Source organism: Bos grunniens, chromosome 21 (genome assembly GCF_055505025.1).
Source record: "Bos grunniens cultivar Pamir isolate PY7600 chromosome 21, Bosgru_T2T1.0, whole genome shotgun sequence".
Lineage (NCBI taxonomy): Eukaryota > Metazoa > Chordata > Mammalia > Artiodactyla > Bovidae > Bos > Bos grunniens.
Genome location: NC_141185.1, coordinates 12021179 through 12091934, shown reverse-complemented (window position 1 = coordinate 12091934; position 70756 = coordinate 12021179). Strand labels below are relative to the sequence as shown.

The window sequence follows — 70756 nt, the reverse complement described above, 5'->3', positions numbered from 1 at the left end:
GAGTCAAAACCCTAATTTTTTAACAAAGCTGAGGAATTCTCTTTGGAGTCATCATTCCTGCTCTAGAACCTTCCATAGCTCCCACTGTCTTGATGATGAAGTGTGAGGTCCTCAGCTAGGCCTTTTGGCTCACCTTGCCCACAGATGTGCCTGGTTTCTGGCCCCACCAGCCATGCCTTGTCTGCCTGTCACAGATAGACACAAATGTCTCTCTCTCCATGATACCTTCAGAATGTTCCTGACAAGGTGACCCCCCTCAGTGAATCCTTTGTGAATACCGTTCTCATGTCACTGGGAGTGAAGGATTCGCTAAGCCCGTGTCACAGCCTTCTCCATGATTCTTCTGAGGCAGACGGGACGCAGAGAGTTGGGCAGAGTGAAGGTAATGAGCCAAAGCTGAGCCATCTTTGCCCCAAACATCTCAGGACTGTGCCCCACAGAGCCATCCTTCCGCCCTGCCTGGCTCTCCTCCTACCCCTTTGGCTCATGAGCTGAGCCTCCCACCTGACCTCTCTCTTGCCCAGGGACCTTGTACCATATGCCAGCCACTGTGCTTTCTTCGTGCGATGTCATTTCATCTTCACAACCACCCTGGGGAAGTAGATATTCCTGGTCCCATTTTACAGATGAGGAAACTGAGGCCAGGACAGGCCACTTGACTTGTGCCAAGTGACTTGACCAAAACTTCATAGCTAGAAAGATAGAACAGGTATTTGTTCATTCACTCACTCATTCAACCAATATTTATTGAGTGCCTCATGTGCACTGATCAAAATGGATTTGATCCCCCTGCTTTCCCGAAACTGATGTTTCAGACCCTGGGCCTGGACCTCCAAGAGAGCACAGGGGTCTGCCCTAAGGCTGGAAGATGCAAGCACCACATGCCTCCTTGGATCAGATTGGCATCTTCCAGTGATATATGGAGGTTCATGTTTTCTTTCTGGGCTTCAGTCCCTCAATCCATCACACTCTCTGGCATTCGGGGCTGCCAGCGGCCTATGCTGAAATCCGGTGGAGTCATCCTTCCTCCCATTTAATCTTTAAAATGAGAGTTGAAGGGCTGTTGATCACTTTCATGAGAGGCAAGAGATGATGACAGCCTGATGGGGCTGTAATTTCCCCTCCCCGTCTTCTCTCCCGCCCTACTAATTGATGGGACAAAGCTGTTTACCTTCAGGGACTCTCCTCTGTCATCTCAGCCACGTGTCCCCTGTCACCTCCTATTTGATTCTCCCTCAGCCTCTCCATTCGGAGCCTGTGGGGTTAGGAGCAGAGTCAAGACACATCTCCGGGTCCAGCGAGGAAGCCAGCCTGGTGCCAACAGGCAGGCCAAGAGTTTCCACTTGTGCGGGAAGCACTGAGGCTGGAGGTGGAGGGGTCAGAGGGGAGGACACCAGGTCCCCATGGCCAGGTTTTCTGAGGGTTAATGCCTGCCGAGAGGGAGGGGAACTTGGGGGGAGTCACTGTGTCCAGAACCTGCCTTCAAGCTTTTCAGCAGGTGGGGAGAGAAACTAAGAAATGATATTTTGGAGATTAAGCCCATGTTGGGCACATCAATGGCAAATATTTTCTCCCATTCTATAGGCTGTCTTTTCATATATGTATTTTTTAATACTATGCCTGTCCAGTCATGAAGTTGTGTCCAGCTCTTTGCAACCCCATGGACTGTAGCCCGCCAGGCTCCTCTGTCCATGGGATTCTCCTGGCAAGAATACTGGAGTAGGTTGCCATTACCTCCTCCAGAGAATCTTCCCCAGCCAGGGATCGAACTTGAGTCTCTTGCATCTCCTGCATTGGCAGGAGGATTCTTTACCACTGAGCCACCTATACTTAAGACCCTGATACTAGGAAAGATCGAGGGCAGGAGGTGAAGGGGGCAACAGAGGATGAAATGGTTGGATGGTATTATCGACTCAGTGGACATGAGTTTGAACAAACTCCGGGAGATAGCAAAGGACAGGGAAACCTGGCGTGCTGCAGTCCATGGGGTCACAAAGAGTCAGATATGACTGAGAAACTGAACACCGCCACCTATACTTAAATTTAAAAGAAAAAGAAATCATATCAGCAGTCAGTTGATAATGAGTCACGCCCTGTGTCAAACCTTTGCAGGTGCTGTCTCATTTAACCCCTGGAACAGTTGGGTGAGAGAGACATTTTTGAATCTATTTCACAGTCAGGGAAACTGAGATTCACAGAGGCCAAGCACCACGCCGAGGTCATATGGTGGCTGAGCTGGGACTTAGATCCAGAGTTGGGATTCAGCCCATGACTTTCCACTGTACTGCTAAGGAGGTCCAGAAGCCTTAGGCTTAAGGGATTCACACGTATTAAGTCCTGAGAGACTTTTGTATAAACCAGAAAGCAGAGTTATTGGTTTAAAAGCTTTGATGAACTTCTCCAGGGCCCCAAATACTCCGGGCCATGATGACTGAATTAGCTGCTGGTTTTCAGTAGGCACAAAAGCAGAGGAAGCAAAGTTACGCATTCTTGGGGAATGTTTCACTGAGGTCATGAAAAAGGTTGATCAACTCTCCTACCTCCTCTAGTGGGTGGGGGCTTCCACCAGCTGCTAGTGGAACACTGATTAATCTTCCTTCTTTGGTTCTCCCCTATTTCCCCCCTAAACCCCTTCTAGACCGCTGCTCTATCTATTTCTGTAACAAAACAATTCAAACTTAGTGACATAAAATCCCCACTGTTCCATTGCATGCACAAATTCTATGGGTCAGACATTTGGGCAGGACACAGAGGGGATGGCTTGCCTCCATGGTGTCTGGGGTCTTGGTTGGGGAGTCCCCAAAGCTAGGGATGACTCAAATGGCGGGGAGCTGGAATCCCCTGGAAGCTTCTTTACCCCCACATCTGGCCCCCAGGGATGGGCTGCCCGTTTGGGTCTCTTCTTCTGTGTGGTCTGTGTGTGGTCTCCCTCCTGCAGCTTCAGGTGTCAGGAGATTCTGACTACCTGCTAAATGATGGCTCAGGGCTCCAAGAGCAGAGCTCCAGCAAGCCAGGCAGGTGCCACATGGCTGTCCACGGCTCAGCCTCAGGGGTCACATGCCATCACTTCTGCCCTACTCTATTTGTGGCAACAGTTGCATGTCCACCAAAATAGGTTCGTCTCTTGAAGAACATTGACAAATTTGCAGCCATGTTTAAAAGTGGCCGCAATCACGGCCTTGCTTGTATATTCTCTCATTAGAAAAAAAGACAGCTGAATGAATCTATAGCTGAATTTCTTTTTCACCATCCAGCCTCACTTCCCCAAGACAGTAGTTAATAAAAAGAAACATTTATTAAGCACTTACTCTGGACTAGTGGCTGCACTAACTACTTCATGTGAGTAATGTGCTGTCATGATCCCATGTTACATATGAGAAGCCAAGTTTTCCAGCAGATCAGGATGCTGCCCTATCACCAGAGAGGAAGCCTCGGAGGAAAGACTCACACCAGAGCTCCTTGTCTTCAGAGCCCATGTTCTTAATGCTCTATGCCCCATGACACTGCCTGTGAACCCACTGGCTCAGTTTGATTGGCAGGACCTGGCTGTTTCCCACCAGTCTTCTGATATCATTGCTCTCCACATTTAACACAAGTGAATGAACTTCTCAGGTGGTCCAGTGGCTAAGACTCCTTGCACCCAATGCAGGGGACCTGGATTCAATCCCTGGTCAGAGAACACGATCCCACATGCTGCAACCGAGTTTGCAGGCACAACTAAAATCCTGTATACAGCAACTAAGACTCAGCATGGCCAAATTAATAAATGATATCACAAGTGGGTTCCTTCTTCCCAGAAATTTTATCCCCATGGACTCCTCCAGTTTTGGCTACAACTAGCATATATTTGACATCTTATCAAATGGTTCCATTGTAAAAATGCATTATGAAACCACAGTAATTAACATCAGGAACAACCCAAATTTATTTTCAGCTAGGAAGTGGATAAACAAGCTGTGAAACATGCATGCAGTGAAATATTACTCAGCAATAAGAAGAAATGAACTACCGATAGTTGCAAGAACATGTGCATGATTGTGTGTGTGTTCAGTTGCTCAGTTGTACCTGACTCTTTGCGACCCATGGACTGTAGCCTGCCAGGCTCCTCTGTCCATGGGTTTTCCCAGGCAAGAATACTGGGGTGGATTGCTGTTTTCTCCTCCTGGGGATCTTCCCAGCCTTCGGATTGAATCTGTGTCTCCTGCACTACAGGTGAATTATTTACCACTGAGCCACCTGGGACATACATGAAACTCACATACCTTTTGTTAAGTGAGAGAAGCCAGACTCAAAAGGCAGACTGCAAACTGTAGGATTCCATTTAAAACGACATTTTGGAAAAGGCCAAACTGCAGAGACAGAAGCTGGAGGGGTAGGGATCGTGTTCACTACAAAAGGACTTGATAGATAGCATGGAACATTATTCACCTTAAAAAGGAAAGAAATTCTGACATTTGCCACAACATGGATGAACCTTGAGGATATTACGTTAAGTGAAATAAAATAGTCACAAAAAGACAAATACTGTGTGATCTCATTTACATGAGATATCTAATGCAGTCAGATTTGTAGAAACAGAGAACAGGACGGTGGTAGCCAGCCACTGGAGGAAGACAGGGTGGGGAGTTGTATTTAATGGGTACAGAGTTACAATTTTGCAAACTGTAAAAGTTCTGGCAATCCATTGCACAATGATGTAAATATATTTAACACTACTGAACTGTACACTTAAAAATGGTTAAGATGGCAACTTTTATGTTATATGAGGCTTTTAAAACTGTATTTTAAAGTTAAAAAACTAACTTTAAAAATACAAGACAGTTTTATTTTTTTGAGGAGGTGAACTATTCGATATATTGATTATGATGGTGGCTCCCCAACTGTGTGTGTTTGTTAAACTCATTAAACTGGACACTAACAAGGGAAAATTTTACTGTATGTAAATTAATACTCAACAAACATCTTACTAAATATAAATCATGTTTGTTTTTTTTTAAACGTGATTCTGGCACAGAAATAGTCCACTCAATCATTCAACATGTATTTCTTGAGTACTAATTTTGTGATAGGCACCATTCTAGCTAGATGCTGGTGGTACCAAGATAATTGCCATGGAGTTTACATTTTTATGAGAATGTAATAAAATAAGACAGGTTAATGGAATAAGAGATAGTCCTCAGGATGGGGAACACATGTATACCTGTGGCGGATTCATTTTGATATTTGGCAAAACTAATACAATTTGTAAAGTTTAAAAATAAAATAAAATTTTAAAAAAATACTAAAAAAAAAAGAGAGAGATAGTCCAGAAATAAACACAGATGCACGTATATAAATTTAATAAAGACAAAGATGGCATTCCAAATTATAGAGGAAAATTGATCTTAAGTAATTTCTAACTTTATACTATATTCCAAATAAATTCCATACAAAAACTAAAATGTAAAAAAAGTTAATATTAAAAATATAAAAACCATGAGGAATAAGAAAACATAAATATTTATGTAATGTTGGCCTGGGAAAGAACTTTCTAAGCATAAACCAAAGACAAATCCATAAAAGAAAAGATTAATAGGTTTGACCACATATAAATTGAAAAGCTTGACATCAAAACCACTATAAATAAAACTAAATGTCAAACCACAATGAAAAAGCATTATTTGCAGCATATATTGTAGAGCAAGGATTAATAGCCTTAATGCATAAAGTAGTGTTATGAATTGATACGATAAAGGTGAATATTGTAATAAAAATGAGTAAAGAACATAAAATCTGACATTTTAATTATTTTAGCTTCATATTTCAATAAGTCACAAAACAAGTAATGAACATCATGGCCCAAAACATAAGATATATATTCAGCATCACTAAAAATTTAAGAAGTGCAAAACAGGTTATAATTTTTTCCTGTCAAATTGAGAAAGGAGTACATCAAAGCTATATATTGTCACCCTGCTTATTTAACTTACATGCAGTGTACATTATGCAAAATGCTGGGCTGGATGATTCACAAGCTGGAATCAAGACTGCTGGGAGAAATATGAACAATCTCAAACATGCAAATGATATCACTCTAATGGCAGAAAGTGAAGAGGAACTAAAGAGCCTCTTGATGAGGGTGAAAGAGGAGAATGAAAAAACTGGCTTGAAACTCAGCATTCAAAAAATGAAGATCATGGCATCCCATCCCATCACTTCATGGCAAAGAGATGGGGAAAAAGCGGAAACAGTGACAGATTTCATTTTCTTGGGCTCCAACATCACTGCAGACAGTGATTGCAGCCACAAAATTAAGAGACACCTGCTTCTTGGCAGAAAAGCTATGAGAAACCTAAACAGTGTATTAAAAGCATATATCACTGTCAACAAAGGTCCGTTTAGTCAAAGGTATGGTTTTTCCAGTAGTCGCATGCAGATGTGAGAGTTGGACCATAAGGAAGGCTGAGTGCCAAAGAATGGATGCTTTCAAACTGTGGTGCTGGAGAAGACTCTTGAGAGTCCCTTGGACAGCAAGGAGATCAAACCAATCAATCCTAAAAGAAATAAATCCTGAATACTTATTGGAAGGACTGATGCTGAAGCTGAAACTCCAATACTTTGGCCACCTAATTGAAGAGCTGACTCATTCCAAAAGATGCTGATGCTGGGAAAGATTGAGGGCAAGAGGAGAGGTGGGCAACAGAGGACAAGATGGTTGGATGGCATCACTGACTCAGTGGACATGATTCTGAGCAAACTCCAGGAGATAATGAAGGACAGGGAAGCCCTGGTGTGCTGCAGTTCATAGGATTGCAAAGAGTTGGACACGACTCAGTGACTGAACAACAGCAACAATTCATGTTATTGAGCTTTGGAACTAGACATTTCCATGCCCTCCTAATAGTAGTGTAAGTTGGTACAACATTTTTGGAAGACAATGAAATAATGCATATCAAAAGCCTTTAAGACAGTTAATTTCTTGTGTTTCATCTCCATGCCCCTGCCCCCTCATTTCTGCTCTGTGATGCTGGAGCTAGAAGTCTGCAAACTATCTTTTCCAGACACCTTGCTGGCTTCTAACTGGCCAATAGGAGACAATGGTGAAAAGAGGAAGTTGAGAGGGAGAGAGAAATGACTGCTTTTTGGCTTCCAACTGAGGCCTGTATGCCACCAGCCGCAGCCATGCCATTTGTACCCTCTGGAAGTAGCAGCATCCAGCAGTCCAAGCATCAGACACATGGTGCTCCATCAGAGATCACTTGAGGGCCCTCCTCTCAGAAGTCTGAGCACCAGTTGCTAGTGTTCCCTCAAGAGCTCCAAGCACTGACCTTGCTGTGTCTCCTGTAGAAGTCCAAGCATGAGCTTAGAGGGCTTCTTCTCCACGCTCCTGAGTCCTAGTAACATCACCTCTTCCCTTTGGTTCCCCAAGTCCTGAGGAGGGTAGCTGCTTCTTGCAGTTACTAATCTCTGATTTATCTCAGCATCTTTTTGCTTTTCATCTTCTTACCACCTATGTAATTAATTCTCTATGTTAAATCCTCTCCATTTGCAGTACCTATGCTTTCTCTTTTCCTGACCTAACTTTGACCGATACAATCTTCATCCTAGAAATTCCACCTCTAACAATTTACTTTAAGAAAATAATCATAGATGTGTTAAAAAATTTGAGACATTAGTGATAACAAAATGAAAAAGAAGTAAAGCAAATGAGCTTTAAAAGCCCACCAATGTGATTAATTTCTGTTCCCCAAAAAGATAAGCTGAAGTTCTAACTCTTTAAACTGAAGAATATGAATTAATTTGGAAATAGAGTCAGCACTGATGTAATTAGCTAAGTTAAGGTGATGTGGGAAGAGTAGAGATCCTTCATCCTATATGACTGGTGTCCTTACGAGAAGAGGAGAAGAGAGAGACACAGAGACACACAGGGAAGAAAGCCACGTCGTGACAGAGGCAGAGATTGGAGTTCTGCTGCCACCAGCCAAGGAATCCCAGGGACTGTCTGCAGCCACCAGAATCTATCAGAGAGGCATGCATGGAACAGATTCTCCTTTTAAATCCCCAAGAAGGAATCAGTCCTCAATTTCAGACTTCTGGCCTCCAAAATTGTGAGAAAATACAGGTCTTTTGTTCTAAGCCACCAGGTGGCACTTTGAAATGGCTCCTAGAGGAAACTAACACAACGAGACTGATTAAATAAATGACCATATAGGCACATAATGGAAAACAGAATAACAATTAAAATGTAGAATAATACTGTGGAAGAATTTGTAACAATATGAAAGGATGTCCCCAATGTGTTTAGAAAATAAAATGTTAACATAATTTGAGCCTGTTTGTGTAAATTTACAGCAATAGAACATATGCAGAGTAAACAACCACCATAATACTAGTTATATATTGGCGGTGATATGGTGAGTGATTTTTATTTTGCTTATCTTGTTTTCTAAATATTCTGCAATGAGCATGTCTCACTTATGAATAAAAAAATTAAGACTTTTAAAAACAGTGTTTTCAGTTCTAGCATTTCCTCTGCTCCTTGCAAGGACCCTATTGGAGGAGGTCAAAGCTGGTACCCTCACGCTTCATATTCTTGGGGGAAACAGGCTCACAGTGAGGGGCAGGGCAGGGAAATCACTTCCTTCCAATCCACCATCAGAAGTTGCAAGAGCACTTATTCAAGTGAGGATGGGGGAATATTTCTTTCTCTCCCTGAAACCAAGCTCCATCCAGGACATCTAGAGAACAAATGTGGTAAGTGTGAGCATCGATGATAAATGATCAAAGATGTCATGTGGAGAAACCAAATAAATCTCTCTGCTATTTTTAGCCCCTCTGTTTCCATTGACTGACTACAGGACTCATTCCTAGCGTGACTGGGAGGCCCTTTTGCTGTTTATTTAGAAATAATTTATTTTTAATTTTTATTGTGAAATTTCAAAACATTCAAAAGTAGAGAGAATGGTGAGTTGCCATGAGCCCAGCGTCCAGTGTTAGCAGCTCTCAGAACTTTGCACAATAGCTGTGTTCCCACCACATTCCCATCTTTTCCCTGGAGTATTTTAAAGCTGATTGCAAACTTCATGTCATTTCACTCATGAATATTTACACTTTTATCTCAGAAAAGAGGAGTGTGTGGCTATTTTCTTGCATAACCTCAGTGTTTCATCTAATACCATAAACTATAATTCATCAAAACGACCCAATATTCAGTTCGCAGTCACATTTCTCTGAAGCCTTATTTGGGCTCGTTACATTCTCAGACAGGCTTCCCAGGTGGCCCAGTGGTAAAGAATCCACCTGCCAATGCAGGAGACACTGGTTCGATGCCTGGGTCAGGAAGATACCCTGTAGCAGGAAATGGCAACTCACTCAAGTATTCTTGTCTGGAAAATTCCATGGACAGAGGAGCCTGGAGGGCTACAGTCCATGGGGTCGCAAAGAATCAGACATGACTGAGTCACTGAGCATACACGGACGTTCTCAGACACGAAGGAGACAGCAACTGTAGAGATGTTTAAAACATTCTGCATTAAACCCATCGTCATGTGACATGAGAGGGTGACTTTTCCCAAATCTTGGAGGTTTTTGTCCTGTTTACTGCTCCTTCTTGCACAAGGAGCAGGGAGATAAGCTCTAGTTGGATATAGGACAGGTAGGAGATGGGTGGCAATATAATCCAGTGGAAAGAGCTCTTCAAAAGAAGACTGACCTGGCTCTGCTTTAGGTCTCTGTGCCTAAAGTCTACTTAAAGTCTCTGTGCTTCAGTTTCTGCTTCTGCCAAGTGCGGAAAATAATCCAAGCCAGTGATTTGGTTTTTTTTGTTCTCAGATCCATTGCCTGGTCTTCCTTATCTGAGTCCAGAGGGTGGCGGTTTGAGGACCAGAGCTGTGCCCTGAGGACGGCCCAGGGGAGGAATGGTAACAATCGGGTCCTTGCTGATATGGTTGGGCTACTGAATTAACTAACCTGGAACCACCTGCCTCTGGACTTCCTGCTGCAAAATACAAATACGCTCACAGCTTCACTGATGGAATGGGAGTCTGGGTGATTGCTGCTGCTGCTGCTGCTAAGTCACTTCAATCGTGTCCGACTCTGTATGACCCCATAGACGGCAGCCCACCAGGCTCCCCCGTCCCGGGGATTCTCCAGGAAAGAACACTGGAGTGGGTGCCTGGGTGATTACTTGCTGCCAAATCCATCCTAATTAGTGTAAGAGATTTTCACATGTGATTCAGAGGGAGTTCTCAGGACCTAAAGGTGAGGGAGTTTCCCCCCATCACTTTTCCCCCGGACTTCCTCCAGGTCAGTCATCATGTTTATTTATTTATTTAACATTCAAAACAACTTTATTGGAGTATGGCTGCAATACAATGTTGTGTTACTTTCTACTGTACAGTAAAGGGAATCAGCTATACGTACGCATATATCCCCTCTTTTTTTGGATTTCCTTCCCATTTAGGTCCCCACAGAGGATTGAGTAGAGTTCCCTGTGCTATACAGTAGATTCTCAATAATTATCTATTTTATACATGGTGTCAATAGTGTATATGTGTCAATCTCAATCTCCCAATTCATTCTATCTTTCCCATTCCCCTTGGTATCTATATGTCTGTTCTCTACCACTGTGTCTCTCTTTCTGCTTGGTAAATAAGATCGTCGCTACCAATTCTCTCAGATCCCACATATATGCATCTTTAAGTGGGTGGTGGATCAGTCTCTCGTGAGGTTGCAGTAAAGCTGTCAGGCAGAGCTGCCGTCGTCTGAAGGCTGGACATAGGCTGGGGAATCCATTGCCAGGATGGCTCTCTCACATGGCTGTTGAAGGAGACCAAGTTCTTTGCTGGCTGTTGGCAGAAGTCCTCTGATTTGCCCGTCACATGAGCCTCTCCTCGGCACTGCATGAGTATCCTCACAACAGAGCAGCTGGCTTCCCCCAGGGGGTGGAAAAGCAAGAAACAGGGGTCACAGGGGTCATCTTGGGGACTGGCTACCACAGGAGGCAAACACTTTGAGACCTTGCATTTCTGAGAGTCTAACTGTAATAGACTTAATGATAGTCTGTGTGTTAGACAGTCGTGTCCGACCCTTTGAGACCCCATGGACTGCAGCCCTCCAGGCTCCTCAGTCCATGGGATTTTCCAGGCAAGAATTCTGGAGTGGGTTGCCAAGTCCTTCTCCAAATGATAGTCTACCATCTGCATATTTTTACATCAGAGGTCATTTTTCTTCAGAATCTTGAAGGTATTCCTCCGTTATTCCTGGCTTTGCTTGTCTCTGTTGAGAAATTCAGCATTTGGATTTGTCATCCTTTTCTCTCTTTTCTCATCTTTTTCTCTTTGCCCCCTGCATCCTGAAACTTCCCCAGCATGTTGGGGAAAGACATATCAGCCCAGAGCCCATCTCTATAAATATCTGTTGAGTGATGCCTGGATGGAAGGATGGATGGACAGATGGATGGATGCACAAGTTGGTTCCAGGCTGCATGGTGAATGACTGCTATGGCCAATCACCAGTCCTGCAGCTGCCAAGAGGAGGAAGGACTACAGAGTCCAGCTCCTGGCTCCAAGGCTGGGCACAGCTTTTTCTGGCTAGTTACTCACTAAGGCACAAGGGTTCTCAATCTGGGGTCTCTGGACCCCTAGATGGTCTGTAGATAGAGTTCAAGGGTGTCCATGAACTTGGTAGGAAAAATCATATCACAGGCAACAAACCACAGTAACGTTAGTAGGACTTTGAAACCAAGACAAAGCACATATATTCTTGTTATCGTATTATAGTTGTCACAGATATCTCAAAATATCATCTCTGCTTATCACTGCTTTGATATTATGATTGCTATCAGATACTCTTAGATATAGTTTACTCTTTCCCAGTCTTATCATTAATGCACTGAAGACGCACATGCAGTACTAGATCACAAATTGGTTTTTACAGCGTTCTGAGAAGTTTATTCCAATGTCATTGTTTCGGCGTTCTTCTTTGTAATTCTTTGTATTTTATTTCATAATTCTGTATTTCTGTAATTTTGTAATTCTGTAATTTACTTCTGTAATTCTGTATTTTACAAACATTACTCAGAGAAGGGGTTGATTGGCTCCATCACATTATACTCAGGGGTCTGTAGACAGAGACAGTTAAGAATGCCTACACCTTAGCAGAAGCCAAGGGGAGCCCCCAGAGAGCCCGGAAGCCCAGGAAGAGTTAAGCTTGGTTTAGACTACCCTGGCTGGCATGGCCGCTCTCACTCACTGCTCCCCTGAGCCCACAGATGTCTCACTTAGGGGTGTGGAAGGAGAGGACAGGAGAGTCCATCACGGAGAGCTGAGAGCTGGGCCAGGTTCCCTCCTCAGCAGCCACACCCAGGCAGCTCCAGAAGAGTCCTTTAGGTGGACACTTCGAGAGATCTCACATGCAAAAGAGAAAGTTTCCTCCTAGGCCCAAGAGGCTAAGGCCTGGTTATTTATGTGTCTCTTGGAGCCATGGGCCAAAGCGTGCCCCAGGTCTGCAGAGAGAGACACAGAGACAGAAAATAGGCTTGGCTAAGGTGGTCAGAGCTGGAATTAGCACCTGCACAGTGCACCACCCAGACACCCCTGCAGGACCCAGGCATTCCTTCGTTCTCTCTGCTGGTGGGACTTCCAACTGCTGGTGGCTCACAGCTGAGTCCCTCGCCAGGCACTGCCTTCGCCTGGAAGGAGCTGACTCCCCATCCTGGATCTGTGATAACTGCAAAATCTGCGTAGCCCCCAGCAATCAGCATTTGTTCCATTCACATGTCTTCAGGCCAGCTGAGAGTCAAGCAAGACCTCTGATAGCCTCGTTTCACAGGCACATTGTAGCTTTCACCCATAAGCACCAGTGAGTCAAGTCACTGAGCATTATCAAATCACGGTGCAGGGAAGTACCTGGCACCTTGAGTTGGGAGAGTACAAAGACAGGCAGCAAAGAGAAGTACAGAAAGGTGTGATGACATAGGCCAATAATTTACCATGTTTGTTTACATTTAGAAACTTACATGAGAAAGAGTCAAACCTTTATCATATTGTTACTGAACCCAGGTCCGACTGCTCACCACTCGATAGCCAATTCTCGAGAGACAAGGGTTGGGAGGAAAGGGAAGGAAGCTTTAATTCAGATGCTGGCAACGGGGGGACAAGGTGGACTTGTGTCTGAGAGCCAACTCCCAGTTGCTGCTCGGGAGGCAGACATTTTTAAGGGGGCGTTTCAGGGTTATATGGACAGAGGGTGGGAGCAGGATGGCACAGTCAGCTTAGACAGTCATCTCGATATAGGTGATGATGGTCATAGTTGGCTCCTGCAGTGATCTCAATATTGGTGACGATGGTCACAGTCGGCTCCGATAGTCATCTTGATATCAGCGATGTGGCAGCCCATTCAGCATCATCTTCGTTGTTTCGAGTACAGTTAGTCTCCAGTTTCAGTGTTTGTCCCAGCTTCCTGGGGACAGTTCTTGGAAGTGGAGTGGCTTATGTCACAGCTTTTGTCTGGTCATCATGAGGTCATCTTCTCATCACGTAGTCACCTTCTTCCACCTGGTGAGGGGGCTTCGGTATCTGAAAAACAGCTCACAGGATATGGCTCAAAATATTATCTATGACTCTTGAGAAGTAACCAGAGGTCCTCGGCTCTGCCTAGTGATTAGTGTGTTTGGCCTCATGTAAAGGCTTAGAGTGTGAGGCATAACTGAGTTCTAGGGTGAAGGCTGTGCTTACCATATGCTACCACTCCTTACGGATGCTGTGTTCCAATAGTTCAGCCTATAGTCTAATACAAGACCCTGTGTACACCTGCCGGGGCCGTCAGCATCAGAGAACCCTGCAGTCCAGAGCCAGAGAGCTGGACCTTCTCACCATGCCCATCAAGTGTCCAAGAGACAAGCAGGGCCAGCCCAAGATGGCCGGAAAACAAGGGAGGAGGGAACACAGGCCAATCTATAACACAGGACGTGAAGCCAGTGCAGAAAATATCCAGGGTTCCTGGGGAGCACGGGAGACACTGGCCTCAGAGATGTAAGAGAAGAGAGGCCTAAACATCTCCCCAGGACTGCAAGGGGATCAGGCAGGCAGAGTGGTAAGTGGGAACCATGGAAGGCATTTGAGCAGGAGAGAGCAGCCACGTGACGGTCATGAACCATCACCCCCTGCAGCAGCAGACTTCTTGGTACATCTTGCCTGGAGCATAAATTGAGACCAGTGGGGCTGTCGGGTACAAAGATCCACATAGATCAGCCGTGACGGGGACTTGTGTCCACAGAAATCCCTCAGGACTGCTCTCCATCAGAACAAGCACAGAGTCAAGGGATTAAAAGAGCCGATGGCCTGTTGGGCTGAGTGGGCATTAACACCCATGAAATAACAGTCTCTGAAGTCACCCAGTCCATCTCTCATCTCGAAAGCTCTCACAAACCCATAAAATTAATGGCAAATCATTTAAAATCGGTTCAGTTAACTCTCGGAGCTTTGTTTCAGCCTTGCCCTCTGGAAGCCAAGCCACAGCTGCAGGGGGCAACTATTAATGCCTTGTCATAATTCTCCAGAAGCTGGGAATGATCTTCAGTCTGCTGCGGTATTGATGTCTCTTTCAGGCCTTCTGTACAGGGGTGGCTGAATTTGTTTTCTTGCAGGTCAAGTGATGTTCCCCGGGGAGTTTGTCCTCGGGTTCTGGCAGACGCTGTGCTGCCCACCGAGGGAGAAGGGGTATTTGGACCAGCTGCAGGAGGGGCAGAGCCTGTGGGGCTCCACATTTCAGAACAAACAAGAGCCTCTCTGGGTTTGAGGTTCAGAGGGGCACTGCCCATCACGTCTCTCACTCTGGTTCCCTGTCTCTATTGCTCCCCTGTCCCTGGGATTCTGCCCTTCTCTTTCAGCATCAGCCTTCGCCTCTGCCTTGTTCCTGCTTCTCTCTTTACATTGAAACCTGAATGACTGTGTGTGTGTTTCTCTGTCTCTGTCTCTCCCTGGGTCCCTGCTCTTTTTATGTCTGTCCCTCTATATCCTTCTGTCTGTCTGCCTGTCCCTTTATCTCTAAGCCTCCGTCTCTCTGTGTCCACGTTTTCCTCTGAATCTGAGCCAGTGTATGTCATGGTGCTGGGTTTCGGTCCTTCTTGTCCCTGGTGGTGACAGTCATTGGGGAGCCCTAGAGCCCCCTCTTGGAGATTCACCGCACTCACGTCAGTGGCCACAGGGTCTGCCCTGTAGAGGAGAAGCTTTTCTGGGTCCTCCTGTAGCCTGTGCTTTCCACCTGACTTGCTTGACGACAGAACCACCCCCCATCCCACCCCACCCCATCCCCAACACCTAGGACCATCTGGCAGAATAACCTTAGACTTCAGTGCTGGAACCCTCAGTTAGTTCAGTCGCTCAGTCGTGTCTGACTCATTGCGACGCCATGGACTGCAGCACGCCAGGCCTCCCTGTCCAGCACCAACTCCCGGAGCCCACCCAAACCCATGTCCATTGAGTTGGTGATGCCATCCAACCATCTCATCTTCTGTCATCCCCTTCTCCTCCTGCCCTCAATCTTTCCCAGCATCAGGGTCTTTTCCAATGAGCCAGCTCTTCGCATCAGGTGACCCAAGTATTGGAGTTTCAGCTCAACATAAATCCTTCCAATGAACACCCAGGACTGATCTCCTTTAGGATGGGCTGGAACCCTACTCCTTGGTATTTTTGTCTTTCCAGTTCTCTCTTTTCCTTCCTGCATCTCTGTGTCTCTGTTTATTTCTTCCTTGAGTACCCACCTGTCTTCCAGCCAGCCCCCCCCACCTCCACCCCCACCCGCATCCCTCATCTCTCTGTTTCTCTCCCTTTTTCTTTCTTTATCTCATGTCCCCTCCTCCTTGGCCTGAGGCCCAGGGTGGGATGGGGATTCCTTGGCCTCTCCCAGGAGCCAGGGGGCTGGGAGGGTGACGTGGGAAGCTGTGTGTGGGGGTGAAGGGGAGAGCTGGAGACTCTCCTTGGGAGGATGAAGAGAGCCAGAGGATCAGGATGCCGCAGCTGGAGTGAGTTTCCAAGTCCTGGCAGGGTGAGCTTCCAAGTTCCGGTGGCAAGTGCAGGGTGGGCTACGTGGGGCCGGGCTGCCTGGGGTGGCACCCAGTCCCCACCAGCTCCCCCAAACACCGCCAGAGATCAGCCCAGACCACAGGAGCCGAGGATCAACATAAACAACACTGAAGGGAAGAAGAGTGGAAATGGGCTTCAGAAAGCACTTTGTTGTTTCTCTTCCCTGTCCACATTTTTACTTCCCCTCTCTCCTGTCACTCACCCTGTGACTCCTCTTGTTATCTTCTGACTGAGGACCAATTCTATTATCTTGGTCTTTTGCAAGCTGTCTCTGCCCTCTGAGGGTGTTCTGGCAGGAAAATCTAGCATCTGCCTGATGCTGTAGACTCTAGAGGTCATCAAGAACTTGACACATGCTCCTGCAACAAGCCAGTGAGAGAACAGCCTGTTCCCACTTCACGGATGAGAAAACCAAGACTCAAGGAGGGTGACTGACTTGCCTAAAATCTCATAGTAAACTAGTGAAGCTCATGTCACTCAACCTGACCACATTTCCCTGCCCTGGGACACCCGTAGCCTCCTCCAGGGAGGGACCTCTCCTTCCAGAAGGGATGTACCACTTCCCTCACCCTCCTCCTGGCCCTGGTACTCTTTGCTTGGTGACTCTGGACAACTCCCCACATGACTCCAGAACCCCCTGCGCTGAGTCGGGGCCCAGGCTGTGGGGGTGGGAGTCTGCACCCTGGCCCTAGCAGGTCCTTCGCTGATCTGTCTCCTTTTCCTCCATGCTCAGCTTGATTATGCCAGGAGGAGGTGAGGGAAGGAGCTGGCCCCAGTACAGATCTTTCTGAGTCCTGGAACACTGACTGTCAGAGACTTTGGTGGCAGGTGAATTTCTAACCCTGTGTTACATAAGGAAATGCAAAGCTCATATTTCCAACCAACCAATATGTGTGTGAGATCAGTTGCTTCCAACTCTTTGTGACTCCACAGACTCTAGCCTCCCAGTCTCCTCTGTCCATGGGATTTCCTAGGCAAGAATACTGGAGTGAGTTGCCATTTCCTTCTCCAGGGGATCTTCCTGACCCAGGGATAGAACCTGTGTCTCCTGGGTCTCCTGCATTGCAGGCAGATTCTTTACCACAGAGCCGCCAGAGAAGCCCTCATATTTCCAAACTTCCCAGAAAACCGTTCCTTAGCTATGACCTACCATCAGATCATGGAGGCAGGATGAAGGATGAGTGGGTGAAGCAGGACAGGCCAGAAAGGAAGGCAGCTCAGGGCGGGGCTGAGCTGGGCTTCAAATGGTTAGCCTCAGAAGATGGGTGTGGATCTGGTAGCTGATGGTGGTGAGCATCTGGGAAGAGCTGGCGAAGTGAGGCACAGTGGATGTCTCATCTCCTTTAATCCTCACTGCAGCCCTGGAAGCGGGGAGTGCCACCCTCCATCTTTAGAACAGGGATCTGAGACTGAGCCCCCAGCTTCCTAAGGCCCCAAAGCCTAGCATGTCTGTTTGTGCTGCAGTGAAGCAACTTTCCCATGGGAGGTGACAAGGGCTTCATTCCTGGGAAGCAGTGACTCATGTTGTTGTATGGCAACAAACCTCAGATGAGGGTTGGGCTAAATGCCTTTGGTCTCGAGCACTTGATTCAGACCATCCTCCACCAGTGTGCTGTGCACATGGGCTGGAGGGAGACCAGAGTTTACCTGGGGCTCCAGTGCAGACCTGGGAGGGACTCACCCGGAAAAGGGAATTATATGTCTTGAATGTGGCACTGTCACTGTGTTTGTCAGAGTGAAGAATTGTGTGTGTGTGTGTGTTCATTCACTCAGTCATGTCTGATTCTTTGAGGCCCCATGGACTGTAGCCCACCAGACTCTTTCTGTCCATGGAATTTTTCCAGGCCAGAATATTGGAGTAGATTGCCGTTTCCTACTCCAGGGGATTTTCCCAACCCAGGGAATGAATCTGCATCTCTTGAGTCTCCTGCATTGGCAGGTGGATTCTTTACTACTGTGCTACCTGGGAAGCCCCTGAGAGAAGAGTTGGGGAAAGCCTAAGTGCCCATCTAGATCTATCTAGATCTAGAATACATCTAGATATGTAGATGTATCTAGATAGATCTAGAATACATCTAGATACATAGATATACATCTAGAAAGATCTAGATACATAGACAATAGATCAGCAACTACAAAGACCTAAGACGGGACTTCCCTGGTAGTCCAGTGGTTAAGAATCTGCCTTCCAACGCAGGGGAAGCAGGTTCGATCCCTGGTTGGGGAACTAAGATCCCACATGCCATGGGGCAACTACCCTGGCACACTGCAACTAGAGAAAGCCTTTGCTTCACAGCGAAGACCCAGTGCAGACAAAAAAAAAAAAAAAAAATGTTTAGGGAGCTCTCTGAGACCGACAAGGAGCAAAGTCCAAGTTATAACATTTTATGCTGAAAGCAAGTTGCAGAATAGGATATAAAATGGGATAAAAAAATGATCTTAAAAAATACATAATGCCTTATGCTTACCTATGCAGTTATAAATGTCTGTAATTGCATAAGAGGTCTGGAGACACCCCAAACCAATGATGGAGTTCCTTCTAGGGAAAGGACTGGAATGGAGAAGGGTGTAGGATATGGCTGGAGTGGAGGTTGACAAGGGGAAATTGGGATTTCTCTGTGATGCTTGAGTTGCTTACAAGAAAGAATATAATCATATGCTTCTTTAGTAGTTAAAAGTCAATGCATAAGAAAGCAACAAGAAAATGGAAAATCTGCTTTGTGGATAATAAATACATGGAGTGGCAGCTTGATTTGATTGATTGATTCACTCATTCATTCGCCCACTCAGCCAATAGACATTAAAGACTGTGTGTCCTCTGGGACAGGCCCTGTCTAGGAACAGGAGCTGCAGAGATGTAAGACGGAGCTTAGGATCCCATGAGAAAGGTAAATGACAAACAAAAAATGGCAGTCCAGAGTGATAAAGTCATCCCAGAAGCTGCGACAGCCGAGGGAGCTACACAATCCAGCTGGCCCTCAAGTACCCAGGAACTTTTATCTAGAGTGACATTTAGGTGGGGCTTTGTAGGATGAGGAGGAGCCCAACTAGCAAACAAGAAGAGGGGTCCCAGCAGAGGGGACAGCGTGAGCAAGCTTTGCATAGCGGCAGAGCCCAGCACCATTCTCTGGGGGCTGGGACCTGTTTCTGCCTCCAGCTCTCTTCCTCCCAGAGCCAGTGCTTCTGGTGAGAGTGTCCACCATGGCACCGGCATACAGACACCCCGATTTTAGTCCGACTCTGCCCTTTCAGCCACATCATCTCTCTGATCCTGTTTCTTGTCTGGAAAAGGGCAGAGTGTGGGGGAGGAGGGAAAATTCCTACCCTGCCAAGTTTCCAGGATTGTGATGAAGATCAAGTAGGATAATGGTTGGAAAAGTGTTTCATAAAACATAAATATTATTCAGATTCCTGTCTTCTTTCAAGAGGCTGAGCCAGTTGCCTGAACAGAAACATTAAATTAAAAAAAAAAAAAAAGAATCTGAATATGCCCCTCTCATATCCCCAGACCTCCATTAACGAGGAGCCGGCAAAACCTTTTCAGGCCGTCTCCTTCCTTAGAAGTTAGGGACACGGGGAGAAGGGGTAGGGGTGGGATGAGAGGAGGTGGCCTCATCACAGCTGCAGGTCATAAGGACAGTGGCCCTTTCCAGCCAGTCCTGTGGTGGGGCCAGGCCAGGCTCTGGCTCAGCTATGAAGTCACCAAATAGGATTTTCTTTGCTCTTGAACTTGGCTGTTTTCCCTTTTTTTTTTTTTTTTCTTTTTTACATCTTGCCAAGGAAACCAAATCTTGGAAGATTCTGCACTCTTCCCATCCTACAGAGGGGAGTTCTGGCCTTTCTCTGGGGAGAGGGGGGTGGGTACCCAAGGGCACCCGTGCTGAGAGGGCCATGGTCACCTTGGCCCTCCATGGCTTGGGATATGAATGGAAGTGCTGCTCAGAGCTCCCAGGGGCCTTTGACTTTTTCTGGGATCAGAGCTGTGAGGTGAAGGGAGGCAGCTCAATCAGCAATGAGGATGGGGTTGGGGGCAAGGAGGCTTCAAGGTTCTGCTGAGCTTGTGCAGCTTAGTTCATTGTGGATTTCCATCCAGAATCAAAGACCCAGGAGCTGTCCATAAAAGCTGCCAACAGAGCTATTATCCAAGAATGAAATCTACAGTGCTTGAGTGTAACTGCCAGTCATGTACAGCGATGGCCTGAGAAACCCAGGTTTACCATTTGTCAAGCAAAAATCTGAAGGTAGCTCAAGGAAAAGCTATGGTAAGCTGGAGCCTTGTCTCTTGAATTCAGCTCAAGGGACAAGGGATTAGTGTGGATGGTGGGAACTTGGGATGAACATCCTAGCTCATGGGCTAGGATGGAGGTGGGTGGAGGGTGGTGTACAGACACCTAATAAAGCAGGATGGATGCTGTGGCAGCAGACACAGTCAAGAGTCCCCAAGGTCACGTTTAGGTTTAGGATAGGACTCACATGACTCAGAGAGCTATTTTTTATTCATGGTTATGCTTTATAACAGTGATAGGACACTGATTAAGGGGTTAAGGGGCACAGGCTGGGGGCCAGGAGACACCAGGCATGAGCTTCCCTTTGTCATCTCCCAGCAGAGACTTACAGACAGGGCTGATTCATGTAGCAACATGTGACAGCTGAAGATATTCACCTGAGTTTTGGGGTCCACATCAGTTGTGTAGATGTGGCTGACCTTAGTCTCCAGCCCCTCCAAAGATCAAACTGGTACCACGTGGCCCAAAGCCCCCACCATAAATCACATTGTTTGTGTAGACAACCTGGCATGGCCCCAAGACACTAGTGTTGGGAAGAATATCTCCAGGGTGAAAAGGTTATGTCTCAGGAACTGATCCAGGGCCAGACTTCTCTCTGGAAGGTACAGGGTGTGGCCAACCCAGGCCTGCTGCGAGCCAGCCCTTTGCCAGCAGAACTCAGACAGAACTCAGAGCCTGGTTTCTTTTCCATGCTGGGTAAGACTGGTGGAGAGGGGGCAGGAGAGAAGTTGGCCCAGTTGGGTCACGGCTGGCAGGAGACAGCTGCTGACCCGGAGCCTGACCCAGTTAGACTGAGGGAAGTTGAGGGCAGGAAAGCACCTCGGAGGATGAGCACATCCATTCAAGGAGGGAAGTTCAACTGGGTCGGATGTTGTTATAAAGATGCTGGGTGTGCTGGACTTCCAGTGGTTAAGAATCTGCCTGCCAATGCAGGAGACACAGGTTCCATCCCTGGTCGGAGAAGATTCCACATGCCATGGGGCAACTGAGCCTGTGTGCCAACAGCTACTGAGCCTGGAGCTTTGTGACAAGAGAAGCCACTGCAATGAAAAGCCTGTGCACCCCAACTAGAGTATCCCCCACTCACCACAACTAGAGAAAGCCCCCATGCAGCAACAAAGACCCAGCACAGCCAAAAATAAGTTAAAATATATATTTTTTAATGATGCTAAGATGAGGGGCAACCAAAAATGGGCTGAGGTGGATGGTACATCCAGCCACTTGTGGCCCTTGGCACAACCACTGTTGCACGTGAGTCGATTTCCAACCCAGAGGAATAAACAAGCTGAAGAAATCCTCAGACAATTAAGAGGGATAGGGCTTCCCAAGTGGCGCTAGTGGTAGAGAACCCACCTGCCAATGCAGGAGATATTAAGAGATGCAGGTTTGATCCCTGGAAGATCCCCTGAGGGCACAGCAACCCACTTCAGTGAATGGGAGTCCCATGGACAGAGGGACTAGAGAATCCCATGGACAGAGGAGCCTGGCAGACTGTGGTCCAGAGGGTTGCACAGAGTCTGACACGACTGAAGTGATTTAGCATGCACACACGCAAGAACTGCATTTTTAGTGAAGGAACAAGAAGGAAAGTCTTATTGTTAAGTATCTTTCCTTGTTGTCTCTGAGATCACGACTTGGATATTAAAATGAAACTCCTTCCATCCACCCACCCACTTCCTGAGGTGGGAGATGGCAGTAGGGAAGGCATGGCACCCTCAGAAGAAACCTGGGGCCCTGCTATTAGGAGATAAACAGAAGGAAGATGTGGTTGGTTCTAGCAGGTCATGACAATGTGGGAGGTGACTGGATGAGCTGGTCTCCAGAAGACAGAAACAGGACAAGAGAGTGAGATCAAGAGGGAGGTTTCGGTTCACAGACAAAAGGATCTGCTATCAACCAGAACTTCCAAAGCCGGGCAGGGCTGCCTTGACTGGTGGTGAGCTCCCTGTCACTGGAGCATCCAAGCAGGGGCTGAGTGGCCACTTGTCAGGGAGGCCGTGGAAGGAATTCTTGCTCTACGAGGAAGAATGAACCAAGATGAACCTCTCCTCCTTCTTTCTCCCCAGGAGACTGCATCTGGGCTGGGGCATTAACCATTCTTTGTATATTCAAAACTCCCCAATTTTAAATTTCAACCCAGACCACTCTCTTTAACTCCAGTACCAAGTCAGCTTTTTCCATCGTATGTCCAGTATCTATAATATGTCTAATACAGAGTGGGTGTTGAATAAGTATTTTTGAACAATTGGATGGACACAACCCCCCCAACTCATTCCATTTCTCTTTTCCTTGGTTTTGTACCATCACCACTTTGAACAAGCAGCCTTCTTTCTGCAAATCATGGTCCATGACCTTTATACCAGCTGTGCCAGCTTCATCCTTCTCCATGCCTTATCTCCACCCGACCCCCAGGACCCCAGAGGCATAGATCAGACAGTCTACTTTGCTTTTCCTTGTCCAGTGCCCTACCATTGTGCACGTCCTGCCTTGTTATGTTTTTGCCTCCTTCTGAGACTGAGTTTCTGGAGGTAGTGATGGTATCTGATTCATCGTTGCATACCCAGTGGCCATCCCAGGCACTGGCATAGAGCAGGGGCTCAGAACCCTAGTGATGCCGCATACTGCAGCATTCCCAGCTCTCTCCTTAGCCCAGGTGAGCTGGGGCTGGTCGCTCCTCCCTGTGCCTTCCACCAGTAGAGCATGTATTCAGTTAATGAGCTAGTTCTTCCAGAGGTAGGAAATCTATTTCACTCTAATGAAATCTAATTAGTGCCTTCACTGTGGAGCCCTGGGCCCTTTCAGACTAAAGATGTTGAACGAGGAGGGACGCCTCTTCCTGTAACCCAGAGGTGCCTTCCCTGCCTCCACCACCCTTCCAGGAATAGCGCTGCCAGCAATTATTTCTCAGCTTCGTTTATCCAAAAAAATGAACACCTGTTTCCTACATCTCCCTTTCTAATGATTCTTTGAGTGTTACTCTGCAGAGTAACATGGGGAGGATATTCTTTCACTTCTGCATCTACTCACCCATCTTCTCTTTCTACCACTTACTCATTTTCCTATCTGCCCATGCATTCATCCATTCATCCACTCTTCTGTCTGAACACTCATTTATCCACCTGCTGTCCCAAAGACATATCTACCCAGTCATCCACCCACCCAGCTATCTATTAAGTCATCCACCCATCATTCCACTCATCCATCTGTCCACCCATCCATCCATCTACCTATCCACCCATCCATCCATTCACCCATCTATGCTTCCATCTACCCATCCACCCATCCATCCATCACTTCATCCCACTCATCCATCCATCCACCCATCCATCTATCCACCTATCCACCCATCCATCATCATCCATCCATTCACCCATCTATCCATCCATCCATCTAACCATCCACTCATCCATCCATCTATCCACTCCATCAATCCATCCACCCATCTCTCCATCCACCCATGCATCCACTCATCCATGCATGCAAACACAGACAACAGACATTTCCTTAAGCATCTACTTTATGTGAAGACCTTTGCCTGACCCTAGGGAAACAAATGAACAAGATTCTACTGCTCCCCTGGATAAGCTTCCAGTCTAGAAACAAAAAAAGCAGCACCCAGCACTGTGCTCCTACATTAATGAGCTCTTGCCCCAGGACAATCTGGGGTAAAATACCAGCCCAACTACTTAGTAGCTCAAATTGCTTAACTTCTTTGTGCCTCTGTTTTCTCACTGCAAGTAGTGCCCGTCTCATGAGTAATTGTAACGATTAAATGAGATATTCATGTAAAGTACTTAGTGGGAAGCCTGTCATATATTAAGCAATCAACAAGTGATCCATAATATTCTTTTTTATTATATTGTTTCAGTAACCATTATTATCTATTCTGCCACACATTAATGATAAGATCTGAATACTTAGGCATTTAATGATGACTTTATACACTCAGTGAGTATATTAACTGAATATCTACTGCATATCCCAGCCTGTGCTAAGGCTTGTGCTCTTCAGGAGTTTAGAATCTTATCATGTAGACGATACAGAGACACTTGAAATCATTCTGTAGTAATAATAGCCATTAACCAGAACTATACTTTGGCCCCTGATGTGAAGAGTTGACTCACTGGAAAAGACCCTGATGCTGGGAAGGATTGGAGGCAAATGGAGAAGGCGCTAGCCGAGAATGAGAAGGTTAGACAGCAGCACTGACTCAATTGACATCAGTTCAGTTCAGTTCACTTCAGATGCTCAGTCGTGTCCCACTCTTTGCGAATCCATGGACGGCAGCACACCAAGCTTCCCTGTCCATCACTAACTCCTGGATGTGAGTTTGAGCAAGCCCTGGGAGTTGGTGATGGACAGGAAAGCATGGCATGCTGCAGTCCATGGGGTCACAAATAGTCGGACGTGACTGAGCAACTGAACTGAACAATTCTGAGACAGGTAGTGGTGTTTTTCCTACTTTACAGGTAAGAAAGTCAGGGCAATGTCACAGAGCTGGTAAGCGGAGCAAGTGGTATTTGAACCACTTTCAGCGAATGGGGGCTCGGCTAGAATGCTCTGTTGGAGTGTGCAGAGGGAGAGATTCCTTCCAGTAAACCTCTTGGAGAAGAAGGCGGCCAGGTGCAGGCGGAGCATCCTTGTGGAGACCACCACCTAGCCCAACCCTTCCCCAGATGTGGACCCTGGACCGGCTACAACAGATTCACCTGTTCCTGAGCTTCAGCCAGACCTGCTGAGTCAAACCGCTGGGAGTGGGGCCCAGGCATCTGCATTTCACTCATGAGCATCCACTCACCGAAGCTTGAAAACCACAGCTCTGATGATGAAAGCGGAGTCTTGTCTCCAACTTCACTACCTACTCCTTGGGGGATGTCAAGCACATCACTTAGCCCCTCTGGGACTCAGCTTCCCCTCTGGGAAATGAGGATAATAATGCTTGCCTCTTGGCCCATGGCTAGGCAAGGGTGAACAGCTAGCCAAGAACAAAAGGGTAAGCAAGGGATACAAGGCTCGGGGTCCCAGGTGCTCTGAGATACCCTGAGCAGCAGCTCTCAGGGTGGTGGGGGAGGTCAAAGGCAAGTGTGGGCATTTTCAGAGCCTGAGGATCCCTTGTGGGCTTTGTATTAGATCTTTCAGGCTCCCTCTGGATTTCCAGACCTTTGAGGTATCTGTAGAAGCTTTGGCACTGACCCTTCCTTGCTGGGCGACTTACCTCACGACTTGGTTCTCCTTGGAACATTCTCCCAGGACGGGTGGCAGAAGGTGCGTGGAATCTGCTGGGAGCCCACTGCCCTCGCTGCCCTCCAACCCATGTGGTGTCTGTGGCCACACACACAGCTAAGAAAGCTTTCCCATCCCTCCCAGCTTGTGAGTAGCAGCCAGGGTGTTTTAGGATGCAGTCCCTGCTTCTGTCCAGTGAGTGATGAGGTCACCCCCGAAAGAGGGCTCTCTCGGGAAGGCGGGGGCATGACCGAGGGTCACCGTAACAGCTGAGAGATGGAAATTCACCTGTCAGTGTGCCCATCACCCTGACTGTCACTGTGAGAGAACAGCTCAGAGATCTGCCAACTGCTTCCGGTGGCCTGTTTATTGCACTTTTGGTTTTTCCTTTGTTTGTTTGTTTTTAAGAAATATTTTATTTTTCTTATTCTTTTTTTTCTTAATTTATTTTTTAGCTGCACCACGTTGGCATATGGGATTTCAGTTCCCTGAGCAGGGTTTGAACCTGGATCCCTTACATTGGAAGCGAGGAGTTTAACCCACTGGACCACCAGGGAAGACCCTGTTTATTGCCCTTTTGAAAAAGACCATGTCACCTTGGAAGCCGAGGGCAGCGTTAGGGAGGTATCAGGCCCAGCAGGAGCACCCACGCTGTGGCGTTCTGAGATTTGAATCAGCCTGGGTTTGGTCAGGGAGCCACAGTCAGTGCCGGTGACATGGGCATCAGGGCTGCAGTGGGGAAGGTGTGTGTGTTAGCCATTCAGTCGTGTCCGGCTCTCTGCAACCCCATGGACTGTAGCCCACCAGGCTCCTCTGTCCATGGGATTCTCCAGGCAAGAATACTAGAGTGGGTTGCCATTCCCTTCTCCGAGGTGCAGTGCAGGAGAGGAAGCCTGCAAGGTGTGGGAGAGGCTTGGGGGGAGCGGGCACTCGAGCAACGCCACCAAGCGTGAGCCCAGGGGCCAAGAAGGGTGGAGCAACTGGAGAGTCCCAGACAGGGGGCCTCTGGGGGGCACCCACATCTATGGGTATGAAGGGGGTCCATCCACACAGGCCCTCGGGGAATGTGAGGAGCCCTCATGTGAGGAAGACTTCCGCTCCAACCTCAAGACCTTTCGAGAATAACGACCCTTCCAATCTCAAGAGTTTCTCATACTGATGAGGAGGGGTATTAGTTCCTGGGGCTGCGGTAACAGAGCACCCCAGGCTGGGCAACTTAGATGGCAGAGATGTGCCGTCTCACGGCCCTGGAGGCCAGAAGTCTGGGATCGAGGAGACAGGAGGCACGGCTCTTCTGGCGCTTTGAGGGAGAATCTGCTTGGGCCCCTCGCCTGGCTCCAAGGAGTTTGCTGGCAATCTTTGAGGAGCCTCGGCTGTAGAAGCATCGCTGAGATCAACCCTCCACCTCATCTTCTAGTGGTGTCCCCTGTGTGTGTGTGTCTGTGTCCAAATGTCCCCTTTCCAGGAAGACACGGGTCACATTGGATTGGGGGTTCACCCTACTCCTGTATGAAAAGTGAAAGTGTTAGTCGCTCAGTCGTGTCCGAGTCTTTGTGACCCCATGGATTGTAACCTGCCAGGCGCCTCTTGCTTGAAATTCTCCAGGCAAAAATACTGGAGTGGGTTGCTGTTCCCTTCTCCAGGGGCTCTTCCCGACCCAGGAATCGAACCCAGGTCTCCTGTATTGCAGGCAGATTCTTTACTGTCTGAGAACCAGGGAAGCCCAACTGATAACATCTACAAGGACTCTATTCCCAAGTAAGGTCTCATTCTGAGGTCCTGGGGGCTAGAACTTGATGCGTGAATTTGGGGTGGGGTGAAGCAAACTTTAACCCACAGTGGAAGAGGAGTCTGGACAACTGTGCCCAGCCTTAGATAGGCGTGGCGGTGACGAGGTGACAACAGGCGACCCCGCGCAGAGCTGGCGGCGGTGCTTCCCCACTCACCCCTTCAGCCCTTCATGAAACGTTCACTGAGCACCTACTGTATGCCAGGCTCTGGGCTTGGTGTTGGAGACACGCAGGTGGCTTGCCCTGCGTTTGTCCTGGGCACAAGTTGACAAGTACACGTTTACACGCTATGGACCATAGCCTGCCAGGCTCCTCTGTCCATGGGATTCTTCCAGCAAGAACACTGGAGTGGGTTGCCATGCCCTCCTCCAGGGGATCTTCCCGACCCAGGGATCGAACCCGCGTCTCTTAAGTCTCCTGCATTGGGGGAAGGTCAGTTCCTGCTCCTCGAGGGCTTCACCGATGCAGAAGCACCACTCCTTCTAGCGGTGGGCGTGTCTCCAGCTGACCCCTCCCACTGCTGGTCTGTGAGCTCTGGCCTTGGTGGTGGTGTCCTGTCACCTGGGAGTCCCTTGAGAGTGGGACTTTGCCCTCCTCATTGTGGTCCCCAGTACCTGGCCTGGCAAAGTGCAGGCTCAGAAATGTTGAAAACCACAGGGCTGGTTAGCTGGCCACACTCAGCCTGCTGCGGTGTCAGAGGGCCCCCTAAACCTCACAAATGTCCCTGAATCTCCATCCCTTCTGTTTGGACATTGCGAACACACGAGTTTATAACTACTATCCTATCTCACGTCTGGATACCAGGGGGGACAGGGGGGAGGTGGTTCTCTCTGCCATGATGAGAAGAGCCCCTCGTGTGAGGGCAGGTGACAGGGCTCTGCGAGAAGAAGCCAGGTATCCAGGGCCCTGCAGGCAGGAGTCAGTCCTGGGGGACAAGCAGTGGGAGTGTGGGAGAAGCCAGGTGACTGGATGGGGGATGTACTGGGCTTTTCCATGCATGACTTATTTAGAGCAGAATTTCAGCCTGGGCAGGAGGAAATTGGAGGTGAGAACCATGGGGATGCACAGAGGTGGATGGAAGAGAGGGTACTGGAGTGCAGAACAGACCAGACTTTCTGGTGGTTTGACTCTGGGGAGGGTAAGGGGGAGAGGGAGGGAGCAGGGAGGACTCTGGAGGTCTGGCCTGAGCCCCGGGGAGTACAGAGGTCCCACTGACTGGAAAGGAAGGGACCAGCTGGTTGAGAGTTCTGGAGGGTGGATGGAGGCTTTGATTCTGGACATGCCAAATTTGAGATGCCTGACATTGCTGGGCTTTTCTCTTCTTAAACTCTTTCTCTACCACTGCCTAACCTGTGTCACCCAAGTCCAGGTTTCTGGTGTGACGCAAGATATCCATACAGGGTGAGTCCACGCATGTTCCCAGGAAAGATGGGAACTGGAAACTTATTCAACCTGAGAGTTCCTTATTTTTTTATATATTTAATTGGAGGCTAATTACTTTACCATATTGTAGTAGTTTTTGCCATACGTTGACATGAATCAGCCATGGGTGTACATGTGTCCCCCATCCTGAACCCCCTCCCAACACCCTCCCCATCCCATCCCTCAGGGTCATCCCAGTGCACTGGCCCTGAGCACCCTGTCTCATGCATCGAACCTGGGACTGGCGATCTATTTCACATATGGTAATTTACATGTTTCAATGCTATTCTTAACTTGAGAGTTCCTTTAAGGAAAGACACCAAATGATGAATAAAATATATTTATTTGACTGACAAATATCACAAAGGGAAGGGGCTCCATGCAGGGGAGGAGCTGAAGCCACCCCTTTCTGTCCTCTTCACTAGATGCCTCTGACTCATTCTTTAAGACTGGGGCATCCCTGGTAATCCAGTGGTTAAGAATCCACCCGCCGATGTAGGGGACACAGGCTCGATCCCTGGTCTGGGAAGATCCCACACGCCCAGAAGAAACGAAGCCCGTGTGCCACAACTCCTGAGCCCTCACTCAAGAGCCTGTGCTCCACAAGAGAAGCCACTGTGATGAGAAGCCCATGCACCAGAACGAAGAGTAGCCCCTGCTCACCGCAACCAGGGAAAGCCCGCGTGCAGCAACGACGATCCACCACAGTCAAAAAATACAGTAAAATAAATCCTAAAAAAAAGGACTCTGCCTAGACATCCTTGCCCTTGGCTGCCTTCTCCCACCTTCAGGATGAATGAGAACCTCCTCTCTGACCCTCATGGCCAGCTGCCCCTCCCTTTTAAACTGAGCTCCTTGAAGGGTGCAGGGCTGCACTGAAGTCATGCCCAAGGCTGGTGGACCCAGCACAAGGAGAGGATGCTCAATCCAGGTCAGCTGATTCATCCTCATTCCCAAGGGGTCTGCAGCAGCTGGCAGGGCTCCCTTCACTGGCCCAGCCTGAGCCTCAGGGACTCCAGCCAGGAGGGACAGGTAGGTACATCTATCACTCCCTACCTAATGAGTGAGACCTTCCTCCCCGAGGTCCATCTGGCCCTGGGAGACCCCTGCATATAGGCTGGCTGTGGAGACCCTCTTACCCTCAGTTTAGCTTCCGTTTGAGACTTGGCAAAGTCAGAATTCTTGTTACAGGAGTACTTACCGATCTGAGGCATCAGCTGGGACTCTGCTCAGAGCTCAGTAGGATGTAAGGAAGCTCACCCAACAATGCAAAAAGGAAGACCTTGTTTCAAGTCTTCCTTCTGCTGTGTGACCTTGGGTAGGTCACTTAATTTCTCTGATCCTCTGCGGTCTCAGCTGTAATATCCAGGTAATGTGAACCATTGCCCTGTATGGAGGGTCAGTGGAGATAATAATGTGAAGACACTTGATCATGTACAAAGATTTATAAAAATTCTAAAATTAATCCAAGAGTTCATGCTCTAAAGGACTTGGCAAAACAAAACATTCAATAGGCAAATAGTGAGCAAAGGATTCTAATATTAAAAAATTATATAAAAAAAACAACCCTTCCTGTGTGCATATATAAAGAGAGAGAGACTGAGAGGGCTGCTTAATTTTCAAAGGGCCTCCCACCTGAGTAATCTCGCTCTGACACCTACAAGAGCTCTGGAGGGGAGGCGGAACAGGAGTGATTTATCCCCATTTTGCAGATGAAGAACCTGAGGCTCAGAGCTGCCACGTGACTTGCTCCAGCTTGAGAACCCTGCGGCTTGGATTTGGGGTAACATAGCGTCTTGGTGGGTAGGGAGGGCAGAAAGGAGGTCAGATGGTGCAAATACTCACCGGGCACTGTCTCAGTGCTTGGCAGAGTGCCAGTGCATTGGTGGGTGGATTCTTGCCCTCAAGAGGCTCACAGTCAAAGGCAGAGAGACAGAGAAGGCAGGGGTAACTATGAGCACCCCAGGAAAGAGCAGGGACCAAGGAGTCTGGCCTGGGTGTCTTTAGCCTTGCAGAGCTAGGCCTGGCCTCTGGAGCATGCTGGGACTGTCTGGGGAAGGAACAGCAACAGGTTACAGGCATAAACAGGGTTGATCCCAATGCTACCTGGGTGGCAGGCCCTGCTCACTGAAAGGGCAGGGACAGGAAAGGAAGGATGGTGGCCCAGGGTTACTTCTCTGCACGTTGGGGTTACATAGGATCTCTTCCCCTTGAAATCCTCCCCACTCCTCAAGGCCAGTCAGTGATCCCTCCTCCATGCAGCCTTCTTGGATTCCCTCTGCTAACAGAAACCATCCTTCCTCTAATTCCCAGGGCATGATATTTGTGCGTGTCTTTGGCTGGAGTTCCATCGGGCCATGGTATCACCTCCCTGTCAGTCCCTAAGTCAGCTCTGGAGGGCCGTCCCCTGATACGGCTTCTCCTTACCTGCTCCTCCAGTAAAGGGGGCAGCCAGCATCTGTTCGGTTCAAGACCCTTGACCAGTTGCCCTTCATCTCGCTTAGTCTCCAGAGCAATGTCTTTTGTGCAGCTGTGGTGATGTTGTCACTGGTCACAGCCCAGGTTTTGAAATCAGTCTTGGTTAAAACCTCAGATCCAGGGCTCCTAGGGTGGCTGGGCTTGCACTGGTTTCAGAGCCTCTCAGAGCCCTGAGATGGTCTCCTCATCTGTGGGCTGGGACATTACACCTGGCCCTCACGGTAACTATTATTGTTACAGGAACCGGGCTCAGAGGAGGTAGTAATAATGAATGGACGCAGGAATGTGCAAATATGCCTTGGCCTTGAGCAAACTTTTTGCAACTGGAAGGAGGCCGGCAAGAGGGGAAATGATGATGCAAATTGGTATCCAGATGGTGCTCAACTGCTAGGCTTGGGAAAGGTGGCTGCAAAGTCATCCTCCTCCTCGTTTAAAGTGAGTTATGATTCTCCAGAGAATAGGGAAGAGGGCATTTGGCTCCAGCAGAGAAATGGGAACGTGTTGGCCAAGCAGGGCTGGCAGAGCATCTGACTGTGCCCTGAGGTCGTCAGTACCAGGAGCGGGCAGTGAGCAGGCCCCCCGGGGGTACACCTAGCCCAGTGCCAGGTCCCTGGGGAAAACCAGGAATCTCTGCTCTGGGTGTGGTGGGGAAGGGACTTGTCGGCAAGCCCCTGCCTGCCCAGTTCCATCAGCAAATGACCAGAATGAACAGGATCCAGTCAGGAGAGTGCCTCCCTCATGGACAATAAAGAATGTAAACCCTAATAGTGAAATTTTGAAAAGGCTTTTGGGTCTGAGGCCTGAGGGACAGAGGTTAGGTGATTTTCAGCACGATAATAAGAGAGAGTGGAGTGGGGGGCTGGGGTGCACTGTGTTTCTTCTAAACGGAAAAGTACGTGCTAGTCTCTTGGTCGTGTCCGACTCTTTGTGACCCCTTGGACAGTAGCCCACCAAGCTCCTCTGTCCATGGGATTCTCCAGGCAAGAATACTGGAGAGGGTTGCCATGCCCTCCTCCAGGGGATCTTCCCCACCCAGGGATCGAACCCAGGTCTCCTTCATCACAGGCAGATTATTTACCATCTGAGCCACCAAGGAAGCCCCAAATGGAAAAGACTAGACTTCAAAGTAAACTTGAAATGTGTCTTGGGAAAGAAGGTTGTCTGGTGAGGAACCCTCCTCCACTTGAGAGGAGGAGACTGCCCCCTTGAGGGAGAAGCTCCCATTCACCCTCATTGTTGGCTTCTGTGACGCTCCAGGGGGAAAAGTTTGGGGTGTCTTCTGTTCTAGGGAGGGAAGAGAAGAGATCAACCTCCTGGTGGAGGAAGTCTGGGGGTGTGGGGGCAGCAATCATGAAGGTCCCGCTCACAGGCCCACCAGGCCAGGATGAATCACTGGGGGTCTGTGTGGGCTAGGTTCAGGTCACTGCAACACATTTTGAGCACCTGCTGTGTATCAGGCTCCGGGTAGGGACAAGACTGCTGTGACTGGAACCCAGCAGAAAACCTAATGCCCTGGGGTTGGGGGTATTGAGGAGCACTGGGGTGAGGACAGTCAGGATGGAAGTGGCCTCTTCCTCCCCCACTGGGTCAGTTGCTAATTCCTGAGCCGCAGGAGGGACCCAGTCCAGACTGCAGCATCCAGACGAGGTCCCAGCAGATGCTGCTGCCAGGCAGCTGAGAGCTGGCCCTCTTCCGCTGGGTCCCTGGTACCCAGCCCGGACTCAGAGGAAGTTGGCTGAGTGCCTCCCTTTGAGAGGACAATCCGCATTGCCTGGCCTTCCAGGCTAGTATTTGCCTGCATTGAGGAGCATCCTCTGGGCAAAGAAACAGAGTCCTGATGGGGCAATTGTGTGCTGGGTGGGAAGCATCAGGAAGCCAGGTTCCAGTCCGGTCTGCCCCTTTCCTCACTCTGTGACTCCCTGAACTGACTCCCGAGCCTCAATTTCCCCAAGTCTGGCCTGAGCTGGTGGAACTGGCTGGTTCCAGCTCAGGCTTTTTTTTTTTTTAAAGTACTTCTGGGTCAAGGCCTTTTTGCCTCTTCCAGGCCCCTCAGGGATTCATTTGCATTCTTGGAATAAAAATGTGACTGTGCTTCATGCTCAGCCGCACATCTAAATGCTTATGCGAGGTTTATTTTGGAGAAGTAACTCTCCGGACTGCCACCAGCTGGGCTGGCGCCACCGCCTTCCCTGGGTGAGGCAATCAGCCCCCCACCGAGGCTGGAGCCCACGAGGGGCAAAGTCTCCGGACCTGGGGGAGGCGCCTTCCAATGAGAGCTTCACCCCAGGGGCTGTCGCGAGGCTGTTGGGAAATGTCTCATTTTTATATGTAAATAAATCATTTCCAGAGATTGCTCTGATCACAGCGGGGCTGCTGCTAAAATGTTTGAAGTGGGTCCGCTGCCACCGTAAACTTTGTTAAGCATTATTATCGAGTTCGCTTGTTTTCCTCCACCGATGTCACAGAAATCTGCCCACTCCCTGTGTTTTTGCCTCTTCTGCCTTTGTCCACCCTGGTTGCATCCCTCTGGGGCTGGGGAGCTCATCTCCAAGCCACCCATTCCGTGGTAGGACTCTGAGTAATGGGAAAGTGCGCTGGGATGGAAATTCTCTTTGGGTAGCTGTAATGTCTGCCCCCTGAGCCACACCTTGGTCTTGTTGTTTAGTAGCTAAGTTGTGTCCGACTCTTGTGACCCGGTGGACTGTAGCCCACCAGGCTCCGCTAGCCATGAGATTTCCCAGGCAAGAGTACTGGAGTGGGTTGCCATTTCCTTCTCCAGGAGATCCTCCCCAACCCAGGGGTCAAACCCGAGATTCCTGAATTGACAGGCAGATTCTTTACCACTGAGCCACCAGGGAAGCCCCACACTGCTCTGGCCTCTCAGAACCAGCTTGCTCCCTTGGTCACCTCCATCTATGGGACCAGGGCTCCTACCTCCTTCCAAAGCCTGTATCATCCTCTGTCACTTGGCTCTGGCTCCTTTTGCACCCTCACCAGTTCACTCCCCTTACTTCCTCTGCTCCAAAGCTGTCTGTCCTTCAAATGCACAAATGCATACCCATCTTAGGTTTTTACACTACTGTTGCCTCTACCAGGATACTTTTTGAAGGTTTCCTTCTCAAGGATCCCAGTTCAAATGTCACTTCTTCCAAGCAACCATCCTAGGTAAAGTGTCTTCTAATGCCATCACTCTTATGTCATTTCCTCCAGAGCAGGTAACGTTGTTTAACTATTGCTGTTGTTGTTCAGTTGCTAAGTCATGTCTGACTCTTTGTGACCCCATGAACTGCAGCACACCAGGCTTCCCTGTCCTACACTACCTCCCGGAGTTTGCTCAAACTCACGTCCGTTGAGTTGGTGATTCCATCCAACCATCTCATTCTCTGTCACCCACTTCTCCTCCAACCCTCAGTCTTACCCAGCATCAGGGTCTTTTCCAATGAATTGGCTCTTCTCATCAGATTGCCAAATTATTGGAGCTTCAGCATCAGTCCTTCCAGTGAATATTCAGGGTTGATTTCCTTGACTGTTTAACTGTAATACAAAATTTACCTAGGCACACGTTGCTGTCTACCAAACTAGAATGCAAGTCCCCTGCCAGGATGGGTCTTTATCTTGCTCCCACTGTCATCTCAGGTCTAGCATACAGTAGATGCTCAATAAATGCTTCTTCCAAGAATGTGGTACCTGTGTCCTCAGAGTCTCCAGGCCACTGGTTCCTCCATGGCCCCTTGCAAAAAGTGGATTCAGGGCCCTCACATCCACAGCCCCCTCTCTGGACATGTTTCCCTTTGTCTAAATCACAGACGTCCAAACTCACTTAGCAGCAGCAGCTGTTCTCCAAATGAAATCTTAGCAGCAGGCCCACTATATAAAACAGATAAACAGGAAGGTAATCTGGCCAAAGTCGGGGAGGAGAGTAGGGTCCCCATACTCCTTGGCCTGCCAGTTCCCAGTGTGGCCCCCCAGGCGCCTGCAGAGATATCTAGTTCCTGCCCAGCCATACTCGTGCCCTCTTTCGTAACAGACTCTGATTTTCCTCTGTGGACCCACCCTCACCCATTCTCAGACCGGGATTCCATGCACCCAACCTTGCCAATCAGCCAGTGCCACACTCTGTCTGCAGTGATTGGCTTGGGAAAAACACGTGACCTGGGTTGGTCCAGGGTCTAGCGCTGGAACTCTTCCTAGGAGCATCAAATCAGAAGTCTGCTCTTTGTTCTGGGGTTGCTTGGCTGGTTGAGCGGAAGGCAGAATCTGTGGGCATCCACAGGCGAGAGCCTTCCTGATATAGCCAAGTCAGAGGACGGCAGGCTCAGGAGATGGAGAAGAAGTAAACAAGGGCTAATGACGTCGTTTGGACTCTGGGATCTGGCTCTACCTGCACAGATGCAATCCTTCACTTCACAGTTACCTGAGCTTATAGATTTCCCACTTTGCTTAAGCCTGTTTGAGCTCGGCTTGCTCTCACTTATAACAGAAGGAATCCTGACTGCTATATTAGGGTTCACGGAATACAGTTGAAGAACCACTGTTCTATATCATCCTTCAAATCAGGCAGAATGCATTGGATGTTTTAAAATTTCTGCCAACCTGTTTTCATGGATAATAATGATACCAATAATAACTCAGTTCTTCAGCGGTTTTCAGGTTTCATCACACTTACAGAAGAACACTGTGAAAAAAACCCAACCATTTCTACCTGTAGATCAGGAAATTGGAGCTCAGTGAGGTTAAGAGAATTGCACAGACACCTGAGGAATTAATCACATAAATGCCTTTGCAAGGTTTTTTTTTTTTTAGGATTTATGACAAATAAGTGAGAAAAGTATTAATACTTCAGTTACAGAAAGAGCTCACACAAATTGGCAAACAAAACAAATAAACATGTCTTTCAGCAAATAAATGAGCAATAGAGAATTCTCTAAAAAAGTGGTTTAGGAAACAATTTAAAAATGAAAAATATTTCAGACTCAGCAATAGTCTAAGAATTCAAGTGAAAATAAGAAAATACTATTTTTTATTCTAATTTTTTAATGTGTAAATACAAAAGCAAACAAACAAAAGTACCCAAACACTGAATGCTGTCCTGGACACAGAAAGGCAGGCTCTTCCATGACAATCCATCGGAAAAGAATTTGTCAAAAGCACGTTTAAAGCGGGGTGGGCAAGTGTTTTCTGAAATGGATCAGATAATAAATATTTTCAGCTGACTGAATCATACAGGGTCTGTTGTAACTACTTGCTGCTGCTGCTGCTGCTGCTAAGTCACTTCAGTCATGTCCGACTCTGTGCAACCCCATAGACAGCAGCCCACCAGGCTCCCCCGTCCCTGGATTCTCCAGGCAAGAACACTGGAGTGGGTTGCCATTTCCTTCCCCAATGCATGAAAGCAAAAAGTGAAAGTGAAGTCGCTCAGTCGTGTCCGACTCTAGTGACCCCATGGACTGCAGCCTACCAGGCTTCTCCGTCCATGGGATTTTCCAGGCAAGAGTACTGGAGTGGGGTGCCATTGCCTTCTCCGGTTGTAACTACTTTACCTGCCATTATAGTGCAAAAGCAGCCATAGATGTGGATAAGGCTGTGTTTCAATAAAACTTTATTTATAAGAACAGGTGATAGGTTGGAGTTGCCCCAGGGGCCATGGCTTGCCAATCCTTTGTTTCAGCTATTTATTGTTGAATTATTAAAATGATGGTCATAAAGACATGTACTTTCATGGAAACATTCTTTGGATATAAAGTTAAGTGAAAAACAGCAGGTTACCCAATTGTTACATAACCATGCAAAGAAAACGGATAGCAAATATGAGAGAAAGAAATATACTTGAATTTGTTAGCTATGACTACATAAAAAAATCTAAATTTTAGGAGCTTAAGCCAACCACTATTATTTCTCCCAAGTCTTTATTTGGCAGGGCTGTTCTGTTGATTGGGCCAGTCTTGGCTGATTTCCTGAGGTTTGGCTGGAGGTCTGAACTGGCCTCAAAGGCATGACTCATCTCTGCCACTCTCGGTTGCCTCTTCTCCAGCAGATCAGTCCAGGCACGGTCACCTGGGGGCACAGACAGAGGTCAGAGAGCCAACAAAAGGCTTTTTATTACTGAATAACAAGTCATTTTTGGATGTGCGACAGCTTATTTATCCCTTCCGCTTTTGAAGGACATCTTGGTTGCTTCCAGTTTCAGTGAATTAGGAATGAAGCTGCTATAAACATTTGTGTGTGGGTTGTTGTGTGAGCATAAATTTTCACCTCCTTTGGGTAAACACCAAGGAGTGAGAATGTTTAATCATATGGTAAGAAGACTTTCAGTTTTGTAAGAAACCACCAAACTGTCTTCCAAAGTGGCTGTAACATTAGCGTTCCCACCTGTGACGAGAGTTCCTGTTGCTTCACATCCTTGTCAGCGTTTGATGTCGGTGTCCCAGACTTTGGCCACTCTCGTAGATGTGTAGTGGTATCTCGTTGTTTTAAGTTGCATGTCCTAATGGCGTATGATGTTGAACATCTTTTCATATGCTTATTTGCTATCTGTTTCTTTTCCTTGGAGAGATCTCTATTCAGATCTTTTGCCCGTTTTTAAATTGGGTTGTTTTGTTTACTTATTGTTAAGCTCTTTATGTATTATGTATATTAGTCCTTTATCGGGTATGTTTTGCAAATATTGTCTACCAGAGTGTAGTTTATTTTTCATTCTCTTAAGAGTATTTTTAACAGAGCAAACATTTTCATTTCAATGAAATCCAAGTTATCGATTTTTCTTTCATGGATTGTGCTTTTGGTGATGTATCTATAAACTCATTGCCAAACCCAAGATCACACATGTTGTCTTCTAGAAGTTTTATGGTCTTGTTTTACATTAAGTCTGTGATCCCTTGTGAGTTGATTTTTATGAAAAGCATAAGGTCATTATCTAGATCCTTTTGGGGGTTTTGTTTTCTTTTTTTTTAATTTATTTTAATTTTGTGTTTTTTATCTTCTTTCTTTCTTTTTATTTTTTGGTGTGTGGAGGCACAGTTACTCTATCACCGTGTGTTGGAGAGACCATCCTTCTCCTTTTTATCACCTTTGCTCTTTTGTCAAAGATCATTTGACTATACAGGTATGGGTCTGTTTTCTGGGTTCTTTTTTCTGTTCCTTTGATCTATTTGTTTATTTTTTCATCAATACTACACTGTCTTGATTGCAGTAGGTTTATAATAAGTCTTGAAGTTGAGTAATGTCAGTCCTCTGACTTTGTTCTTATTAAGTGTTATGTCGGCTGTTCTGGGTCTTTTATCTTTCCAAATAAACTTCAGAACCAGTTCGGTGATATCCAAATAATAACTTTCTGGGATTTTTACTGGTATTTCTTTGAATGTATAGATCACTGGGTAAAGTTGAGTAAAGTGGTTAAAGTGAAGAGAAGTCGCTCAGTCCTGTCTGACTCTTTCGACCCCATGGACTGTAGCCCACCAGGCTCCTCGGTCCATGGGATTCTCCAGGCAGGAATACTGGAGTGGGTTGCCATTTCCTTCTCCAGGGGGTCTTCCCGACCCAGGGGTCGAACCTGGGTCTCCCACATCGTAGGCAGATGCTTTACTGTCCGAGCTACCAGTGGACCATTTATAAACATACAGTTGATGCTAACAGCTGTGAGTCCTAATGTAGATTCCGTTGCTCACACATGCACATGAAAATCTGCATATTGCAGGTAGTGGTTTGGAAAAAATGCTAGGGACAATAGCGGAGCACTCCTCTCAGAAGCGCTGCGTCGCCAGTGCCCATGACGGCCCTGAGTCAGCACCACGTGGACCAACACGGACGTCACGATTCTGAGGCAAAGGTGGGCTCTGGGCGTGGAGAAGTTCTGCAAATACCTTGACTGATTCTCCTTTAAACGTATGCACAAGGGTGATACACGATTAAATAAAAAACTCTAGGTCTAAATAAGTTTCAACAAATATGAAATAAAAACATTTTAAGATGACAAAGAAGTGTCATAATTTACAAGTCTCCTTGGTGTCATCATTGTGACAGAGGTCTGTTTTTTGTTAGTGAGACATAGAAGTAATAGTGGATCTTAAAGCTGATGTCCCTAGATTCTATGATGTGCAGTAAATGGCGGTATCTGTGAGCCTCCTGGTAGAAATCCCATAGCATATGTAGCATATGTAGCATATGTGGAAGAGAATGTGAATTTAGTAGAGGAGACATTTACAAAGTTGTGGGCAGGGCTAAGGAAAATCAACCAGGGGGTGCAAGGTCTCTGGCTGGCCACAGCTGGGAGCTTTAGGGGCAAGAAGAAGAAGCAGTTACCACAACCTGGGGAGAGGCCATAGGAAAGAATGGCTTGACTCATGCTGCCCTCTTTGCAGGAAAGAGCCAGGGGAAGGAACACCCAGCCTCGCTGTCTGGCACCCCGGATCCTACGCACATGCCTAGGCCCCACTCCTGTGGGGCCTCCCTGGGAAGCAGAGGCGAGGTGTCATTTAAACACATCCAGAGATTCCCCTGCTGGACACAGGATGGTGGGGAGAGTGGGCATGGCTCTGGATGGGCACATGGAAATCATTAGTCGGAGGCTGCTAAGTTTTTGTTTGTTTTTAGCTTTTGCTTTATTGTACAAAGTTTAAAAGTTTCTGAATTGCTTTATTTTTTATTTTACTTTTATGTTTTACTTTTTTGCAAATAATCTTTAATGAGAAAGTTGAACTTGCTTTCACAAAAATTTTTTATACCAAAGTATAGTTGATTTAAAATGTTGTGTTAATTACTGTTGTACAGCAAAGTAATTCAGTTATATACATACATATATGTGTACGTTCCTTTTTTTTTTTAATTTGGCTGTGCTGGGTCTTAGTTGGGCTTCCCAGTTAGTGCTAGTGGTACAGAACCCACCTGCCAATGCAGGAGACGTGGGTTCGATCCCTGGGTTGGGAAGATCCCCTGGAGAAGGAAATGGCAACCCACTGCAGTACTCTTGCCTGGAGCATCCCATGGACAGAGGAGCCTGGTGGGCTACAGTCCATGGGGTTGCAAAGAGTCAGACACGACTGCAGCAACTTAGCAAGCACGCATGGGTCTTAGTTGAGGCAAGCGTGATCTTTCGTTGCAGCTTGTGGGGTCTAGTTCCCTGACCAGGAACCCATCCTGGGTCCCCTGCATTGGGAGTGCAGTGTCTTAGACACTGGACCACCAGGGAAGTCCCTTTTCCTTTAAAAAAAATATTTTCTTTTCTAAGATGGTTTAACAGTGAGTTGCTTCTAACTCCACGAACTGCTCTCACCCTGGTGTCCTGCACTGAGGCCTCCGGGGCAGAGACCAGGTGCACAGGAGCCTCGAGCTCCATCGCTGCGAGCAGGCCCGCTGTTTCTCCTTCACCCTCTGCAGGTTCTGCCACTTCCGCCCTGTGCACAGCGTGGCCATGTCTGGCCTCTGACAGTCTCCCCGCTCCCCTCCACAGCCCAGCATCTGATTTACAATGTGAGACACTTTGGGGAGAAATGAAACACCAGTTTCGGGGCTGAAACTTGGGTCAGAGCCAGCAGACGTCAGCTCACAGGCAGGGTAGTAGACAGCTGGAACTTGGATTGCGGGATGTTTATAAAGTGAGTTGTGCATGTTTCAGTCTTGGCCTGAACACCTGCTGGCCTGGTTGGCTTGCCAGGCAGAGTCTGTTCTGATTTAGAGCTCTCGGTCTGCCAACTTGATCTTGGAAGCTAACTCTTTTGCTTGTCAAACCCATGGCAGATATAGGATCAAAGGATCTGTGACATCACAGCTGTGTTACCACTACAGGGTCCCTGTCACTGGACAGGCCAGGAAACTGAGGCCCAGAAACTGCTGGACCCAGGTCTCAGCACCTGGGGTGGAACAAAGAACTCGAGGGTTTGAGTTTGCTGCCTGTGTTCAAGACTAGCCACGAGCACTTGGCTAAGTCCCTCAGTCTTCCTGTCCTCAGTTTCCATCTCTGCAAAATGGGGCTGAAAATAATTCCAAGCTCATTGTTCATGTGACTCTAATGAGCTCTGAGGCAGGTGCTCTGTGAATGATTTTGAGCAATGCAGATTCATGTCCATGGCCCCTTGTGAGCTAACCCAGAAAGGGCCTTGGTGTTTGTCGAGTGACTTAACGAGCGTGGAAAGGGCTCTACGGACTGTAAAGTATGCATGCATGCTATGCACTATGTTAAGTGGTGCTCTGTAATGAGGCTGGATTTCTGCAAAGCAGTGAATCTCACCAACCCCATCCGTGGGCTAGAGGGTCCCCAAGATGAAGGCCTTGTGTGCTTTTCTCAGCAGCAAATCCAGAGGTTTTACTCGTGGGATGTAAAGGCGATACTGATGGTTTAAACAAGAACTGCCCAGCTGTCATGTGATTCTTGATCAACTGCTTAGTCTGGACATTTAATGCTGGCCTGGCAGCCAAGGCAGTCATGAAGCCCTGGTTCATGGCCACAGCCAGGAGGAAGCCACTGAGGCTGGGAGTGAGTTCCCAGGGCTCCTGGGAGCATGTGGGTTGGACTGGGCCCAGCATAGGGTCTGCTCTGCAGCATGCAGGCCCACAGAAAAGTCTCAGCTTCCAGGAGTAGCAGGGAGGGGCCAGGAGAGGCCACGTAGCCCCCTCAGTGCTGGAGTCTGTCATGGACCCTGGCAGGAGTCATGACCTCGGCATCAGCCATATGGGGGCTGCTGCAAGCTCCACAGAGAAAAGTGTGGAACACAAGCTGAACGAGGCCTTGAAGACCCACTAGTCCCAGGCACTTTACAGAGAAACAGACAGAGGCCCAGAAAGGGGAAGGCCTGCCATGTGACACAGCAGGTCAGCCTGGAGCTCAGGTCCTCACTTTCCTGATACATGGCCTTTCCCAGTCTCTCCAACCACTTTAATAGTTTCCAGGCTCCCAGGAGTAGGCACTGCAGCTGCTCTATGTGGGGCCTGTCCATGGAACAGCCAGGATGCTCTCAGCAGAGTGGCTGCTTTGCATGCCTCCCTCATGCTCTAGTCTAAAGAGATGGCAGTGCCTGGAGTTGTGCAGTGCGTAGCCTGTGCAACTGTACATAGCAGCCCTGGCTGGACTTACACAAAATAGACTTCTATGACCATTCAGAGGGCATGTCCAGAAGTGGTCTATATGCTGTGTAGACATCCCCATCAATCTTGCTACCTAATGTTTTCCTTAAGAAGTTGGAATATACTCTAGTTAGACAACTCAGTAAGGTCCACACTCTCAGGACCTTACCTCATCCATCCTTTTATTTACTACATAAATAAGGAAAACAAGGCTGAGAGGTGAGAAGGGATTTGCATATGATCACACAGTGAGTTGGTCCCAGTTATTCTTGAGCGACTCCTCTGCAGACCCCTCTGGGGCCCTGGAAGTTTCTGTGAGTCTGCCCTTAGTTTCTCTCCCTTGGAATTCCACCTGTGTCCCCTGCAGTCCTGGCTGTGTACCCACCTCCACATCCTTGTCCATCTGCTCTGTGCGCCACTGCAGAGGGAATTTTCCCTGAACATTGACTCCCTACCCTTTCTCTGGGTCCTCTTGCCAATCCTTCCTGCTCCCTCTGCTCCAGATCCATCTTCCTAAGGGGCCATCCTGAAGCCAGGCTCACACAGGTACAAGCTCTCAGGGCCTCTCACACCCAGACGCCATCAGCTGTCGGGCGCCGTGTCCCCTGCCCCCTCCTCCTTCCCTCTGGCTACTCTGGTTTTTCTGCAGCCCATCCATTGCTGCTGTGGACCCATGTCCCGTAGATCCCGCGACCTAAGCGTCTCCAGTGCCTGGCCCTGCCTCCCACCTCTGCTGTCACTTCCGCTGCTCTGCCCCCCTGCTGCTCCTGCCATCTAGTCTCCCTGTCCCCCAGTCCATGCCCTCAAGGAGGTGAGAAGCCTTAAGAGGTCCTCGTGAATTTCTGTGTAAAATCTGAACAGCTCAGCCTGGCTTAGGAGCCCTTGCAGGTCCAGCCCCCATGAGACTGCCCCACCCATTGCCCACCTTCTGCTCCCTTCTCCCCAGCCTTATCAGATGTTTGTGGCCTTATCAGGCCTTGGCAGTCTTCTGTCCCTTTCACACGTGCTCTCACTTCCTGGGCATCCTCTCACCTCCTCGAAGACCCAGCTTGAGAGTCCCCTCCACCAAACATCAACCCTAAACCACTCTCTGGTAAGGGTAATGTTCAAAGCACAAAGACTCCCCATCTATCCACTATCCCAAGGCATCTCAGCAGGACACAGGCCTGAGGTTTTGGGGCTGAACTCTCTGCACGGTCATGCTACATCTACCCCCAGAACATTCTGGAAAGCCTGCCTTGCATGAGAGTGATGTTTGTATGGGAAGTCTGCTTTCATTTGTCAAGTGCATCATGGACAAGCACCAGGCTTCTGGAAGTGGTTGGAAGCCGTTGCCTTGCCCAGCGCCTCACAGTGGATCATAGCACCCCAGCAGGTTCCTGTCCCACTGCGAGGCCATCACTTCCCAGGCAGGGCTGTAACAGTTTGCATGGTCTGCCTCCCACCAGAATGAGTGCAGGGTGCTGCCAGGTGTCTTGGTGACCTTTCTTTTGCCCTGGAGGAAGGCGGCTCTAGTGCAAGGGGAGAGCTCTGGGCCAGTGCTGAGGGTCAGGACCCCGCCCTCGTGAGCATTCTGTGTCGAGACGTACTCCCCTTCGCCTGCTTGCCTGCTGGCCGGGAGGACCCTCACCGATGGATCTGCCTGCTCTAGACCTTTTGCTTCTGATTCTGGCTCCCAGGCTGTGCTTGTCAACAGTCTCCCAGAGGATGTGACTCTGGTCTGGCATTTGGAACTTTTGGGCTGCCATTCCCACGGGGCTCCACACCCAGTATTGTTATAATAACTCTGTGAGGCAGGAGGCTATTAACACACCTGTTCACAGGTGTGTAAGGTGAGTAAGGAAGCGTAAGGGAGACTTGGTGATAAGAGGCGACATGCTCAGGACATCCAAGCAGGCTTCTCCCTCCAGTCCTTGTGCTTCTGCACCTGCTGAAAATTTAGGACCTGAACTCTCAGTGTTCGGCAGATTCAACTTACAAGGAGAGGGGAGGATGGAGACCAGCAGGAGCACTCTGCACTCTTCTAGTCCCAGTAGGTGGAAAACGACTGGACCCTGAAGCGCTGGTTGGCGATACCTGGGGCCACCTAGTGGCGGCCCTGGGAACTTCAGACAGGTACCCAGGAGGCCATAAGGGGCTTGACCAGCACCAGCCCTTGGACCCCCAGTCTGTGCACCCTTGGGTGGCAGAGGCCCTTCCATTTATCACGGCAGCAAGATGGCTCTACAGAGGGCCCAACATCCATCTGAGGTGTTTGCTCCTTTGGATTCTGGTTTAGAAATCTAGAGTCTTTGAGTTGGGTCTGGCTGGGCTCCAAGCAAGTCCAGGCCCTTTGGGAACTCCGTTGCCCCACTTGTCAGTGAAAAGGCTGGTTTTGATCTCTGAGGAATCCTCTTGGCTTGAACATTTCCTATGTCATGACTGAGGACAACAGATGGCACTCAGATGGGGCTGGAAGAATTCTCAAGTCTGAGGTTCAGGATCTGGGAACAGGACCCAGATCCCAGACCTGCAAAATGAGCTCCGTCCACTCCAGGGGGGAGGGAAAGACAGGCTGAACCATGTCCAGCTCTCCTCCGGGACTCCTGTGTTCTCCAGGCGTTCTCTGTAGATGTTCAAATTAAAATATAATTGAAAAATGAGGCTGTAACTCTGGGATGAGGGGTAGCAGGGCCCAGGGCTGCTGACTTAATCAGGCGGCCTAATGTCATTACGTCTGTGTTAATAAGAGGCGCCGCAGCTGCGGGAGGAGGCCGCTCGCTGAAGCTCGGACGCTTTCCAGCTGACGGGGCTTCTCTTCTGCTGCTTTTCACTGCAAACAAATGCCACTTGGGTTCTTTCTCCATTCCAGAGAATTCCCTGGAGTGAGATGAACATATGGGCCAAGATGGACTTTTATATGTGTGCTCAGTCGCTAAGTCGTGTCTGCTTCTCTTTGAAAGCTGGAGCAGGAAAAGCTGCCTGGTTTGTAACCTGGGAAGAAGTGATGGTTTATCCTCAAAGAGACTCTGCTTAAGGGGCCCCGGCCCAACCCTGGAGAAGGTACCCCTTTCCCTCTCCCCCTCCTTTCTCTCTCTGACTCTTTCAGACTCTCTGCCCCCTTCCTTATCCTTAGCACCCCTTCCTCTTCAACTGCTCCTTTGCCAACATATTTGACAATGGCCCCATCAAGCCCCAGACAAACAAAAGCTGGCGTGACTGCTCTGGGCTCTGTTGTTGTCTAGTCACTAAGTCTTGTCTGAGTCCTGTGACCCCAAGGACGGTAGCTCGCCAGGCTCCTCTGTCCATGGGATCCTCCAGCAAGAATGCTGGAGTGAGTTGCCATTTCCTTCTCCAGGGGATCTTCCCGACGCAGGGATCGAACCTGGGTCTCCTGTGTCCCCTGCATTTGTAGGTGGATTATTTACCATTGAGCCACCAGGGAAGTCTGTCTCCCAAATGCTGGGATCCTCTGGACCCTGAGCCCTAGGCCTCATTTTAATTTGGAAAAATTTAACAAACAGAGGAAAAATTCTCTTAGGAAAATGATGACATCACGTACCTGCATTACTCTGAATTAACCACTGTTAGTATGTAACACTGGAGAAGGAAATGGCAACCCACTCCAGTGTTCTTGCCTGGAGAATCCCAGGGACCGCGGAGCCTGGTGGGCTGCCGTCTATGGGGTTGCACAGAGTCGGACACGACTGAAGTGACTTAGTAGCAGCAGCAGCAGCAGTACGTAACACATCATTTTAGTTAGTATCGGACACAAATGTGGCTTCAGGGAGGGAAGACCAGGCTGGGGAGACCAGTTAAGCGCCTGTCTTTATGCAGGAGCTCATTTACATACTGCTGTGGACTGATCACTAAAGTCAAGTCAGTAGAAAACGTTAGCACAGACTCATGGTCAGAAGGAGTGTGCTGCCCATTGTGGACAAGTGTACACAAACAGAAGGAGTTGGAAAATATTCTTGTCCACACAAGCAGCTGGAGCTGCCTAGACCATCTCTGGAAATATACACCAAGACTGGAAATGTAGCTACCTACAGAGAGGGGGATGATTGGATAGCATCACGGATTCAATGCACATGAACTTGGGCAAACTCCGGGAGGTAGTGAGAGACAGGGATGCCTGGCGTGCTGCAGTCCATGGGGGTCTCAAAGAGTCGGACACGATTCAGTGGCTGAACAACCACAATAACACAGAGAGGGGACCTCGGAGGCTGGGGCAGGGGAGGAGTGACAGTCACTTTTTACTCTCTATTCTAGATCTTTAGGGGACCAGGCAGGTGGGTAACATCGTGAGGGTGGGCTCAAGTCTGGAGTCTGAAGCTTACCCTTTGGACCATGCGTATCATGAATGATCCGTCCAGAAGCAGACCAGCACTGCCTTCCTTTCTCCTGCATCTTCACTCATGGTGACATCCTTCCCGCTACAGCCAGGGAGACCAGGCTTCTCACCAAATCGGAGACGATCCAAGGAGACCCAAGGTCCTCGATAAAGAAGCAGAAAATCACTGCTGTGTCTCCTCATATGATGGATACGCCCCACTGGAGCATCTGTCATGTGTTGCCAGCTGACCAGGAACCCTGCCTGGGAGTCTGGGGAGCGCGAGGAGGTGGACAGACAGGGATGCCTTCTGCTTCTACCTCCAGCCCTGTCTCTGGGCAATACCCCCTCCTCTCTCTAAAGCTGTCATAGATCAGCTGTCTGCTCGTCTCTCTGAAGGAGGTGCAGGTTCCACAATGCCCCTCATCTTCCTGATCCTGGGTTGCCACGTGCTCCTTCCAGTCTGTGTCCAGGACAGGCTCCAGCCCCTGGATGGGAGCACCCCGAGGCCCAGACTGGCAGGTGAGGGCTGGGTTCCTGACCAATCAGAGGGGAGACGGGGAGAGGCCACGTCTCCCAGTGGGACTCTGTACAGGATGCACAGTGTGCAGAGAAGGAGCAAGGACCTGGCCTTCCTGCCTGCCTTAGCCCCTTCTCTGGACTCTGGTCTCCGGCCCCTGTGTGCCAGCCCCCCGGGTGTTTCAGCCCCACTCGCTGGCTGTCCTCTCCCGCCAGGACTGCTGCTGCTGCACCTTCCTCATGGTATAAGCTTTACTTCTCCCCACTTGGGTGCTGACACCCTCCTGGAGAGCCCTACTCTGTCGCGGAGACCAGTGAAGTCTCTTCCAGGATAATCTCTTACACCCACTCGCACACCTTGAACTTGGAATCCACGCAGGCAGGGCTGGAAGCCGATGAGAGTGGCAAGCCTGAGTCCTGCCAGCTCTGGGGGCCGAGTCCTTTAACTGCTCCTCCAGCAGGGGGCACCTTGGGGCACCATCTCCCGCTGCCCAGGCCAACAAGGGGGTCATACGGTGTTGGACCTGTCTGGACCGCAAGGTGACCAGTTGACACTCAAAGCTGCCCACCTCCACCCCCAGTGTTAAGTGCCAAGGTTCCCTCTAGCTGCTCTGTAGTTTGAGCTGCTGTCAGTAAGCCACTGTGGGCCACGACGTGCCAGTTCCAAGCTCTGAGCCAAGCCCATCCCCAGCACCGGGAGGAAGGGCACTGCCCATTGACCTGGTCAGGCCCCTCCCACCTCTGAGCCTCCCCATCTGTAAAATGAAAGATCAGGAAGCATCTTCTCTTAAGACTGGTGCAGTCATGAAAAGGCCTTCTTGTTGCTATTTTGCCTGACGCTGCAGACATGAGATTTTACTAAAAAAATACACCCCTGCCTGTCCATGGGCATCTGGGCGTTGGCTGTGTTTCTAATTGTCAAGTTCTCTTCCTGTAGTGACAGCCTCCTCCTTCTACCTAAAATGCTTAGAAACACGTTGCAGTCCGGGAGGGGTTGGGACAGCTTAACTTGCTCTTTGTTTACCCTGCTTCTCAAGGGGGCCTGAGGCCCCTGGATGGACTAAGGGCACACGATCTCCTTTGGGCCACCTAGGAAGCAATTAGGGAAGTCCCAGGGGGCGCTAGTGGGTAAGAACCCACCTGCCAATGCAGGAGATGTAAGAGACATGGGTTCGATCCCTGGGTCAGGAAGATCCCCTGAAGCAGGGCATGACAACCCACTCCAGTATTTTTGCCCAGAGAATCTCATGCACAAAGGAGCCTGGCAGGCTATAGTCCATAGGGTCGCAAAGAGTCAGACACTACTGAAGCAACTTAGCATGCAGGAAGTAATTTCCCCAGCCTGAGGGGAAGAGAAGGGGAGGCAAGTATAGAGTAATAGAAACCCAGAGAAAAGCCCAAGTGGGTGCTGTGGGAGCTCCAAGGAGTTAATCAACTGCGAATTGCAAGTACTGGGAGACTTCCTGGAGGGGGTGATACTTGGGCTGTGTCTTGATGGATGAGTAGGTGTTTTCCAGAAAGAAGTCGGGGTGTAACAGGTGGAGGGCATGATACCTGCAAAGGAGAAAAAGGGCAGCATGAAGACTCCAAAGTCCTGGAGTGCAGACTTTGGCTCTACTGCCCCACATGACTTCAGAGAACTAGCCCTTGGACACTGGGTGAGGGGTGGCAGAGGGAAATGAACCCAGAAGGGACAAGAGTGCCCCCTTTTTTCTCCCCGCTCCCACCAGCCTTCAGGCTGCAGTCTAGCTCCCTCCCAGACTCCGTGTCCAAGCCTCAATTTGCTAAAGAATCTGTCAACTCAAATCCCCAAAGGAGGCGCCCTTGACTCCCTCACCTCTGCTGACCCTGCTCGGTACTCTGCAAATCTCGTCTAATTGCTGGCCTGGCTTCAGTGGGATCCCCTTTAAAAACCCACCCTCTACGTGGCCCCAGTTGACTTTCCTGGTGGAGTCACTTGTTTGTGGCATCCATAAATCCAAGCACCAAACTCAGCTCCAAAGTTGTTCACATCTGCCTTGCAATCCAGCTCTCCAAGGTGTGTGGAAATCATATTACAAACCCTCCAGCCGAGCCTGCATCCACATCCCCAACCGCCCTCTTGGTGTCCCCTCCCCCACCACTTCAGCACCCAGGCCCAGTGCCTACAGCTAGAGATCTCCCCTGTGCCCCGAGCCCCCTACGCCGTCCCGGATTATTCAAGCTCTCCAGGCCCCAGCTGTTCTCAGTGCCTGGCCCTGCCTTGTCTGCAGAAACACCAATGAAGGCTGCAGCCTAGGCCCTCCCCTTGCTTTTTTCTGCCTCTGACCACCAGTCCTAGTGCTCCCCTGTGACTGTGCCTGGCATGCTATCCTCCTGTTTCTAGGGGAGCTGTGAGTACATGAAAGTTTCTTTCAATGGGATCGGCCTCTGTGTGGTGACTCAGTCACCTTTATGATAAATTCTAAGACCTGGGCACAACTCAGCAATCTCCTCTAACTCCCAGGCCTTAGACACTGGTCCATCGTGGTCTCCCACACTCGCGCTTCCCCTAAGAATCCGAGCTCACGTTTCTATCTGCCCTCATGACACTCCAGATCCATGTCTAAGTGATATATCAGGTTTACGGTGGCCAGACCTGAACTCTGGATTTCCTCCCACAAACTCACTCCTGCCTCTGCTTTTCTTTTCCCAGAAAATATCCTTTCTGTTCATCTGCTTGCTCGGGTCAAAGATCTAAGGGTTACCTTTGATTGCTCCCCTTTTCTTGAAAGCCCATGCATGTCTCTCTCTGGGAAATACCTACTCTCACCTTGACATTCAGGTCCCAGCTTAAATGTCTCCTCCCCAGAAAGGCCCTCCCTGACCTGTCTCATGGCCTCTGTTAATCCCCGACTTGGGAATCAAGGCCAGAACCTTGGATGTGTTCAGGGTCTGTCTTTTGCACATGATGGAGCGGGCTGGGCTCTCCTAGGTGTCTGCTGTGTCCCAGCATCCCGGGGAAGCCCGGGCACAGAGCAAGTGCCCAGGAGTGCCTCTGCTGGGTGTCAGGCGGAATGATCCAAGAGTCCTCAGGGCTGGGGGCTCAGGCACCTGGAGTGTGTTCTTGGGAGGGAGGAGCAGAGAAGAAGCTTAGAGAGGATGGGGAGGAGGTCATGGCCAAGCCAGAGAGAGAGGCAGCTGACACTCGGGCTGACCCTGGCCCAGGACCTGGAACACTGTCGACTCCAGCCATCCACTTCCTGATTCACACGTGTCCAAGTCCACTCTCTTTTTTTAAAGAAAACTATTTTTGTTTTTTTTTGGCTGTGCCAGTTCTTAGTTGCAGCAACTGGGATGGACTCGTAGCCACTGAGCCACCAGGGAAGTCCCCAAGTCCACGCCCCTTTACAGTCACATACATCTGAACGAGATGCGGTCATCTCAGCCTTCAAAGCCATTTGAAATCTGGTTAAAATGGGCATTTAAGGTGGCTTCCCTAGGAAGAGGTTTGGGAAGGCTGCCTGATAGGTATACAAGCCTCCAGTTTCTCATAGTAGTGGGTGGTGATCCCACTCCTCCTTGATCAGGGAGAGAAAGGCCCTCCCCAAACCCTGCTGACCTTTGATCCTGGACCCAGAGCCCAGGACCCTCAGCAGGCCTCCCATCCCGGGGCAGAGGAGGGGGCTCCCGGGTCAATCAGAGCCCCCCGAGAGGCCACTTGGTCTCTGATAATGCTTCCCCAACTCATCTGAGTGAGATCTCATATGGTTCCACTCTGCCCTCCAGGAGGAGAATGCCTTTGGGAGAAGTGGAGAAGTGCATACTTGGTGATGCATGGCCAGGCGAGGAGAGAATGCAAAGCCAAGTGAACCACAGGCTTTGGAATGTAAGCGTGCTTTTTGGGTCCTTGAAAGTGGTCCACTGAACCCAAGGAGCGTGTGGTTACGGTATGGAGGGGCTCCGTTCTCACTTCACCCCTGCCCCAGACCAGAAGGACTCTTTGGAAAAATGAAATTTGAAGCTAGCTTGTCATCTGTGAGTCTAAAATGATGGAAAAGGGGTGATGGGGCAATGCCAACATTCAAACAGTACTCTTCAGCCCAGAGTCAGGTCCTCCTGGCCGGCAGCCTCAGGGTGCAGGGGGCATGGTGCCCATAGCCACCTGGGATCCTTTCCATAGACTTTAATCTTCTAAGAGCTGCAGGATGGTCTCCTGGCTTGTCTTTCTTCCTGCTTTTATTCTAATAGGCCTTATACGAGAAACTTAAAATGACTCAGGGGAAGCTGAGGAAGGAAAAGGGAAGGGCGGCCCTGGTGGGGTCAGCAGCAGGAGCCCCGCAGGGACTGTCATTAGGGACCCAGGAAATGCATCTGCAAGCAGGTCAAGGAAGGGAGGGCGCATGCTGGAGACCGTGAACTGGAGGCTCACTGGGTAGAGCCTCGTGAAAGAAGAAAGCACCGGTGCTGCATTATATTGTTTAACACCAATGTTGGTGTGGGTTTTTTTAGCATTTCCAGCCTGCTTCCATTGTTAGTAGTTGTATCCTCTTTCATTCTAAGAGGAGGCAGAGTAGGCATGAGTTGTTATTCCCATTTACAGATGGGGAGAAGTGTCCAGAATGGGGATCCTCACCCAAAGGCATGGGTCTACCCCTGTGACTTCTTTGAACCAGGGGCTCTCTTTACTTGGACAATTCCTTTGCTTCTTTGAGAACGCAAATCAGGAGAATCAGCCTCCAGAAACTGCCCTGGGGTCCCACCCTCACCCCCAGTAACGCACTGAAGTACATCCTGTCATCAGTGTTGTAACTAAGTCCCCCTCCCCTCCTGGAACGTTCCCTCCGAGAGGCAAGCGACTCCCTTGGGCCCTGCTCCATCTCCCAGGCCTGGCCTCGCCCTCCTACCAGCAAGTGCTGAGCACATGTCAGTGGGTAGAGGTTTGGGGGTGTGGGTGGAAGCAATGAACAAACATCAATGTGATCCCGAACCCCCTGCTCAGCGAAAACAAGGAGGGGCTTCCAAGTATCCCAGATCTATTCAGCAATGGAGACTAGATCTTCCTGGGGTGGGAGGTGGGAGGTGGGGGCAGGAAGGAGGTGGGCAGGGGCTCTGGAAGGTGCTGGATGGTGTGGGATGTGGAGGGCTCCCTTCAGAAGCCTGATGGGGTGGGAGCTTGGGCTGCAGGCCTGGGAGACCATGAACTTGGGAGCAGAAGGACCTAAAGTCTCCCTCACCTGCAACGCAGGAGACTCTGAACAATTCAGAGGGCGCCCACTTGTGGTCACTTGAGGCCAAAGTCGAGCACCCACAGAAGAATCCTGCATTTTCCTCTCGTAGCCAAACAACAGTGCAGAAAAAAAAGGCTCAAAAGAGAGGGTGGGAGCACTGCTTTCAGAGTCAGGAAGCTTGATCTCGCCATGCCACGAGCTCACCTGGGTGCTTTGGACAAGCCGTTTCAGCTCTCAGCTTTAGTTCCCTCACCTGATTAATAAGGAGGTCAGATGAAATGAAATGATACGGGATGGATGACAGAGGATGAGATGCTTGGATGGCATCACCGACTCGATGGACATGAGTTTGAGCAAGCTGCAGGAGTTGGTGATGGACAGGCGTTCTGAACGTCCGTGGGGTCACAAAGAGTCAGACACAACTGAGCAACTGAACTGAACTGGACTGATGAAATGAATGGGAAATGCTGACCACCGGCCAGCTGTGGGCTAAGCACGGGCCTGTGTTATTTGGGCTCCTCCAAGGGCGTGGCTGGTAGGTGACAGAGGAAAAACTGAGGCTCGATTGGTTGAGTGGCTTGTCTTCAGTCACCCAGCTGGAAAGTGGCAGAATTGGGCACGCCCCCCTCCCCCAACTCCCATGGGTTTCTCATGGCCTCCACGGTCCTGCTATTTCTGTCCTATGGTTCAAGGTATCTGCTGGAGAGAGAGAGATTCGCAGGAGCCCTTAGGGCCGTGGCAGGCAGCTAAGACGGGAAGTGAAGAGCCAGTTGGCCAGGCTTTCCGGCCACAGTGCTAGCGCTAAGTTGCTTCAGTCGCGTCTGACTCTGTGCGGCCCTGTGGACCATAGCCTGCTCCTCCGTCCAAGGGATTCTCCAGGCAAGAATACTGGGGTGGGTTGCCATTACCTCCTCCAGTGGATCTTCCCAACCCAGGGATCGAACCCACGTCTCTTACGCCTCCTGCATCGGCAGGCGGCTCTTTAGCACTAGCGCCGCTGGGGAAGCCCGGCTGCGGCTGCGGCTGCTGCGGCTGCCGCTAAGTCGCTTCCGTCGTGTCCGACTCTGCGCGACCCCAGAGACGGCAGCCCACCAGGCTCCCCCGTCCCTGGATTCTCCAGGCAAGAACACTGGAGTGGGCTGCCATTTCCTTCTCCAATGCATGAAAGTGAAAAGTGAAAGTGAAGTCGCTCAGTCGTGTCCGACTCTTAGCGACCCCATGGACTGCAGCCCACCAGGCTCCTCCGTCCATGGGATTTTCCAGCAAGAGTACTGGAGTGGGGTGCCATTGCCTTCTTCGTGGGAAGCCCTAAGTAAGCTCATATACAAAATGCACCCTCAGGACTTCCCTGGTGGCTCAGTGGTTAAGACTGCACCATCTCTATGCGGAGGGCTCGGGTTCAATCTCTGTTCAGGGAACTAAGATCCCCCTGCCATATGGTGCGGCCAAAAATTTAAAGCACTATCTGTGGGAGTTCCCTGGTTCCTAATGGTTAGGATTCCAGGCTTTCACTGTCATGGCTCAAGTTCAGTCTCTGGGCAGGGAACTGAAATCCCACAAGCTGCATGGCATGACCAAAAAAAAAAAAAAAACAACAAACAAAACAAAACCCAAAATGTATTGCCTTTGCGGAAGAAATTATGACCACCACTCAACTAGCCATCAAAAAACTATGTTCTCTGGGCCAAGCGCTTACCCGGGAGAAGATCCAGCTGCCCCAGGGCTCCGCTCTTATCCTCTGCCCCGCGGTGGTGGAGGATGTGGGGAGTGAACCTGCGCCCCTATCTGTCTCCTTATAGATGGATGTAGCGCTCTGACCAGGGCTTACTGGTCTCAAGGGAAGCTCCTGACACGGGGCATCTGATAGGGACTCATAGGGACCCCGGGGGGAAGGTTGAGTGGAAGTGGAGGGGAAGCTGATGGCAGAGCAGAGACCCTCCTACACTGCTCCAGGTGTCTCAGGGGGAGTTAGAAGTGCTCCAGCAGTGAGGTTTTGGATTTTTTTTTTCTGGTCCAGGCTTTGGACATTCCCTCCAATGAGATGACCATTTCATAGGATCGAGGAAAGAAGAAAAGAAAGAGCGACTCTCTAACATCATCACCTGTGTCCTCCCGGGCACTGCTCATTAATATCTAAGTTAACCTCCACTTTAACTATTTCAAAATTAATTATTTATCTTATTGTAATAGATGTTAATTAATATTTTAACTGAATTGAATTAAAAGCAAAAATAAACTGTAACTATCTTGTAAGTTTCACCATTATATTGCAAAGCTTTTCTGTGTTAGGAGAGTATTATTCTGTCACATGTAAACACTTAAAGCATCAGCATTTCTGCACCTCCCTCCAAGTTAGAATGTGTTAAAATTTTTTTAATATGATGAGAACTTCATGACATGGAAGTGGTACAGGGCTTGCCTGAACCCAGGCTGCGTGTCCCTGGGGCCTGCATCCATTCATAACGGGACTCAGCCTCCCTGGGGAGAGACCTGGCAGAGGAAACTGAGTCAGAAGCCCAGAGGTATGGGCCAGACCAGTGTCCCGGAGTGTGGGAAACATTCATTCGCTGAGAATTTACTTCTCCAGCACCATGTGTGAGGTACAGTTCTAGGCACTGGGACAATCGAGTTAGCAGGAGTCCAAGTTCCTGCCTTCCGTGTGACTGACCTCTAGTGGCATCAGGCAGTAAAGCAGGTGCGTAAATATCCACAGGGCTTCGTGGAGGTGAGTGTGATGGGAAAGAGTAAAGCAGAGAATGCAGCAGGAGGATAGGGGGGATAAAGACATAAATGAGGTGAAAGGGTGGACCCTGCAAAGATCCAGGGCAGAGGTTGGCAGTTTTCTATAAAGGACCAGATGGTAAGTATTTCTGGCTTTGTACGCCCTCTGGTGTCTGTCGCAGCCACTCTTGCCCCAGAGCAGCACAGATGGATCAGGGCCTGGCTGTGTCCCAGGAAAACTTTATTTACAGAACTAGGTGGCGGGAAGGGAGTTCCTGAAAGCGGGAACAGCAAATGCAAAGATGGAGTGCCTGGTGATTGAGGAAAAGCAAGGAGAACTGTGGTTCCCTGAAACAAACACAGGAACACCGTACAAGGGGGTGATGTTGGCCAGAAGAGCTTGGGTCTGGCATGGGGGCGGAGGTGAGCGGGCACTGCGTTCACCATGGTAACTCTTCTTATTTATTTATCTGTTCATTTATTTGGCTGTTTGGGGTCTTAGCTGTGGCGTGTGGGATCTTTCACTGCAGTGTATGGATCCTCCAGTTGTGGTGTGTGGGCTCCATGTGGGAATCTTAGTTCCCTGACCAGGGATCGAACCTGTGTCCCTTGCATTGCAAGGAGGATTCTTAACCTCTGGATCACCAAGGAAGTCCCGTGGTAACTCTTCTTACTCCCCTCCTACCTAGTCAGGACCTGTGAAGGACCCTGGGAAGGGAATGCACAAAGCAGGCTTGAAGAGCCCATTTGCTCGTTACGTAATTGTTCCTCTCCTGTAGCAAGACTTTGTTCAGAGAATCCTTTAAAGATATATTTTGGGTTGGATTTGGGTGACATACAGAACTGCAATCAGAGGTCAGGAAGCGAAAGTTAGGTGATGAAAAGGAGCCCACTGTGTAGGACCAAAGAGGAGCAGACGCTCCAGGTGGGAAGCACAGGGCTGGAGATCCAAGAGGCCAGACCAGACAAGAGGGGACAACGCCTCCCACTTCTCTGAGGGGTGCAGTGGTGTAGACGCAGCCCGAGGTCAGACCCAGCTCTTCTGCTGCTCAGTACAGTGACAGTAAAGAATTCTAACTCCCCAAACCTCAGTTTCTTAACCTGTCAAATGGGAAGGATAACTCCCGTCTTAGAAAGTCTCATTTATTCATTGGTTCATTGAGGATTAAATGAGACGGCCGGTATAAAACTCTCAGCACGTTGTGGTGTTCAAGGGGCATCAGGCCCCTGCCCCACCACCTTTCTCTGGGGAAATCCCACTCCCAGGGGGCAAAGGCTCCTCTTTGATGATGAGAGTGTGTTGTTTGTGCAAAGCAGCCAAGAGGGAGAGCTGTGGCCAGGAGGGCCAAGCATTGCGGAGGCAGCTGCTATTTACACTTTGGGAGGTGACTGTTGAGTTTCCAAGATGGCTCGGAAGCCAACCAATTATTTTGCTCCATATTCTAGTTTGTTCACTGAACCACATTCAACAGGCTTTATTATGCACCTACTGCATGCAAATATGGCCTCCCAAGTGGTGCTAGTGGTAAAGAACCCACCTGCCCGTGCAGGAGATGTAAGAGAAGTGGGTTCAATCCCTGGGTCAGGAAGATCCTCTAGAGGAGAGTATGGCAACCTACTCCAGTATTCTTGCCTGAAGAATCCCATGGACAGAGGAGCCTGGTGGGCTACAGTCCACTGGGTCTCAAAGAATCAGACATGACCGAAGCGACTTAGCACACATGCATGCAAATATACATGGAAGACAACTTACTTTCTCACCTTATCCTGCCCTACTTCCTGGGGCGACCTCCCCCCTCCACTGCACTAAAGTTCTCACTGGCTCCATTCTCCAACATTCCTAACACCCCAGTCTCAGTTTGTTGACTGAATCAGTGAACTCTGGCCTAGAGAGTGGGAGCACTTGAGTCCTTGGGGAGTCACTTCCCTTCTCTTTGCCCTGTTCCCTTAATGAAAACCCCAGAGACTTGGTTACCAGAATGTCAACCTTAGCATCCTGTGATGGGTTACCAGAATGCCAAGCTTTGCATCCTGTGATCTCAAACTGGATCCAGGGACACCTAGCTAATCCAGGCCCATGGAAGACATCACTAGCTGATTGGGGCATTCTAACTGCTAAGCCCTGAGGGGCCCTCGGAATCTTTCCAGGGGCACCCGCCAGCCATCACCAATCAAATCCGAGTTGGCAGTTGAGATTAAACGGACTTTTCATCCCGGGCTGGTGTCCTGGGTGAGGTGAAGAGACACATCAGAAAGGCGCCAGAAGGTACAATCCAAGTGATGGGGCATGCGGAGGGCGGCAGGGGCCAGAATGGGATCTCTCATGGTGAGAAGTGAAGCCCTGGTCCACTGGGGCGTCCACGGGGCACTGAGATACTACTTCCATGTCACTCCTGTCACATCAGCCCCTCTACGGGTGAGACATGCCCAACGTGGATGTCACCTGGGCAGTTTTGGACCCAGCACAGAGGGGAAGCAAAGGAGAGGGAAGGGCATCGGCTATGAGCCAGGCACCTCGTTAGCCTTTTTCAAAGATGATGTTTCTTACTTCCCATTATCTGCCTTGCCGGGGAACTTCATTTTAAAGATGAAGAACCTGAGGCTCAGAGCTTATTATCATAAAACTATGATAATCTGCTGGGGTTGAACTCCAGCTTCACCTCTTCTAGCTGTGATGTCTTGGGCAAGTCCCCTAGTCAGCCTGTGGCTCAGTCTTCTCATCTGTAGAGTGGGGATGATAGCAACAGCCAGCTTGTTATGAAGGAATTGATACAGATGACATTTTTGGAACATTCTCTACAGCATAGAGTAAGAGGTCTATTTGCTAGGCTGTTAGCATGGATGTCTTATTCATTTTGACATCTCTGGTGCCTCGTAGAATGCCTTGCACATAGTAGGTGCTCATTAAATACTTTGGAACCAAACCACTGGGCTCTGACTATCCTTAGAAGAGTCTTGCATAACTCTCCATGTCCCCATTTCACAGAGAGAAAAACTGAAGCTCTGTGTGATTAGCTGACCTGCCCAAAGTGCCAGAGCTAAGAAATGGTGGAGCCAGCCTCCACTCCAGGTGTATCCCCCAGAGTGCTTCCCTAAGGGGCTTTACCCTTCACTTTTTCCTTAAAATGTCTCCAAGTCTCACCCGCTGCTCAGCCCCTGAATAGAGGATACATAACCATGTGACAGGAGAATGCACGAGTGGACAGTGATTCTGATCAGAAGGAATTCATTAGCCAATGAAGTCTGAAAGCTAGATCTATAAAGAAAATGAGGTGTTTGATAAGTGTGTCCCAAGCTGACTTTGATTGCAGGCAGTGGGAGGTGAAAAAATGAACATGATATAAAGCAGATTAAGAGAGTTCAAGGTGCCCATAAGCTGGGTAGGGATTGAACACAGGTTTTACCTTATTTGTTTGGTGGAGGCTGCTGAAAGGTGCAGAGCCGCTGCAGGGGTCAGCAGGAGAGGGTGTTGTGATCTGTTAGTGATGTCTGCATGGGGAAGGAAGTGACCAACGGGGATGGAAGTGAACAACGGGCATCCAACGACCATCTGTAAAGGAAATGATAAAAGGCTGGTTCTTTGGCTGGGATCTGGCCCCAAGCCTCGTGGCAAAGGGTCCTGAGCCTTTCCTCTATCTCCTGATGCTCACTCGGTGACCGAGGTGTTTTGTAAATGGCCAGCCTCCAGAACAGCCGGGGGCACTGACTCTAGAGAAACTGAGCACGGGCAAAGGGCAGAGCCCTCCTTGGTGAGACGGACACTGTCTGTCTTCTTCCTAACCTCATCTGCAAGTTTGCTTTAGTGTCCAGTCACTCAGTCGTGTCCGACTCTGCAACCCCATGGACTGCAGCACGTCAGGCTTCCCTGTCTATTACCAACTCCCAGAGCTGGCTCAAACGCATGTCCATTGATTGAGTCGGTGATGCTATCCAACCAGCTCATCCTCTGTAGTCCCCTTCTTCTCCTGCCTTCAATCTTTCCCAGCATCAGGGTCTTTTCCAATGAGTTAGTTCTTCTCATCAGGTGGCCAAGATACTGGAGTTTCAGCTTCCGCATCAATCCTTCCAATGAATATTCAGGACTGATTTCCTTTAGGATGGACTGGTTGGATCTCCTTGCAGTTCAAGGGACTCTCAGGAGTCTTCTCCAACACCACAGTTCAAAAGCATCAGTTCTTTGGCACTCAGCTTTCTTTATGGTCCAACTCTCACATCCATATATGACTACCGGAAAAACCATAGTTTTGACTAGATTGACCTTTGTTGGCTGAGCAATGTCTCTGCTTTTTAATAAGCTGTCTAGGTTGGTCATAGCTTTTCTTCTAAGGAGCAAGCGTCTTTTAATTTCATGGCTACAGTCACCATCTGCAGTGATTTTGGAGCCCCCCAAATTAAAGTCCCTTGTTGTTTCCATTGTTTCTCCATCTATTTGCCATGAAGTGATGGGACCGGATGCCATGATCTTAGTTTTCTGAATATTGAGTTTTAGGCCTGCTTATTCACTCTCACTTTCCTCAAGAGGCTCTTCAGTTCTTTGCTTTCTGCCATAAGGGTGGTGCCTTAGTGTACTAAGTGACTTCTAGTGTTGGAACTATAATGAGGCTTTGGACCTGGACATGTTTCCAGGCTCTCTGAGAATCTTCACCTGCCTAATTTATCTGTCCTGGAAGGAGTCTCAGAGAGCACCCAGGCACTGAATTTCCAGCCTGGCTGCACATTAGAATCACCTGGTTCAAAAAAAGAAAACAGGGTCTGACTCACCTCCCTCATCCCACCCAATAAAAGATTCTGAATTTGTTGGTCTGGGGAAGGGCCTGGCATCAGATAGAGAAGCACTGATCTGAGACAACAGTAAAATGATGGTAACGTGTTGAAAATAACAAGTTATGTGTGTACACTGAAATATGTAGGGCAACCACTAAAAAAGAAAAAAACTATATAAAGAGAAATATTTTAAAAAAACAGAAAACAAATGACCAAATGTCAGATTTAATCCCTAACATTACATCAGTTAATGTAACTTAAATGGCATAAAAATTGGAAGAGATTGGCAGAGTTGATTAATAAAATTATCCAATCACATATTGTCCCACAAGAGACTCACTTCAAATATAACTGTAATAGGCAGGTTGAAGGTAGAAAGATGAATAAAGATATATTATGCAAGCATTAATTAAAAAAAAATCAGGAGTGGCTATATTAATACCAGGTAAAGGCGATGGCACCCCACTCCAGTACTCTTGCCTGGAGAATCCCATGGACGGCGGAGCCTGGTGGGCTGCAGTCCATGGGGTCGCTAAGAGTCACATATGACTGAGCGACTTCATTTTCACTTTTCACTTTCACGCATTGGAGAAGGAAATGGCAACCCACTCTGGTGTTCTTGCCTAGAGAATCCCAAGGACGGGGGAGCCTGGTGGGCTGCCGTCTATGGGGTCTCACAGAGTCGGACACAACTGAAGCGACTTAGCAGCTTAGCCGCAAAGTAGATGTTAGAGCAAAGAGACCTACCAAGGATAAAGAGAAGCATTATGTAATACTTAAAGTGTCAATCAACCAAGAAACAAAACATAGCCATCCTAAATGTTTGTGCATCAAAAAACAGAGCTGCAAAGTATATGAAGTAAAACCCATAAGGCTGAAAGGAAAAGAAGACAAGTCCACAATTATAGTTGAACACTTAGACAACCCTCTTTCAGCAACTGATAGAACTACTAAACAGAAAACCAACAAAGATGTAAAAGAACTGAACGGCATCATCAGCCAGCAAGATCTCATTGACATATAACACTCCAGCCAGCAAGAACAGAATATACATTCTTTTCAGGTGTTTGTGGAATATTTGCTAGGATAGACCATATCCTGGCTCATTAAATAAACTTCAACAAATTTAAAAGAATTTACATTACACTGTGTATGTTCTCTGACCCTAATGAAATCGAATTAGAATCAATAGCAGAAAGATCTCCTCAAATCTCTAGGTGCCAGAAATTAAAACAACATACTTCAGGAGTATATGAGCGAGAGAGACAGATTTATTATGAGGCACTGACTCATGCAATTATAGAGGCTAAGAGATCCCATGATCTCTTAGTTTGCCAAATGCAAGCTAGAGACCCAGCAAAGCTGGTAGTGTACTTCCAGTCTGAGTACAAAGATCTGAGAACCAGGCGAGCTGAATATGTAAGTCCCGGTTCAGTTCAATGGCAGGAGAAGACTGATGTCCCTGCTCAAGCAGGGAACCGGGAAAGAAATAAATCCTCCCTCCTTTGCTTTTTGTTTTATTCAGGTCCTCAACAGATTGGATGGTGCCGCCCACACTGGGAAGGGCAATGCCTTCTTCTCAGTCCAGTATTTCAAATTCTCATCTCTTCCAGAAACACCCTGACAGTCACACCCTGAACTCATGACTAACCAGACATCTGGGCACCTTGTAATCGAGTCAAGCTGACACATAAAATTAACCATCACAGGGTCAAAGAGGATGTATCAAGGGAAATACAAAAATGCACTGAACTGATTGAAAATGAAAATAAAACATGTCAAAATATGTGAGACACAGCTAAAGCAGCACTGAGAGGAAATTTTATAGTGCTAACTTTTTACATTAGAAAAGCAAATCTCTATAGTCTAAGTTTAGGAAACTAGAAAAAGAGAAACAAAACAAATCCAAAGAAGAAGGAAGAAAGTTAAAAAAGAATAGAAATCAATGAAACTGAAAACAGAAAACAATAGAGGAAATCAATAAAATGCTTGTTCTTTGAAAGATCAATAAGATTGTTTAGCAAGGCTGACAAAAACAGACACAAATGACTAGCATCAAGGATGAAATGGGATTGTACTGCAGATCCAGCAGATATCAAAAGGATAATAAGAGAATAACATGAACTGCGCACATAAATTCAATAACCTAGAGGAGATGGATCCATTCTTGAAAGACTACAACCTACCAAAGCTCACCCAACAGGAAGGAGATAATCTGAGTAACTCTATAAATATTAAAGAAATTGAATCCATAGTTAAAAATCTCCCTCAAAATAAATCCCCAGGCCCGGATATTCTCATGGGAGAATCTTACCAAACATTTAATGAGTTAGCATCAATTTTACACCCTTCTAGGGGAAAAAAATGCAAAGGAAACACTTCCCAATTCATTTTATGAGGCCAGTGTTATCATGAAGCCAAAACTAGGAAAAACAATTACAAAAAAACAAGCCTATAGACTAATACATTCAATAAACATAGAGAAGAGCAAAGAAAAAAAATCTGCAACAAAATATTAGCATATTATATTCAGCTTATATGAAAAGAATTATACACCCTAAGTGAATAGGATATTTTCCCCAGGAATGCAAGGCTGGTTCAGTATTTAAATATCAATCAGTATGATCCACCATATCAATAGGCTAAACAAGAAAAACAACATGATCATATAAACTGATGGAAAAAAATCACTTGACAATATTCAACACACATTTGTGATTTATTTAAAAAAAACACACACAAATGTCTGTATATTAGGAATAAAAGAAAACTTTCTCAATTAGATGAAGAGCATCTACAAAAATCCTATAGCTAACATCAGACTGAATGCATTCCCCCTGACACTTAGGACAAGGCACACATGTCTGTGCTCACCTCATCCAGCATAAAATTCTTTCCTGAACCCTGATCTTTCTGAGACCCCACATGAATGAAAATTCAATGCCCTATCCTCTCTTCCTTGAAAGTTGTGTTATCAGACTTACCAGCTCATTCATATCACTTTCAAGAAAACACTGGGGAATGCAAGGGAGTACATCTAACTTTATTATGCTAACTCTGTTCTAATTTATGTTAAGAAAAAGCACATTTGCTAAGTTTGGAACCTTTGAAAATAACACTGACTTGTGACACACCAGCCCCTCACCAATGTCTGTGTGTGCAAAAATGGAGGCTGAGAACTACTTATATAACCCAGCCATGAAACTGAGGCCCAGAGAAGGTGAGTGGCTGGTCCAAGATCACACAGCCAGCTATAGGCAGAGTTCAGAGATCTTGTCTCCAAAGCCAGTGGTGAAATTGCTTCCAATATGGGACTTAATCACACTGACATTTGTCCCTGTCACTGCAGCCAGGGACACAGGGACTGTCTGAGCTGGGCTGTGGCTTCTCCCGGGTCGTCATGAGGTCTCCAGTCGCTCTGAGGGCCCAGCCATGCCAATGAACAGCCTCAGTTGTGAGGCAAGGTTCGCCAAGACGGGAAGCCCGCGGCTCAGCAGCCCAATTTCAACCCCACACCTCCCATTCCAAGGAAGCAGGAAGCCTGTCTGCTCTGATTACAGTTGACAGCAAGCCTCAGGCTGGTCTTTGATAGAAATACTCCCATTATATAAACAGGTTACATAAATCATCTTGTGATGTCTGCGTCACACCACCACAGAGGTGCTGGTTGCACCACTGTGCCCTCGCCCTCCATGTGGCCTTTGTATGTTTCCTGAGCTGGGGTGATTGGCAGTACAGCTGATGTCAGATTGTAATCTATAGACCCTTGTTTCAACATTCCCTGTCATCAAAACAACTTCCTTGTTCTGATCTACTGTTTGCAATATAAATAGGAAGCATGCATTTGTGTGTGCAAAAATCAATCTGTGTTCACTGCACACCACTGCCACTATTTTACATAATGGGCTCCCACACAATACTTTTTAACGGGCTTCTCTGCATAAAAGCAGTCTGAAAGCCCACTGCCCCCAGATCACCTCCCTAGGTTCCCTCTGGCTTGGATGGCACAAGACATGGCCAAATGCCTCCTTTAGTTTTCAGTTTCGGGTTGCACCTGGGTCAGCTAACTCCAGAAGAGGGCCATGTCAGATGACATCTAGAGATTCTGTAAGGGTGGCCCCTAGTAGTTTAAGAAACAGAGGAAAGTTAGGGAGTTGTTCATTTCACTGGCAGATGGGCAGAAAATGGGTGCTTAATCATCAAGACAAAGTTGACCTGTTCTGTAGTAAGTTGCCTCGGGAACAAAGGAGCAAGCCAAGCGAGCCCACTCTGGCCTCTCTGGTCCCTGGCACATGGTGGGTGCTGAATGGAGTCCCTCGTGATGAACAGTGTGGATAAATTTGAGGCGGGGTTAACACAACTGGAATGTCGGAGATCCATGGCACTGACAGCAGATGGTTGGGACGGGACCCTCAAGTCCAAGTCAGCACCGTTGGCTTGCCTTCAACAGAGCTTTCTAGAGCCCCTGCTGTGGTGTAGGGGGTTGCAATTGTGAAACAGTGCCTCCTGTTTGAAGACACATGGAGCACACAATTGGTCATCAAGTGCAAGCATGGCAGACACAAGGGTCCGTCATGAAGGCCTGCTCTTTACCAAGGCCATTCTAGGCACTGGAGATACAGAAATGAGCCAGCGGACAAGCTCCCTGCTTTCATGGAGCTCACACAGGTGGCGCTGGATGGGTGGGGTGTATAAACAATAATACTAGACAGGAAGCAGTTGCTTCTAGTCCACAAGGTAAATTCTATGTAATGGGATGTCCAAAGTACTTAATTCATGAAACATTTAGTGAGAAGCTACTTTCTTGGGCTCCAAAATCACTGCGGACAGTGACTGCAGCCACAAAATTAAGATGCTTGCTCCTTGGAAGAAAAGCTATGACCAACCTAGACAGCATATTAAAAAACAGAGACATCACTTTGCCGACAGAGGTCCATATAGTCAAAGCTATGGTTTTTCCAGTAGTCATGTACAGATGTGAGAGTTGAACCATGAAGAAGGCTGAGTGCCAAAGAATTGATGTTTTTGAATTGTGCTGGAGAAGACTCTTGAGAGTCCCTTGGACTGCAAGGATGTCAAAATAGTCAACTCTAAAGGAAATCAACCCTCTATATTCATTGGAAGAACTGATGCTGAAGCTGAAGCTCCAATACTTTGGCCACTTGATGTGGAGAGCTGACTCACTGGAAAAGATCCTAATGCTGGGAATGATTGAGGGCAAGAAGAGAAGGGGCTGACAGAGGATAAGATGGTTGGATGGTATCACTGACTTAATGCACATGAGTCTGGGCAAGCAAGGAGGCAGTGAAGGTCAGGGAAGCCTGGCGTGCTCCAGTCCATGGGGTCTCAAACAGTCAGACATGACTTAGCGACTGAACAGCAACAACCCTCTGTGCCAGCCTTCGGTGTTAAACCAAGGAGGTTAGACTTCATCTTCGAATCTGTAAATGGAGGATGAGAGCATGTATAATGCTGGCACGTTGGTGAAAGATTTCCTGGATGTTTGAGCTGGGCCCGGAAGAGTGCTGAGGGGACAGGGTTGCCTGCATTGGGCCCAAGAAGCAGAAGTCCGAAGCTTGTCTTTGTGCCACCCACTGTAAACGGGAAAACAACTGCTTCCCTGCACAGACCCAGGACCGCACTGAGAGAATGACTGTGGGAATTCTCTCCAGAGCGAGGCATGATTATTTTCAGTGATGTCTTTCCACCTGTGTATACAGGCCATCAGAAAATCATGGAGAAGGCTTCCTCGGCAAGGGCCACAGGCAGTCCCAGAGGTGTGGCCTGAAGCCTGGGGTGGGGCTGGGTCTGTGCAGGGTGGTGGTTCAGGGTCTCAGGCCACAGTTCAAGCCACAGTTGCCACCCCTCCCCTCGCCTGATCGCCCATTGCTGTAGCTCCCATGTTCCTGAGTCAGAAGTTGAGAGTCACGTCCTGACGAAGGACAGAAGAGCTGAAGCTAGAACTTGACACAGAAAACCCGGTCTGAGAGGCTGTCCAACCCAACAGCCCAGGGGAGCGTCATGGCCTGGCGGGACTGACATGGGCTTTGTATACAGACAGTCCTGGCTTCAGGTTCAAGTTCTACCAGTTAGTAGCTGTGGGCACTTGGGAACCTAGCTGCCTCTTGTGCTGCCCTTCTGGGCTGGCCACACCCACCCCTCGGAGCTGTCCCAGGGCCGCGTGAGCTGGTCCAAGTGCGTGCGTCTCAGTGGGGACCGGGTGCTCTACAAGTCTCCATTACCTTCACCCTGTTTTTCTCTCCCTCCCTTCCTTGCTCGCCTCTCTCCTTTATTTGGTGGAAGGACAGCCCCTATTAAGAGCTCTGGAGATTTTTAAAGACGCAGACTGGAGTCCCACGAAGCTCAGGGACCTGTTGGGGATGGGAGTCCATCATTGGTGGATGGGGATGACGTCACGGGCAGGCGGCGTCAGGTGGGCTGAAGGGACTGCAGGCGCGCTGGCCTCTCGGAGGAAGCTGAGATCTGAGCGGAGTGTGCAGAGAGCATCCCCACGCTCTTAGAGGAGGGAAGGCCTTCCAGACAGAGAGGCTGGCAGGAGCAGACACAGAGGGTCTGGAGGCCAGGCGGGTCTGGGGCTGGGGTAATTTGAGGTCAATCTCCCAGCAGAGAATGATGGAGAAGGTGGCTCCTGGGCCGGCTATGGGTTGTGGAGGGGCTGGAATTCATACGAGCCTGGGTGCCCCCAGCAGCAGGCAGTGTGGAGCCATGGTGAGAGCTGCTCCAGAGCCTAACCGGGTGACCTCGGGCAGCAGAGTGCTTTCTCCAGCCGTGTGGGCAGGGCACGTTGGAGCACCAGTCAGGGTGGGCTGGACGGAGCTGCAGAAGTGAAAAACCCCTACATCTCAGGGGGTGAAATGACAGTGGTTTAGCCCTCGGGCAGGCAGAGGCTGCTGCAGATAGGGGCCCACAGTCGGGGTGCTGCAGCCCAGGGTCAAGCCTTCATCTCAGCAGCAGGGGAAGAGGGCCTAAACCATCTCCTCCAAACCCCTCATTCAGCCTGTGGGGACCCTCAGGCCAGAGCGGGGTTGACTTGGAGCCCCCGTGCTGCCTGCAGGCACCTGGCACTGGCAGTGGCTGCCCACTGGCCAGAAGGAAGGGGTGGGAGCGTCACTGGTGGGTGAGTCCTGCCCTGCCGGGGCTCCCAGGCTGGGGGTGGGGAGGGGGCTTTGGAGAGTACCCTTGGTACTTTAGTTTGTGATGTCAAGGTGTGGGCTGGTGTCGGCTGGCTAGGGGGCAGGATGAGAACGTGGCAGAGGAGAGGGGGAAGGAGAGGGAGAGGAGGAGAGGAAAGAAGAGGCAGAGGGTGGCGTGCCGGGGGCCCACCCAGCTGGCTGGCACAGAGGCCTCGCCCATCCGGATTTCCCAGGCAGTCTCCCTCAGCCTGCAGCCTCACCTTCCCTCGGGCCAGTCAGTGGGCAGGGCCAGCGGCCGGCCCCGGGTTCCCTTGCTTGCTCGGAGCGGCCCTGCTTGCGGCCCCGCCGGCGTTGGCACGGTGACAGTAGCCAAGTGTGCAAACTTGTGCCATTGTCCCCAGGCCAAGGGGAGCCATGGAGACTGGCTAATATGACACAGGAAAATGTTTGCTGATGGCAATTCTATGGGCTTTGTCCACCTCTTTCTCCATCATGACGACTCGATTTAAGTCCCTAACTGTTTGACTACAAATGCTAGGGGACCGTGCAACGCCAACCTTTTGTCCGGCCTCACTGAATGGGCAATTCAGGCTTTGTGCAGCTCAATTGAGGAAGCAAACATAAAGACAAGATTCCTGAGAGCTCCGGCCCCCTTCCCATGGATATCCCAGCACCTCGTTAGAGGGCCCTTCCCTGGCCACCTTTCCAACATCAGCGTGCTGCCCGCCCTCGCAGGCCCGCCAGTGCCCATGCCTTGGGAAGGGGGTGGGGAGGGAGAGAAAGAGAGAGAGAGAGAGACAGTGCGAGTGAGCCACTCAACACTCAAGGACAGCGGGGAAAGCAGCCCGCCCTGGCTTACCCCGTCCGATTGTCTGCCTGCACTGGAGCATGGCCGCTGCGGGCCCGGAGTCTTGGGGGGAGGTTTGCAAGCCCATCTCTTCTGGGTCCAGCCCCTCCTCAATCTTGGACTTTTTAAATACACACACACACACACACACACACACATACGCGCACGCACACAACACACCCCGCCCCCTCGAGAAACCAGGGAACTGAGGTCAAGGGGAGGAGGGGCGTGGAGGCCGAGAAGGGAGAGTGGGCTGAAGGGTAGAAATTTACCGGGAAATGATTGCATTTGGGAGCTGTCTTTTTTGTGATGGTCCCCATGGTGACAATTTGTGACGGCAAAGAATGTGGGAACGGGGCCGCCGCCTGCTTGGGATGCTTTGTATCTGGAGAGGCGCTCCTGATTGGCCTGAGGGCCCCCCAGCTCCGGGGACCCGTCGTCCTCCATTCAGCCCACTCGAGGGCGGCACAACTGCCTCCAGCCGGACCACGGAGCTCGCCGGCCGCGCCAAGCCTGGCCCAGGTCTGCAGCGCGGGGGAAACCTCTGCCGGGCCACCTTGGCGGGGGCCCGGGCCCCCGCACTTTCGGTCAGTGTGGAGGCCCTGGCGGCTCAGGCCCCACTAGGTGGGGGGCGTGGGGCTGGCCGGGGCCTGGGGGAGGGGCAGGGGGCTGCGGGGTGGTGGCCGAGGAGGCATGAAATTGCTGCAGATGCTTCTACGGGGGAGCCCCTGCTGCCCACAGCCTGCGATCAGCCCGCCAGGCAGGCCTCGGCTTGAGTGCCAGACAGGGGTCCTGCCTGTCCTGCGTGAGACCTGTGGGTGGAGCGTGGGGACCAAAGGGGGGGGGCGGCTGCTAGCAGGACTTGGGGGCGGGGGTGGGAGGAGGAGGGCACCGCCAGGCAACCAAGGGGCTTGGCCTTGCCTTAAAGTAGAGTGGCTGCCTAGGCTCAGAAAATGAAAACCTTGCTGGCAAGTCGTGCCCTGCGGGCAGCGTGGTGTGTGGGGAGACACACACATTGCTGGTGGGCTCCCACCCCAGCAGTGCCATTTGGTAGGGCCAAGTGGCCTTGGGCAAGTTGCCTGACCTGTCTCAGCCTCACCTGCATGTGCGGAGCCTGTTGAAGATGAAATGGGTTTCTTCCCATTGCATCCCAGAGGCTCTGGGAGATGCTTAGCAGCCTGAATGGGTATCCCATGACCCAGGGATTCTGTCTAGGCCTGAGGGGGGCTGAGGTGGGGACCACTGCTGTCTGCAGCCATGTAGCCTTTGGGGAGGGTGGACTGTGGATACTCGGAGAGACACCAACGGCTGTTGTGTCCCTCGCCAGGTTGGCTCTGTGCTCTTCCCTGGAGCTGCCAGCTGCCTGGAGAACCCAGCCTCTTCATGGAAAGCCCGGTGCAGCGGCGCTCTGGTGATGGCATCCGACAGTGACGTGAAGATGCTGCTAAACTTCGTGAACCTGGCGTCCAGCGACATCAAGGCGGCCCTGGACAAGTCCGCGCCCTGCCGCCGCTCGGTGGACCACCGCAAGTACCTGCAGAAGCAGCTCAAACGCTTCTCCCAGAAGTATTCCCGGCTCCCGCGGGGCCTCCCTGGCAGAGGGGCTGAGCCTCACCTGAAAAGGGGGCCCGAGGACCGGTCCGGGAGGCCGCTGCCCCTCGAATCTGGCCACGGTTCCAGCCCTGGCGGGGGTGGGGGCTGCAAGGAGAAGGCATTGGGGAACCTGGACCGGGAGGAAAGCCTCTCTAAGGAGCGGACCCTCCATGGGCCAGATCCAGGAGCTGCCAGGCCTGGCCAGGTGCCCATGAGGAAAAGACAGCTGCCTGCTTCCTTCTGGGAAGAGCCACGGCCCACCCACAGCTACCCCGTGGGGCTGGAGGGGGGACTGGGACCCCGGGAGGGACCTCCCTACGAGGGTAAGAAACACTGTAAAGGCTTGGAGCCCCTGGGGCCCGAGACCACCCCGGTGCCCACCTCCCCCAGGGCACCAGCTGAAAAGGAGCCACTCAAGATGCCTGGGGTCTCCCTGGTGGGCCGCGTCAGTGCCTGGAGCTGCTGCCCCTTCCAGTACCATGGACAGCCCGTCTACCCAAGCCCTCCAGGTGCCCTGCCCCAGAGCCCGATGCCTAGCCTGGGCCTCTGGCGGAAAAGCGCAGCTTCCCCGGGCGAGCTGGCCCACTTCTGCAAGGATGCGGAGGGCCCGGGGCAGAAAGTGTACAGACCTGTGGTTCTGAAACCCATCCCCACCAAGCCGGCTGTGCCCCCACCCATCTTCAATGTCTTCGGCTACCTCTAGCCAGGTGGGGAGGGCCTTGGCTCCCTCTTCTGGCCTGCAGGGTATCGGGGACCCCCAGGAACGAGCTCTTCTGGTGAGGAGTGGGCTGGGAGAGAACCATCCCTTTGCATTGGGGGGAGGAGGGCAGGGCAGGATGGGGCAGGGGCTTCTTCTCGGGCAGCAGTCCAGCCAGTCCGCACAGCCTCCGGAGGCCAGCCCCTCCGCAAGCAGGCCAGAGCCCGACAGATCACCTGTGTGCCCGTGCAGACCTCAGGTGGCCGGGGCCTTTGCCCTGGCCCTCCGGCCACCCCAGAAGCCAGCGTTACACCACCTGTTCACCTGCCACCCACTGTGTAAGCCAGTCTCAGTCTTGTTCTTCTTGTTCTTTGTAAATACTAAGAAGGTTAAGAGAATAAAGGCATTTCTTTTGCAGTTTTCACATTCTCGGGTTCATGAAGTTGATTAGTCCCCCGGCCTAGGAAATGCTGGCTATGCCCAGGTGGAGGGCTGCTTACAGAGGCTGGCAGGGGCGGGGGGTGGTGCCCAGAGTGGCCCAGAGGCCTCCGTGATGCCTGAAATGGGCCTGGGAGCCTGATAGCTCAACCTGAAGGAGGGTGGAGAGGATTCCTGGGAAAGGAATGCTCTGGTTCCCAATCT

At 49.5% G+C, this 70756-nt stretch overlaps 1 protein-coding gene and 2 long non-coding RNA genes across 4 annotated transcripts; 1 reads left to right on the top strand and 2 right to left on the bottom strand.

Moving 5' to 3' along the window:
* Positions 1-42448: 42448 nt before the first annotated feature.
* Positions 42449-46794, bottom strand: LOC147349093 (uncharacterized). The gene is made up of 2 exons (XR_015149448.1): positions 46638-46794; positions 42449-45291 (listed from the first exon to the last, which is right to left on the bottom strand). It is a non-coding gene; the product is annotated as an uncharacterized LOC147349093 (long non-coding RNA).
* A 1669-nt stretch (positions 46795-48463) lies between these two features.
* Positions 48464-68010, bottom strand: LOC147349092 (uncharacterized). Its single transcript, XR_015149447.1, has 3 exons — positions 67837-68010; positions 58464-58609; positions 48464-48703 (listed from the first exon to the last, which is right to left on the bottom strand). It is a non-coding gene; the product is annotated as an uncharacterized LOC147349092 (long non-coding RNA).
* A 1-nt stretch (position 68011) lies between these two features.
* FAM181A (family with sequence similarity 181 member A) lies at positions 68012-70538 on the top strand. Of its 2 annotated transcripts, none has more exons than XM_086363144.1 (2): positions 68012-68346; positions 69152-70538. In XM_086363144.1, the coding sequence occupies exons 1-2, from the start codon at positions 68134-68136 to the stop codon at positions 70118-70120; spliced, it is 1182 nt and encodes a 393-aa protein (XP_086219270.1). In that variant the 5' UTR covers positions 68012-68133; the 3' UTR covers positions 70121-70538. The 2 variants fall into 2 exon arrangements, with proteins under 2 accessions (XP_086219270.1, XP_086219269.1); XM_086363143.1 differs by having other exon boundaries at positions 68036-68411.
* The last annotated feature ends 218 nt before the right edge of the window (positions 70539-70756 follow it).

What these genes read in the sequence shown, in the direction of transcription:
- FAM181A (XM_086363143.1), top strand. Translation starts at nt 68,169, where the DNA reads ATGTGGGAACGGGGCCGCCGCCTGCTTGGGATGCTTTGTATCTGGAGA. An exon ending in CCCGGGCCCCCGCACTTTCG is followed by an intron (nt 68,412 to 69,151) that starts GTCAGTGTGGAG and finishes GTCCCTCGCCAG; the next exon opens with GTTGGCTCTGTGCTCTTCCC.